General features: G+C 45.3%; 3 protein-coding genes and 1 long non-coding RNA gene across 21 annotated transcripts; 2 read left to right on the forward strand and 2 right to left on the reverse strand.

The window, feature by feature from the left end:
- Positions 1-5,076: 5,076 nt before the first annotated feature.
- Positions 5,077-8,440, forward strand: LOC123071027 (NAD(P)H dehydrogenase (quinone) FQR1). The gene is made up of 4 exons (XM_044494489.1): positions 5,077-5,312; positions 7,280-7,373; positions 7,615-7,877; positions 7,979-8,440. Exons 1-4 carry the CDS (start codon positions 5,290-5,292, stop codon positions 8,208-8,210), a joined length of 612 nt encoding a protein of 203 aa, XP_044350424.1. The 5' UTR covers positions 5,077-5,289; the 3' UTR covers positions 8,211-8,440.
- An 18,940-nt stretch (positions 8,441-27,380) lies between these two features.
- LOC123071028 (uncharacterized) lies at positions 27,381-31,676 on the reverse strand. Of its 17 annotated transcripts, none has more exons than XR_006434111.1 (6): positions 30,492-31,676; positions 30,297-30,367; positions 30,118-30,171; positions 29,855-29,916; positions 29,568-29,699; positions 27,384-29,395 (listed from the first exon to the last, which is right to left on the reverse strand). XR_006434111.1 is itself a non-coding variant. In XM_044494490.1 (5 exons), the coding sequence occupies exons 1-5, from the start codon at positions 30,576-30,578 to the stop codon at positions 29,666-29,668; spliced, it is 318 nt and encodes a 105-aa protein (XP_044350425.1). In that variant the 5' UTR covers positions 30,579-31,676; the 3' UTR covers positions 29,405-29,665. The 17 variants fall into 17 exon arrangements, 1 of the variants encoding a protein (XP_044350425.1); XR_006434096.1 differs by having other exon boundaries at positions 30,118-30,176; XR_006434108.1 differs by having other exon boundaries at positions 30,118-30,176; positions 30,294-30,367.
- A 19,690-nt stretch (positions 31,677-51,366) lies between these two features.
- Positions 51,367-53,605, reverse strand: LOC123065780 (transcription factor UNE12). 2 transcript variants are annotated; one of them, XM_044488997.1, is made up of 7 exons: positions 53,242-53,605; positions 52,683-53,151; positions 52,480-52,599; positions 52,243-52,308; positions 52,033-52,098; positions 51,877-51,933; positions 51,367-51,796 (listed from the first exon to the last, which is right to left on the reverse strand). In XM_044488997.1, exons 1-7 carry the CDS (start codon positions 53,481-53,483, stop codon positions 51,644-51,646), a joined length of 1,173 nt encoding a protein of 390 aa, XP_044344932.1. In that variant the 5' UTR covers positions 53,484-53,605; the 3' UTR covers positions 51,367-51,643. The 2 variants fall into 2 exon arrangements, with proteins under 2 accessions (XP_044344932.1, XP_044344933.1); XM_044488998.1 differs by having other exon boundaries at positions 51,374-51,796; positions 52,480-52,587; positions 53,242-53,602.
- A 6,453-nt stretch (positions 53,606-60,058) lies between these two features.
- Positions 60,059-60,887, forward strand: LOC123065782 (uncharacterized). The gene is made up of 2 exons (XR_006431139.1): positions 60,059-60,331; positions 60,437-60,887. It is a non-coding gene; the product is annotated as an uncharacterized lncRNA (long non-coding RNA).
- Positions 60,888-71,747: the final 10,860 nt, after the last annotated feature.

Raw genomic sequence — 71,747 nt, forward strand, 5'->3', positions numbered from 1 at the left:
CAAAAATGACATTTCTATGACTTGAGAATGCAAACGACCAGATAGTGGGGCATGTTTAAACAAATTTGGCATATGTAAATTTAAACAATGTCTTATGCACACACAAAAAAGGTGCCTGTGATGTTTGTACCTAAAAAGTTAAAAGAAAAAGAAATTTAGCTTGATAACCTAAAAAATTACATGTTCTTACTAACAAAAAATGTCATACTCAGTGAAATGAAAAAAAGTCATGCTGTATAGAAAAAAATTACATGCTCTACAAAAAATTACACGCTTTTTAAAATAAAACAAATGAATAATGCACAAAAAAAGTTGCCTTGCTACAAAAAATAAACTACCCTTGCGGACCAAATAAAATAGCCATGATATGAAAACTAAAAGTACCATGGGCTAGTGAATAAAAATACATGGTGTAACTAAAAGAAATTGGCATGGTACGTACCTAAGATAAACTACCATGTTCTAAAAAAAATAGTAAAAATGCCATGGTCTAATTAATGAAATTACCATGCTGCCTATATAAATTTGCACATGGCACTGCTAGCATGGTCAAAACTATTAGTAAGATCTTATGATGATTATCGACATAATTGCCACGAGAAATCAAATTTTCGCGGGAACAAAGAAAATAGAAAACTTTTCATGTAAAAATTATCGTGTGAGAATATCCATAAATTAATATGCCATGATCTAAGCATAAATATTTCCAGGGTTACGTGAATTGAAAATACAATGGTGTAATTTGAAAAAAAATGTCACCCACTAACTAATAAAAATGCCATGATACCCAAAATAAAATTACCATGTTCTCAATAGTCAAAATACCATGGTATGATTACTAAAAATGCCATGGTGAATATGATAAAACTACCTTGGTTACATGAATTGAAAATGACATCGTATAATTTGAAAAAAATGCCATTCACAAACTAATAAAAATGCCATATTATGTTCTTAATATTAAAAATACCATGGTATGATTACCAAAAATGCCGTGGTGCGTATGATAAAACTACCATGGTCTAATTACTAAAACAATCATACAAAAATGTCATGCGAGTTGTTTCAAAAAGCATTCATACTATGTTGTGTATAGACTTTGCCAACAAAAACGGTTTCATCACAAAAATTATGGAGCTACGCCCCCCCCCCCCCCCCCCCCCCGCGCAAAAAATAAGGTTTTTGCCATCTCAACAAAAAACATGATTTAGACATATGGTACTATATAGTTGAGTTGATAAAGGCCCTATTTTTTCCATCATAGTATATCACTTACAAAAATATGCCATGTGACAACAACCAAGAATTATGTGAAAATATCATCATTCTATAAGAAACATATCACTTATACTATAGAAGTACTAACAATTCTACAAAATTGACATGGGTATACAAAATGCCATGGCAAAAATTTAAACTCATTGATGTCTACTAGACAACTTTATTCTTGTAGACTTTGTTGGGCCTCCAAATGTAGAGTTTTGTAGGACACTAGCAAATTTCCCTCAGGTGGATGACCTGAGATTTATTGATCCGTGAGAGGTGTAGAATGAAGATGGTTCTCTCTCAAACAATCCTGCAATCAAATACAAAGAGTCTCTTGTGTCCCCAACACACTCAATACAATTGTCAGTTGTATAGGTGCACTAGTTCGGTGAAGAGATGATGATAGATGGGTAATATGGATGATAGAAATAGATTTTTGTAATATGAACAATTAGAAACATCAAGGTAGCAAGTAGGAAAAGGCGAGCAAAACGTTGTCTCAATGCTTAGAAATGAGGGCCAAGGTTCATACTTTCGCTAATGCAATATCTCAACATCATTAACATATTCGAATCACATGCAAATCCCTCAAAGGGTGGCAAAGAATCACTCCAAAGTCTCTATTCCTATCGGAGAAAGTATGATGAAATCACGTAGTTAGTAAACCACCTCAAAGTTGTGTTTCCAATCAATCTTATTGTAATGACCCGATCCCGGCAGGGCCCCGAATCTCCATGCTTCATGTGCCAGTCCCTTGATCGATTTCTGGCACGCATAGTTCATGATGAAATACCAGAAAATAACACACGTCAAAGTATTACATCACAGATCCAGACTTGAATACATTACATACCTACTAGCCCAAGGCTAGCTTGATACATTATGCATCGGGACATAAAATAATATCTTGCGGTGCCCATCCACTCATAGGCAACAGTTGAGTATAGCATCGTAACTCTACTTTGCATCTCTCTTTCGACATAGAAAATCCTGCAATATGATACATTGCAACCACAAGGTTCAATACATCGAATGTATTGGCAAGTTACAAACTTTGAAGTAGCAACCCTACGAGTGTTCAACATGTCAAGGGAAGTGTTTTTCTTTTTAGTTTCTAAAAACTTATTCCTTTTGCTTCTACTTACTAGTCAAGATATTTCAACCACAGTTGCCTTACTGAATGAATTAGCTCTTCTCCAATTAGTTTACCATGAGAGCCCCTTAGGAATCACGTTTACCCAAACATTACCATAAGAGCCCCTCAGGATCATGGTTAAACAAACACTGCCACAAGAGCCCCTCAGGGATCGCGGTTAACAAACATTGCCATGAGAGCCCCTCATGATCATGGTTAATCAAACATGTCCAAGAGAGCTGCTCAGGATAGTGGTTAACAAGCACTGCCATGAGAGCCCCTCGGGGTCATGGTTTTTCAATCACAACAGGGTCAAACGTTCTTGTCCATGATTCACACAAAAGCCCAACAACAAAGGTAACGTAAGATTCAACAACAGGTGGCTATCCTGTACTGATTTTGTAACTTTGTAAGGTAAACAGGGTAGAACAAGGTCAAGGGTGCAACTTGCCTGGTAATCATTGATATTCCTGACATAACAAATCTTGGTAATTGATGAAGTTCTTCACACACACACAATCTTGGTAAAGCTACCCTTCGCTCTTCGTACAATCTATCATAAGTAATGAGCAATCATAAACAACAATACAATACAAACAAACATACAACAAGTGTTGTGCATGGTGTTAGTGTCACTATGTTGCGAGATCATGTGTCATGTGTTAACCCATAAGAGTTTGGAAAAACAACATAGTGATTGTTAATTGGAATACATATGACATAAGGGTTCGCATGCGAGTTTCAATTCATACGGGTCCATCACATAAGGATTATGCGATGTCAAGTTGTGGTTGCGAGATTATGCAAAAGGAATCTTGCAACTAGAGTCATGGTCTATGAATCTTGGATAGCCAAGTTCATGTTCAAGTTTGACTAACAATTCAAACTTGTTGACCTTCCATGGACTTGAATACACACAGTCTTGGCTAGGTTTCATTTAAGTTTCACTCGTTGATCTTGACTTAAGTTGGGTTTTATGTTTGGATTAGTTTGAACTCTTGAACTTCATATTTGAATTGCTTTCAAATAATTTGAATTAGGTTTAACTAATTTGAATACGTTCATCTACTTTTATTAAATTGGTTGGCTTATAATGCAATTTGAATTTATTTAGGGTTCACCTTATTTGAATTCAAATTGAATTTAGTTTAAATGATACTTGAATTTGAATTCAATTTAAGTTTAAAATGTTGAATCTAGTTCAAGTTCAAAATATATCTTAAATTGGGATTAAATAAATGACTTCCAAAATTTAATTTAGGGTTTAAACCAAATTCAAATTATTTTATTCTCCCGAAAGTCAAATACAAATCCAATATGACTACTAAAGTTTATTTATTTAAATTAAGGATAAACTAAAGTCAAGTTTAAATCCAAAGCATTTACTAAGTGCAATTAGTTTTCAAATTTTACTTAAGTTTGAACTAAATTCAATTTAAGATTAATTTCCTAAAAATAATTACTAGGTTCAATTTAAATTACTAATTTATAAGGCAAAAGTTTCATTCAAATTAAACCTATGGTTTCAAGGTTATAACCAATTTGAGTTTGAATTAAATTAAAATTAAAATTTCTAAATTCAAATAATAATCTAAGATGGTTACTAAGTTAATTTTAAGTTTGTGACTTAGTTGCAAAATAATTACTCTAATAAACACTTTATTTCAAGATTAAACTAGATTTGGGTTTAAATACTATTTAAATTAGAGATACTGTTTAAACTATATTCTAATTCTAATTTTAAATTATTTAAATTTTGGGCTGCAATATCTAAGTTGAAACTATATTTCACCAGATTAATTTTGCCAAAACAATTAATTTAATTGGACTTCTAAAATGCAAGCTATGTCCATTTTAAGTTCAAATTCATTCTGTTTGAATTCATATTTTAAACTATTTAAATTCCAGAGACGGGACGGTCGGAACCGGATCCACGCCATCATTGTTGCCCCTCTACTGCGGATGCACTGCAACCACTGGGAGAGGAAGAAGCACCGACGACAGGTCGAAGACGGGCACGCGTGCGTCGGTGTTGAACATCGTTGCCTCTACCATGGATGGCCGCAGCGAGCCCCACCGCCGCCCACGGGGATCAACCCCTGAAGCACCGGTCCGAGACCGAAAGTTGATCGGCGCCAAGACGACGATTGGCCGCCGACGCAGCTCCTCCTCTTCCGATCACCCATCTCACGGTAGGAAGGTGCACGGGAGCAGTGCTGCTTGCGCCATCGGCAATCTACTCCACCTCCTCCACTCCTCTCTGCATCATCTTTGTCGCCTCCACGGGCACACACAAAGAAAGATATGATTGAGGGGATAAGGGGAATGAGAGATGGACACATTCGCCACGGGTTGGTTTACGGCAAACGATACCCCCCTCCTCCTCAACTTACGTGGTTGTCTATGGCGCCAAGATTAGTATCATTTAATCGATGGTGGATGCACCGTTCGCTGTGAAACGGCAAAAAGTTGACGTTCCCCAGATAACATTTTCCTAAGTTTTCAATTAAACCTGAAGATATTTGTTGGAAAGAAGGAGAAAGGTTTTTTTTTTCTTTTTTGACGGGAAGAAGGAGAAAGGGTTAGCAGACTCGACACGGAAAAAACTTGCAGAGAACGCCTGAAAAGAAAGGAGCGGCGTCCCTTAAAAGAAAAACAAAGGAGAGGCGAAAAATCAAATGAGCAAGAGGAATTAATTAAACGGGAAAACGAGAGAAAGAAAACTTGACCAAACATCGCTGGTCAAACCAGAGCAACACCGCACTGCCTATAAATCCTCGCCACTACCACAAACTGACACCAAGAAGGCAGGGGCACCAGTTCAGGACACTCGCCCGCTCTCCAGCTGCCAGATCTCCAGCCCCAGGAGCTCCGAAGCAGTCTCTCCAATGGCGGTCAAGGTCTATGTCGTGTAAGCATCCGCACCACAGTCTTCTTCTACCTAGGCCCACATCCTAAATTAACTGATTTTCTTGGTCTTGTTCGGTGTATCCCTGTCCGAAGATTGGCCTTCTTTATCCCCCTAATGGATTACGATATTTCAACAATCTCAAAAGTCTTCCTAATTTACGCATTTGGACTAATTCCCGAGATGAAGTATCACTTTTAGTCAGGTAGATGCCGCACGGCTCTGGTTTTTTACCCCTTTGTTCGTAGGTAAGATCAGTAGATTGGCAGATGTTATTTCGTCAATGCGCGCCGATTATCTGATCGCGATGGGGAGAAAATGAGTCGGAGGAAAAATTGGACTCCTAATAATTCTACAGTGTTGATTTTTCGGTGCCAGGGTCTCGATCATGACGGTAGGTTGTCCCTGATGGAACTGATGCGTCAATAGTGGTGGGCTCCGGCGCTAATTGTGCTGCCCTCTTTCCATGCTTTTTTAATGCGCACCCCGGCGATTCTGCCCCAATTTTTCAGTTCCACTGATTGGCCCCAAAATTAATTAGTGACACACTGACGCTATTAGGTTAGAGCCTCATATCCTGTATCATCAGTGCAGCTCCTTACATATTTTAGTTGGGGTGGCTAGGGGTCAGATGACTGAAAAATAACTGTTTTCCTTCTTTCACATCAGGCTCTCCCTCTTTATCACACGCACATGTCTTTATATTACAATAAACTGAAGTGAAGTTGGTAACTCAAGTGAAATGTTTATGGTGTCTTGCAGAAGATACATGTTTAATCCTTTTCTATCGATCCTACCATAGTTAACATTTTATCCCTTTTAGCTATTGTGGGAGTTTCTCACATGCTTATATAATATGAGGTGATTAAACTATGGATGTCACTCTCATTGTTTTGATGTGCAACATTTCAGTCTTTCCTAATTTTGTATTCTCAGTGAAACATTGGTGATTTTGATTTCTGTGGATAACTTTTTTTGTGTGGAAATCCACCATTTTATCGTGGTACATTCATGTATGCTACCCTGTTTTCATATGAGCTAAAGGCCAACTGATAAACAGTACCAAACTGAAAGAACAGGAATTTATATAGACTACTGAAATAGTCCAAACGAATCATATGTTTGAGTGAATGATTTTTCAGAGAGAAGTGATACCCTCTGCCCCTCTCATGAATAACAGTTTAATTTCAAACAGCGTTTGTACAAGCCAGGCTATTGTTTTTTACTATGTTATGCCCCATGTTCAAGTAGTTACTTAAATTATTTTGGTCGACAACTGACCGGTTTAGCACTATCTGATGGAAGTTTTTCTATGGCCGGCCTAATGCAAGTCTAGATCTTAGAACTATGTACATGTATTATTTCTGACATGGACTTTTAACTACCAACCATGGAACTCAGCAACCCTGCAGTTTGAAACATCTGGATATTTTAATGCACATTTACACCTGACAATAGATTCAAATATTTTAAATTTTATTTGTTTTATCACTTCCTTGTGCTTATTAAGTCTTAGCTATGATGTACTTTTGTGGTTCCACCACATGCTTGTTATTTAATGTTCTCTTGAATGAAAGAAAAGTGAAAGAGATATGCTAGCAAATATGTTTCCTTCCTCGTCATCTTTCTGGAAAATAACAAAATTTTAAGAGGTGCTTTTGGATCCACATATCTTATTCTCCCTTTTAGATTTAATCTTTCCGTTACTTGCAAATTAAGGCAAAGGAGTATAGTATGAGTGATGATTATATAAACGTAGGCACCTTTAAGTATTTGCCATACAGTCCTTGAAATGTTTTTCTATCTGTCTCCTTAAAGATAAGCATAATGATCGCTAACATATGAAGTATGGACTATGAAAGTTTTGAAGGAAGCACAAATAAATAAACATGGCAAATTGAACAACAACGTTAAGCATTCCTACTCTCATAGACCGAAATTTGTAAAATGCACTGTTGATTCTTCCACAGGTACTACTCCATGTATGGACATGTCGCTAAACTAGCTGATGAGATCAAGAAAGGAGTGTCATCAGTTGAAGGTGTCGAAGCTAAAATATGGCAGGTTGGTCCCTGTAATCTCGTGTTTTAGCTCGCCACATTCTAAAATGCATGTAGACCAATCATCTGAAAAATAGAACATATCAGACACCCCAGATACCACTCTGGCTATGTTGCCTTCCAGACTACTGTACTAAGTTGTTCGAATTCTTATATGTAGAAAATTAATACAGAGTGCAGTTTTTACATACATCACTCTTCCTCTATTGTTATGCTAATCTTATATCGCTCTTAACATCTGAAAGGTCCCTGAAACTCTCCCCGAGGAAGTACTTGGAAAGATGGGCGCGCCTCCTAAGCTTGATGCCCCAATCATCACACCACAAGAACTTGCGGAGGCAGATGGGATCCTCTTTGGTTTCCCTACAAGGTTTGGCATGATGGCTGCGCAAATGAAGGCATTCTTTGACGCAACCGGTGGCCTGTGGAGGGAGCAGAGCCTTGCAGGCAAACCTGCAGGCATCTTCTTCAGCACCGGTACTCAGGGTGGCGGGCAGGAGACTACAGCGTGAGTCTCATTCAGCATTGTGGTGTTTAAAAAGAAAAGCCTCGTAATGAAACATCATCATAAGTTGACCTTATCATTTCTCTTTGTGCTCCTCTCCTCAGGTTGACAACAGTAACCCAGTTGACTCACCACGGCATGGTGTTCGTTCCCGTCGGGTACACCTTCGGTGCCAAGCTGTTCGACATGGACAAAGTTCAGGGTGGCAGCCCGTACGGCGCAGGCACATTCGCCGCCGATGGTTCGAGGTGGCCGTCTGAGATGGAGCTGGAGCACGCCTTCCACCAGGGCCAGTACTTTGCGAGCATCGCGAAGAAACTCAAGGGATCTGCTTGACCTCTGCTGTCTGCACATATCGTAAAGAAGGCATTTACATGGGCTCCACCGTATTGTCAATAGCTTGTTCTCTTCTTTTGTGGGTTCAGAAATTTGTGTCTCTGTGGAACTTCTATTGCAGCATGCGTGATATATGTGCTTTGATAGATTGGTTATATAGTTTGGAGTTGGATTGTGTCTACCATCATGTTTATATAATAATTGATTATCAATGGTTGTTTTGGCTGTCACTCGTGGGCATAGCAGTACTGTTCTATCTTAGGCCATCCTAGACGATAGTTGGACCAAGACTCTGTCCGATGCCATAAGATCAACACCCTAGAAATGGGCTCAAATGGGCTGACTCTGCAGGCTACTACAGCCATGACTTTGCTTCTGTGAACCGCCGGATAAAATTAAATAGTTTTTTTTCCTTTGGCTATTCTAGGAGTAGCAGGATTTGAACTCTGTACTCAAGCGTTGACGACAGTCGCTAATAACCACCAGGTCCAGCTCAGATGGTTGACAAGAACTAGGAAATAGTGCTATTTGACCTTCCTTTAGTATAAACTAGAAGTGTGACCCGCGCATTTGCGCGGCTAGATTTATCAACTACATTGCAATTGATATGTCATTCCCAGTAAAAAAAATATTATACTAAATTCAAAATATTTTTCAAAGGTTTATAAGGTTGTGTTGAGCGATGTTTCTGAGTGAAGACAAAAGAAGGAAGACATTGAGGTCTCAATTTCAACATTGAAATCATGTACTATTCTTTCAGTTTTCCATTTTTTCAATGATATATTAGTGTCTATCTTTTTAATAATATTATCCTGTTGAAATTTAAAATTGTAATTACGAATATTTTGTTGCACATATGTAACATTCTGACCCTTTTCCCACTTGTATTTGTTTTGATGCATACAGATTCTTCTCTAAGTGATGTTTTTTCTCGCACTCTTATTTGATTAATGGTTGATGCAAGTTGGTAAGTTGAGACGTCGTTTCTAATGCATCATTCTTTACTAATTGTTCAGAACTGATGTATATATAGTTTTTAAATATATTGTTATCATTTCTTATAGATCTACCTAGTTGTAAGCAACAGTTCTGGTGAATATTTCCTATTGTAATCCGGCCACAACTCATCAACCGATCAACGTTACTTGGGACAAACCTTGCAGCATAGAGGTTTTATGAATTTATAAATCTTGACTTTTTCTTTGTCTTAAATTCTCATTTGTTCTTTTTCTAAATGTAAAATATAAATAAATTTGCTTAGAGCATTGTGGGCGTGTATTGGATGCATCATTCTGTCTTGCCTTTCTTTTGGCCAGATCATCATCATTGTTGGATAGATTGCCATCCTAGCTTTTGTCTGCCAGCCGACGTCCATGCATAATATTTCATTCCCAAGTGTGCATAAGTGAATTGTGTAGTGATTCTTGGGTTTTGAATTAGTCTAGCTCAGGGAGCCCGTACGGGAGTATGGATGAGTCTCTGTGTGTCTCATTTGTTTAGATATAACAATCTTGTCGGCTCGATTAGGTTGCCTTGCCAAATCAATCTGGGCCAGCTTGTACACGGGATAGATATTCTATATTTTAACATTGTCATATAATTCTATAATTTCTTACAATGCAAAGATGTAGTTTTTGAGATGGGTATAAATAAATAGTAAATACTATATAACTTCTGTTCCAACATAATGAAGGGACGTGATTCTATTTATATGAATATACAGATTCTTTCAGATAACAAAATGGGAATACAAAGCATAGAACTCTAGAATATATGAAATGATTCTTGAACTTTTTCCCAAACATAAAAAATATGTAATTGCGTATTTAAGCATTTTGATTTCTTTGAGATTAAAGTTGATATGGATGTTTCCCTGATCAGATGTACGTGTCGTAGCAGGATATGATTGTTTTTTGTCTTTGTTATTTCCCTGTATAGACATATACGCACGTCACCAGATGTTTGTATGGAATTTCGGTAGTTTCTTTTTTGATTTTTTATTTGATGTTCACCTTTGTGGATAAATTTTATATTTGAACTCCATGGTTCAGACACCCCTCTCTACCAAAAAATTCCCCATGGCAGAGAACTGACATGCGTTCATATTTATTATATCTTCAACTTTGATCATAGATAAATTAGCTTTTATTTTCTCCATCAATTAAACTATGTATCCAAAGAGAAAATTTTGTTTTTGTTCTGAGAATTTGAATATAAAGAGCATTAGGCATGCATCGTCCACTGAGGTAGCCCGACACGTGTGGACTCTATCCTGACCTGAGCATGACGGTTATAACGTAACATGGAACCGCTCATACCTGGTTGCATGCTACGACGGCGCATGTATGATGTGAATGAGACGGCTGTATGGTTACCTTCGTCGACGCCGCCACCGGCGTCCACTTTATTTGCCGGCTGGCTGCTTCGGCTGTAGGATTACCTTCGCCTTGTTTCGAGAATTTGTAGATAAAGAGCATTAGGCATGCATCGTCCACTGAGGTAGTCTGACAACGTGTGCACTCTATCCTAACTTGAGCATGACGGTTATAACGTAACATGGAACCGCTCGTACCTGGTTACATGCTACGACAGTGCATGTATGATGTGAATGAGACGATCGTAGGGTTACCTTCATCGACGCCGCCGCCGGCATCCACTTCATTTGCCGGCTGGCTACTTCGGCTGTAGGATTAGGTTCGCCGTTGTCGCTGCCGCCGCTGGCGTCCACCTCCTTTGCCGGTTGACTGCTGCTTCTTTTCTTTTTCGTTTTTTGCCTGCTTGCGGCTTCAGGGCCATGTAACGCATTCGTACCTGTGACACAGGTTGTTTTCTCTCCCGAGGTGAGCCTAGGGTTCTTTGCTCCCGCGCTGGTTTCCAGCGGCGAGGCGTCCTGATTTTTATCAGATCACGTTTGTGAGAATTGAAGGCAAGCCTCTGCTGTAATTGGGAAATCAGCCGGTTCCTGTGCTAGGAGCCCAATTAGGTGCCCGTGTGAGTCCTGAGCACCTGCTGGTTGTTCCCTTACCACCTATCGTAACCTGGCTGAGAGATAGGTGGAGTTTTTTTTTTCTTTTTCTTTTTCTTTTTTTAGATGAGATGAGATGGGTAGAGGTTGAAGAAAGAAGGATATATCTATGACTTGACCTGGTTTCGTAGATGCCTATGCTAGACAAATTTTTGGACGTGTCAAACATGACTCATTGTTAATCAGAATACCTTTTTTTTTTTGAACATATAACTAGTACAAATGCCCGTGCGTTGCACTGGGCGATCTTTTTATAAAACCTGCTCCTCTCGAGTGCCACTGTGTGCCACTTCTTATATCCAAGACAAATGTAGAAAATAAGGTTGTTAACAATCTAGTTAGCTAGAGTGATAATCTCTTCTCTCGGGACTTCGACTGGTGCACCCCCGATCCGGGTATTATCAAGATCACCGCCGAGTTGACAATCAACTTCTCTCTCCCTAGCGCTCCCTAGCGCTCCCTCTCCCTAGCGCTCCCTCCCGCCGCCGTGCACCACTCCGGTGCCGGCGTCCACCCACCTCCCCCGCCGGCGGTCGCTCCGGCCCCGGCGGCCACCCCCTCTGGTCCTTCCCTCGCTCCTCCCCGAGGTCCATGGCGTCCAGCCCGGCGTCGGTCGGTTCCTCCTTCAGGCCCAGCGGCGAGCGCCCCATCGTTTCGGGCCTTGGCCTCTCGGGCAGCTCGGGGTCGTCGGAGGGGCGCGGCCTGGCGGTCGACTCGAGGGCGGCCTCGGCAGATCCGCCGGCGGCGCAGCCGGCGGTTCGTTGGTCGCAGCCTAGGCTCTCCAAGAAGGAGCTTTGGAGGCGGCGCCGGGAGGAGCGTGAGCGTGCACAGGGATCAGCCGCAGGACAGCAGCAGCGACGCGAGGTGTCGCCGGAGATGGCCGGACTCTGTTTCAAGTGCTTTGAGGAGGGGCACCGCAAGATCGACTGCACTAACCAGGTGGTCTACCTTCGATGTGGTTTGCCGGGGCACGAATCCAAGGACTGCAAGCGCCCCCGCAGTCCGTCGCCCGAGGACGAGTTGCGCAGGGCGGCCTTGGCCAAGGTGGCCAGGCGAGGCGTGGCGGGCCAATCCGGCCGCGCAGCGCAGGGGACCAGAGGGCCCCCGACCCCGCCGTCACCGCCGGTGTCCGTGGGTGGTGCCGCACCTTGGCCTGCGTGGCCAGCGCTGCCCCGCCCCAGGATGGAGGCTGCGCAGCGCGAGGAGTTCTTGCCTTCCGAGCTCTGCGTTGTTCGGCGGATGCGTTCCATGGAGGACTTGGAGAGGCGGCTTCAGTTCGCGATGGTGGCGTACGTGGGTGGTGCGAGGCGCGGCACCCCCCGGAGTTCGTGGTTGAGGCGTTGGGTGCAGTGGTTGGCATCTCGCCGGAGTGGTTCTCGGTGCATGAGTACAGACCGGAGGACTTTCTGGTGGTCTTTGCGAGGCAGGAGCACCGCAACAGCGTGGCGTGGCCATCGATTGATCACAAGGGCGTAAAGCTATTCTTCAGGCAATGGAACCGCCAGGCTCAGGCGGTGCATTCGGTGATGAGGTACAAGGTGTCTTTGGTGTTGGAAGGTATCCCTCCGCATGCTTGGGAGAGAGAGGTGGCAGAAGAGCTGCTTGGGTCTTCATGCTTGGTGGATTCGGTTGAGCCGGAGACTAGCGCGAGGCGCGATCTCTCTGCGTTCAAGCTCTCGGCGTGGTCGGCGGAGCCTGAGAGCATCCCACCCTTGCGCTGGCTGGCTGTGCCTGAGCCAGGGCTGGTTGCACCGCTCTCGGATCCGGAGCTGCTGCAGTACAAAATCTTGATTCATATGGATTCGGTGACTGAGTTCGATGGGGCGGATGAGCCATGGTTCCTGCGAGCTTCTTCAGATAGTGGACAGAGTGGTGTCCCTGAGGTTGACGACGACGGCATGGGCGGCACTAGCGAGGGAAGGTGCAGCCACACTCGCAATCTCAGCTGGCGCTTCGGGGTGCGTGACCGGCGCGAGCTCGGCTCCGGAGCGGGTGCGGTGGTGCAGGTCAGGCAAAGGGCGGCACTGTCGCCGGAAGTGACCGCCGGCGCCGGCGCGGACTGGCGCCTCCCGCCAATGCCCTCAAAGCCCGTGCTGACGGAAGGTGGGGTCACTCAGCCTATCCAAAGTAGGCTGACGAAGAGGATTTCCGCTTTTGACCGGATCGTGGTCACGGAACGCCAGGCGGCCACAGCTGGTGCCCAGGTGGCGGGATTTTCGAATGGAAGGAGCGGGAATGGGGTGGCCGGCCCCACGCAATCGGAGGCCCTCCCCCCCGTTGGGCGTGCACCTGACGCGGAGAAGGATATCCCCCCCCCCCCGATCAGTTGGAACCGCCCCGGGATCCGTCCCCTGCTGGTGCGATCGTTGAGGTGACTGCGGCTCAGGTGAGGCCTCGGGATGCGGGCGTGGAGCAGTTGGAGATAATGCCAAGTGAGGCATTGCTGGTGGGGCCACCGCGGCTGGCCACTCGGGTCGTTCCCCGCTATCTGCGTTGGTGGCGTGCGCGCCCGGCCAGACATGCAACGCCGGCTTCCCACGTGGTGCGGAGGCGCTGGTGGGCCGGAATGGCGCACAACCCGACGCGGATACTTTGTCCAAGGAAAAGGCGGTTACTGGGGTGGAGCCGCCTGTCGAGCAGGATGGCCATGCAACGGCTGGCGACGGGTCCCACAACGCTGGGAATAATGCACCAATGCATGTTGACGCGGATTGTGGGTCCCAGGCGGATGTGAACCATGCAACGTCGCCATGCAGCCTTGCACTGGAGGAGATGCCTATCCAGGGCACTGCGAGTACAGTTGTGGTAAGGAATGAGATGCCCGTGCCAAGGGAGGCGGAGAACGTGATTGTGGCCACGGAGCCGAACATTGGCCTGGGGGTGCATGAGGCCGCTGGGCTAAACAATGGCATGATGGTGTCGGTGCCGACGGCTTCTGGTATGACGCCACAAGAAGCGGTGGCGTATGGTAGACTCAAGGCCTTTTGCTCGCATATCATGAAGAAGCTGACGCCACCTATCCTCAAGGAGATACAGGCCTCCTCGCTAAGGCCGGAGGCGGAGCCATTCACGCCCAAGCGCACGACGAGGGCAGCCAAAAGAACTGCGACGCTGGGCTCTTCGACAGCCACCCCGGCAGAAAATGTGCTGCTTAGAACGCTCGGCTTGGTCCCGGAGGATCTTCAGGTGGATGACTCGGCGGTGCAAGAGTTGAAGACCCTATTCGACTCGCCGCTCCGTGAACAGCATGTGCGTGTCATAGCGGCACTATTTGGCAAGGCCTTGCCGGTGCAGACGCTTGGTACGGGTGGGTCAGAGAGGATTGGCGTGCACTAGAGCTGTGCGTCAGGAGGTGGGCGCGACATCGGTTTACATGGATGTCAACCCCGTGATGACCTGCTGGAACGTTCGCGGTTTGAACAATCCGGCAAAGAGGAAAGCGGTGAGGGAGTTCTTGGCTTCGGTGAAGCCTAACCTAGTGTGTTTGCAGGAAACAAAATTGGAGATTGTAGATCACTTTCTATTAATGCAATGTTGTGGCCCGTCGTTGGACGGCTTCGCTTACTTGCCGGCCGATGACACGAGAGGAGGGATCCTATTGGCATGGGATACCACGATGCTGCAGATAGATAGCATCCAGAGGGATGCGAATTTCCTCACGGGTTTGGTTCACCCTAGAGTTGGCGAGGATTGGTGGATTTCGGTGGTGTATGGTCCCCAAGGTAATGATGCGAAATCCCAGTTTCTGGTGGATCTGGAGGCCAGGCGTGCTCTATGCCTTGGCCCTTGGATGGTGCTTGGGGACTTTAACATGATCTTGCGAGCTAACGAGAAAAGCAACACTAACATAAACCGCACGATGATGAACAAGTTCCGGAGCTTTGTCGACAGTTGTGAGCTTAAGGAGCTTTATATGCATGGGCGTAGATTCACCTGGTCAAGTGAAAGAGAAAACCCTACGCTCACTAGAATTGACAGAGTGTGGTGTCGGTTGATTGGGAGCTCACGTGGCCAGACTGTTTGCTGCAGGCTCTTTCTACAAGTGTTTCTGATCATGCGGCCTTGCACATTACCACTAGCGCAGCTTTCTGGCCCAAGAAGCGCTTCCGTTTCGAGGCTTTTTGGCCCAAACTTGAGGGCTTCGAGCAAGCAGTCAAGGACGCTTGGGTTTGTGACCCTGAGATTGTGGACCCGTTCAAAAGACTCGACGCTCTATTCAGGAATGCGGGTGTGTCGCTACAGGCCTGGGGGCAGAAGAAAGTAGGCAACGTCAAACTACTCATGGCGGTGGCGACGCTGGTTATCTTCAAGTTGGATCAAGCGATGGAGTTGCGTGGGATTACCGAGCTTGAAGGTTGGCTGAGGCGCACTCTCAAGCTGTCCCTGCTCGGCCTAGCCTCACTGGAGAGAACAATCGAGCGACAGAGATCGAGGCATAGATGGCTACGCGAGGGAGACGCCAACACCAAATTCTTCCAAATGGTGACCAATGGTAGACGTGCGAAGAATTTCATTCCCCATGTGCGTGTGGGCAGTGAGATTGTCTCGGAGCAGTGCCGTAAAGAGGAAGTTTTTGCGGATGCCTTCCAAAATCTCCTGGGTTCTGACCATGCGAGGAGGCACACCTTGGATTTGAGGTATTTGGGGATGGAAGAGTCAGACTTGTCAGAGTTGGAAGGAATCTTCTCGGAAGAGGAAGTTTGGAGGGTAATCAAAGAGCTGCACCCAGATCGAGCGCCGGGGCCGGACGGTTTTAGCGCGCTATTTTATCAGAAGGCTTGGTCAGTTATTAAAAGCGACGTCATGGCGGCGCTAACCAAGCTCGCCGTTGGAGATAGTAGAGGGTTCGCAAAACTGAACCGTGCGCTAATTGTGTTGATCCCGAAGAAACCAGAGGCGATGGAGGTAGGGGACTTCCGACCGATCAGTCTACCGCACAGTTTCTCCAAGCTTTTTGCCAAGCTGTTGGCTAACAGAGTACGTCCACGCATGGCCGACTTGGTGGGAGTGAATCAGTCCGCGTTTATCAAGGGAAGAAGCCTTCATGATAACTACCTGCTTGTGAGGCAAGTGGCGATGAAGATTCGGGTCAGGAAGAATCATGGTGTCTTCCTCAAGTTGGATATCACGAGAGCTTTCGACTCACTCTCATGGCCATTTCTGTTTGAAGTGTTGCGAGCTAAAGGGTTCGGTCCACACTGTCTTGCGAGGATGGCAGCCCTTTGTTGGGGAACGTAGCAGAAATTCAAAATTTTCCTACGTGTCACCAAGATCTATCTATGGAGAGACTAGCAACGAGGGGAAGGAGAGTGCATCTACATACCCTTGTAGATCGCTAAGCGGAAGCGTTCAAGTGAACGGGGTTGATGGAGTCGTACTCGTCGTGATTCAAATCACCGATGATCAAGTGCCGAACGCACGGCACCTCCGCGTTCAACACACATACAGCCCGGTGACGTCTCCCAAGCCTTGATCCAGCAAGGAGAGAGGGAGAGGTTGAGGAAGACTCCATCCAGCAGCAGCACAACGGCGTGGTGGTGGTGGAGGAGCGTGGCAATCCTGCAGGGCTTCGCCAAGCACCGCGGGAGAGGAGGAGTACTTGTGAGAGGGGGAGGGCTGCACCAGAACTTCGTCTAAAGCTCCCATGCGCCTCCCCACTATATATAGGGTGGAGGGGCTGGTTTCTTGCCCTCCAAGTCCATTGGGGCGTTGGCCAAGGTGGGAGGAAAGAAATCCCATCATTTCCTTCCCCACCGATTGTTATCCCCCCTTTTTAGGGATCTTGATCTTATCCCTTCGGGATATGATCTTATTCCTTCTAAGGGGGGATCTTGTTGCGCCTTGACCAGGGGTGTGGGGCCTTGCCCCCACTACCCACGTTCATGTGGGTCCCCCCATGCAGGTGGGCCCCACTCCGGAACCTTCTAGAACCTTCCCGGTACAATACCGAAAAAACCTGAACATTTTCCGGTGGCCAAAATAGGACTTCCCATATATAAATCTTTACCTCCGGACCATTCCGGAACTCCTCGTGACGTCCGGGATCTCATCCGGGACTCCGAACAACATTCGGTAACCACATACAAACTTCCTTTATAACCCTAGCGTCATCGAACCTTAAGTGTGTAGACCCTACGGGTTCGGGAGACATGTAGACATGACCGAGACGTTCTCCGGTCAATAACCAACAGCGGGATCTGGATACCCATGTTGGCTCCCACATGTTCCACGATGATCTCATCGGATGAACCACGATGTCAAGGACTCAGTCGATCCCGTATACAATTCCCTTTGTCTAGCGGTATGTTACTTGCCCGAGATTCGATCGTCGGTATCCAATACCTTGTTCAATCTCGTTACCGGCAAGTCACTTTACTCGTTCCGTAACACATCATCCCGTGATCAACTCCTTGGTCACATTGCGCATATGATGATGTCCTACCGAGTGGGCCCAGAGATACCTCTCCGTTTACACGGAGTGACAAATCCCAGTCTCGATCCGCATAAAACAATAGATACTTTCGGAGATACCTGTAGTGCACCTTTATAGTCACCCAGTTACGTTGTGACGTTTGATACACCCAAAGCACTCCTACGGTATCCAGGAGTTACACGCTCTCATGGTCAAAGGAAGAGATACTTGACATTGGCAAAGCTCTAGCAAACGAACTACACGATCTTTGTGCTAGGCTTAGGATTGGGTCTTGTCCATCACATCATTCTCCTAATGATGTGATCCCGTTATCAACGACATCCAATGTCCATAGCCAGGAAACCATGACTATCTGTTGATCACAACGAGCTAGTCAACTAGAGGCTCACTAGGGACATATTGTGGTCTATGTATTCACACGTGTATTACGATTTCCGGATAATACAGTTATAGCATGAATAAAAGACAATTATCATGAACAAGGAAATATAATAATACTTTTATTATTGCCTCTAGGGCATATTTCCAACAGTCTCCCACTTGCACTAGAGTCAATAATCTAGTTCACATCGATATGTGATTAACACTCAAGGTCACATCCCCATGTGACTTACACCCAAAGAGTTTACTAGAGTCAATAATCTAGTTCACATTTACCATGTGATTAACACTCGATGAGTTCTGGGTTTGATCATGTTATGCTTGTGAGAGAGGTTATAGTCAACGGGTCTGAACCTTTTAGATCCGTGTGTGCTTTACAAATCTCTATGTCATCTCCTAGATGTAGCTACCACGCTCTATTTGGAGCTATTCCAAATAACTGTTCTACTTGGAGCTATACTAAAAGTTGCTCCATTATACGTATCCGGTATTTCTACTCAGAGCTATCCGGATAGGTGTTAAGCTTGCATCGACATAACTCTTTACGTCGAACTCTTTATCACCTCCATAATCGAGAAAATTCCTTAGTCCACTAGTTACTAAGGATAACTTTGACCGCTGTCCTGTGATCCATTCTTGGATCACTCTTGTACCCCTTGACTGACTCATGGCAAGGCACACTACAGGTGCGGTACACAGCATAGCATACTGTAGAGAGCCTATGATAAAAGCATAGGGGACGACCTTCGTCCTTTCTCTCTATTCTGCCGTGGTCGAGATTTTAAGTCTTAACTTCATACCTTACATCTCAGGCAAGAATTCCTTCTTTGACTGATCCATCTTGAACACCTTCAAGATCATGTCAAGGTACGTGCTCATTTGAAAGTACTATTAAGCATTTTGATCTATCTTATAGATCTTGATGCTTATTGTTCAAGTAGCCTAATCCAGGTTTTCCATTGAAAAACAGTTTTCAAATAACCCTATATGCTTTCTAGAAATTCTACATCATTTCTGATCATCAATATGTCAACAACATATACTCATCAGAAATTCTATAGTGCTCCCACTCACTTCTTTGGAAATACAAGTTTCTCATAAACTTTGTATAAACCCAAAATCTTTGATCATCTTATCAAAGCGCACATTCCAACTCCGAGATGCTTACTCCAGTCCATGGAAGGATCGCTGGAGCTAGCATACCTTTTAGCATCCTTAGGATCGACAAAAACTTTCTGATTTGTATCACATACAACCTTTCCATACGAAGACTGGTAAGGAAACTCGTTTTGTCATCCATCTGCCAGATTTCATAAATGCAGCTAATGCTAACATGAATCCGACGGACTTAAGCATCGCTACGGATGAGAAAATCTCATCGCAGTCAACTCCTTGAACTTGTGAAAAACTCTTCACCACAAGTCGAGCTTCATAGATGGTGACATTACCATCCACGTCCATCTTCTTCTTAAAGATCCATTTATCTCAATGGCTTGCCGATCTTTGGGCAAGTCCACCAAAGTCCATGCTTTGTTCTGATACATGGATCCTATCTCGGATTTCATGGCTTCTAACCATTTGTCGGAATTTGGGCCCACCATCACTTCTCCATAGCTCATAGGTTCATTGTTGTCTAGCAACATGACCTTCAAGACAGGATTACTGTACCACTCTGAAGTAGTACGTATCCTTGTCACCCTACGAGGTACGGCAGTGACTTGATCCGAAACTTCATGATCACTATCATAAGCTTCTACTTCAATTGGTGTAGGTGCCACGGGAACAACTTCCTGTGCCCTGATACACACTGGTTGAAGTGATGGTTCAATAACCATATCAAGTCTCCACCATCCTCCCACTCAACTTTTTGAGACAAACCTTTTCTCGAGAAAGGACCTGATTCAAGAAACAATCCATATTGCTTTCGGATCTGAATTAGGAGGTATACCCAACTGTTTTGGGTGTCCTATGAAGATGCATTTTATCCGCTTTGGGTTCGAGCTTATCAATCCTGAAATTTTTTTCACATAAGCATCGCAGCCCCAAACCTTTAAGAAACGACAACTTAGGTTTCTCTAAACCATAATTCATACGGTGTCATCTCAACGGAATTACGTGGTGCCCTATTTAAAGTGAATGTGGTTGTCTCTAATGCCTAACCCATGAACGATAGTGGTAACTCGATAAGAGACATCATGGTATGCATCATATCCAATAGGGTGCAGTTATGATGTTCGGACACACCATCACACTATGGTGTTCCAGGCGGTATTAATTGCGAAACAATTTCCACAATGTCTTAATTGTGTGCCAAAACTTGTAACTCAGATATTCATCTCTATGATTATATCATAGACATTTTATCCTCCTGTCACAATGATCTTCTACTTCACTCTGAAATTACTTGAACCATTCAATAATTCAGACTTGTGTTTCATCAAGTAAATATTCTCAACATCTACTCGAATCATCTGTGAAGTAAGAACATAACGATATTCACTGCATGCCTCAGCACTCATTGGACTGCACACATCAAAATGTGTTACTTCCAACAAGTTGCTATCTTGTTCCATCTTACTGAAAACGAGGCTTTTCAGTCATCTTGCCCATGTGGTATGATTTGCATATCTCAAGTGATTCAAAATCAAGTGAGTCCAAACGATCCATCTGCATGGAGTTTCTTCATGCGTATACACCAATAGACATGGTTCGCATGTCTCAAACTTTTCAAAAACGAGTGAGTCCAAAGATCCATCAACATGGAGCTTCTTCATGCGTTTTAAACCAATATGACTTACATGGCAGTGCCACCAGTAAGTGGTACTATCATTACTATCTTTTGGCATGAAAATGTGTATCACCACGATCGAGATTCAATAAAGCATTTTTAGGTGCAAGACCACTGAAGGTATTATTCACATAAATAGAGTAACTATTATTCTCCTTAAATGAATAACCGTATTGCAATACTCATAATCCAATCATGTCTATGCTCTACGCAAACACCAAATAAAAATTATTCAGGTTTTAACACCAATCTCGATGGTAGAGGGAGCGTGCGATGCTTGATCATATCAACATTGGAAACATTTCCAACACATATCGTCAGCTCACCTTTAGCTAGTCTCCGTTTATTCCGTAGCTTTTATTTCGAGTTACTAACACTTAGCAACCGAACCGGTATCTAATACCCTGGTGCTACTAGGAGTACTAGTAAAGTACACATCAACATAATGTATATCCAATATACTTCTATCGACCTTGCCAGCCTTCTCATCTACCAAGTATCTAGGGTAATTCTGCTCCAGTGGCTGTTCCCTTTATTACAGAAGCACTTAGTCTCGGGTTTGGGTTCAACCTTGGGTTTCTTCACTAGAGCAGCAGCTGAATTGCCGTTTCATGAAGTATCCCTTCTTGCCCTTGCCCTTCTTGAAACTAGTGGTTTCACCAACCATCAACAATTGATGCTCCTTCTTAATTTCTACTTTCGCGGTGTCAAACATCACGAATATTTCAAGGATCATCATATCTATCCCTGATATGTTATAGTTCATCACGAAGCTCTAGCAGCTTGGTGGCAATGACTTTGGGGAAACATCACTATCTTATCTGGAAGATCAACTCCCACTCGATTCAAGTGATTGTTGCACTCAGACAATCTGAGCACAAGCTCAACGATTGAGCTTTTCTCCCTTAGTTTGCAGGCTAAGAAAATCGTCGGAGGTCTCATACCTCTTGACGTGGGCACGAGCCTGAAATCCCAATTTCAGCCCTCGAAACATCTCATATGTTCCGTGACGTTTCGAAAACGTCTTTAGTGCCTCAACTCTAAACCGTTTAACTGAACTATCACGTAGTTATCAAAACGTGTATGTCCGATGTTCGCAACATCCACAAACGACGTTTGGGGTTCAGCACACTGAGCAGTGCATTAAGGACATAAGCTTTCTACTGTCCGCATAATTGCTACTATCAACTTTCAACTATATTTTCTCTAGGAACATGTCTAAAATAGTAGAACTAAAGCGCGAGCTACGACATAATTTGCAAAAGGTCTTTTGACTATGTTCAAGATAATTAAGTTCATCTTATGAACTCCCACTCAGATAGACATCCCTCTGGTCATCTAAGTGATTACATGATCCGAGTCAACTAGGCCGTGTCCGATCATCACGTGAGACGGACTAGTCATCATCGGTGAACATCTTCATGTTGATCGTATCTACTATACGACTCATGCTCGACCTTTCGGTCTCCGTGTTCCGAGGCCATGTCTGTACATGCTAGGCTCGTCAAGTTAACCCTAAGTGTTTTCGCTGTGTAAAACTGTCTTACACCCGTTGTATGTGAACGTAAGAATCCATCACACCCGATCATCACGTGGTGCTTAGAAGCGACGAACTGTAGCAACGGTGCACAGTTAGGGGAGAACACTTCTTGAAATTTTGTAAGGGATCATCTTATTTACTACCGTCGTCCTAAGTAAACAAGATGCATAAACATGATAAACATCACATGCAATCAAATAGTGACATGATATGGCCAATATCATTTTGCTCCTTTTGATCTTCATCTTCGGGGCTCCATGATCATCATCGTCACCGGCACGACACCATGATCTCCATCATCATGATCTCCATCATCGTGTCTTCATGAAGTTGTCACGCCAACGACTACTTCTACTTCTATGACTAACGCGTTTAGCAATAAAGTAAAGTAGTTTACATGGCGTTCTTCAATGACACGCAGGTCATACAATAAATAAAGACAACTCCTATGGCTCCTGCCGGTTGTCATACTCATCGACATGCAAGTCGTGAATCCTATTACAAGAACATGATCAATCTCATACATCACATATCATTCATCACATTCTTCTTGGCCATATCACATCACATAGCATACCCTGCAAAAACAAGTTAGACGTCCTCTAATTGTTGTTGCATGTTTTACGTGGCTGCTATGGGTTTCTAGCAAGAACGTTTCTTACCTACGCAAGACCACAACGTGATATGCCAATTGCTATTTACCCTTCATAAGGACCCTTTTCATCGAATCCGTTCCGACTAAAGTGGGAGAGACTGGCACCCGCTAGCCACCTTATGCACCAAGTGCATGTCAATCGGTGGAACCTGTCTCACGTAAGAGTACGTGTAAGGTCGGTCCGGGCTGCTTCATCCCACAATACCGTCGAAACAAGATTGGACTAGTAACGGTAAGCATATTGAACAACATCAACGCCCACAACTACTTTGTGTTCTACTCGTGCAAAGAATCTACGCAATAGACCTAGCTCATGATGCCACTGTTGGGGAACGTAGCAGAAATTCAAAATTTTCCTACGTGTCACCAAGATCTATCTATGGAGAGACTAGCAACGAGGGGAAGGAGAGTGCATCTACATACCCTTGTAGATCGCTAAGCGGAAGCGTTCAAGTGAACGGGGTTGATGGAGTCGTACTCGTCGTGATTCAAATCACCGATGATCAAGTGCCGAACGCACGGCACCCCGCGTTCAACACACATACAACCCGGTGACGTCTCCCAAGCCTTGATCCAGCAAGGAGAGAGGGAGAGGTTGAGGAAGACTCCATCCAGCAACAGCACAACGGCGTGGTGGTGGTGGAGGAGCGTGGCAATCCTGCAGGGCTTCGCCAAGCACCGCGGGAGAGGAGGAGTACTTGTGAGAGGGGGAGGGCTGCACCAGAACTTCGTCTAAAGCTCCCATGCGCCTCCCCACTATATATAGGGGTGGAGGGGCTGGTTTCTTGCCCTCCAAGTCCATTGGGGCGTTGGCCAAGGTGGGAGGAAAGAAATCCCATCATTTCCTTCCCCACCGATTGTTATCCCCCCTTTTTAGGGATCTTGATCTTATCCCTTCGGGATATGATCTTATTCCTTCTAAGGGGGGATCTTGTTGCACCTTGACCAGGGGTGTGGGGCCTTGCCCCCACTACCCACGTTCATGTGGGTCCCCCCATGCAGGTGGGCCCCACTCCGGAACCTTCTAGAACCTTCCCGGTACAATACCGAAAAAACCTGAACATTTTCCGGTGGCCAAAATAGGACTTCCCATATATAAATCTTTACCTCCGGACCATTCCGGAACTCCTCGTGACGTCCGGAATCTCATCCGGGACTCCGAACAACATTCGGTAACCACATACAAACTTCCTTTATAACCCTAGCGTCATCGAACCTTAAGAGACCCTACGGGTACGGGAGACATGTAGACATGACCGAGACGTTCTCCGGTCAATAACCAACAGCGGGATCTGGATACCCATGTTGGCTCCCACATGTTCCACGATGATCTCATCAGATGAACCACGATGTCAAGGACTCAGTCGATCCCGTATACAATTCCCTTTGTCTAGCGGTATGTTACTTGCCCGAGATTCGATCGTCGGTATCCAATACCTTGTTCAATCTCGTTACCGGCAAGTCACTTTACTCGTTTCGTAACACATCATCCCGTGATCAACTCCTTGGTCACATTGCGCATATGATGATGTCCTACCGAGTGGGCCCAGAGATACCTCTCCGTTTACACGGAGTGACAAATCCCAGTCTCGATCCGCATAAAACAATAGATACTTTCGGAGATACCTGTAGTGCACCTTTATAGTCACCCAGTTACGTTGTGACGTTTGATACACCCAAAGCACTCCTACGGTATCCAGGAGTTACACGCCCTCATGGTCAAAGGAAGAGATACTTGACATTGGCAAAGCTCTAGCAAACGAACTACACAATCTTTGTGCTAGGCTTAGGATTGGGTCTTGTCCATCACATCATTCTCCTAATGATGTGATCCCGTTATCAACGACATCCAATGTCCATAGCCAGGAAACCATGACTATCTGTTGATCACAACGAGCTAGTCAACTAGAGGCTCACTAGGGACATATTGTGGTCTATGTATTCACACGTGTATTACGATTTCCGGATAATACAGTTATAGCATGAATAAAAGACAATTATCATGAACAAGGAAATATAATAATACTTCTATTATTGCCTCTAGGGCATATTTCCAACACCCTTCTCATGACTGCAAGCACGCGAGTGCTGGTTAATGGTGTTCCTGGGAGGAGAATTTGGCATGCTAAAGGACTAAGGCAAGGGGATCCGGTCTCTCCGCTTCTGTTCGTGATTGCTATGGAGGCGCTAACGGCGATCGTGGTAAAAGCCACACAAGAGGGCGTGTTGAGCAGCTACACGGGCATCTCGGCTATGCAAAGACTGTCCATCTATGCGGATGATGTCGCCCTCTTTGTGCGACCATCCACACAGGAGCAGGAGTTTGTTAGGAGAGCGCTGGACATCTTTGGAGAAGCCTCGGGGCTCAAGATCAATTACAGGGAATCCTCGGCTATCCTCATTACAGATGACTCAGATGACAGAAGTAGAGTGGAGAGTTTGTTGCAATGCACCATGGGTCAATTCCCTTGTAAATACCTCGGTTTACAGTTGGCGGTGAAGAAGCTTACAAAGGTGCAGTGGCAGCCGTTGCTTGATCAGGTGAGGCACTTCATCCCCGCATGGCAGAGAGGCCTCATGCAACGCTCGGGGAGGCTGGTTCTGGTGAAGTCGGTGGTGGCGGCAAGGCCGGTCCACCATCTTCTGGTTATGAAGGCGCCTGCTTGGGTCCTTGAGGACATGGACAGTTGGATGAGAGCCTTTTTCTGGGCTAGGAAAGACAAGGTCCATGGGGGTCAATGCTTAGTTGCATGGAACACTATATGCAAGCCCCTGGTCTATGGTGGTCTCGGGGTGAAAAATCTTCAACTTCAAGCACTCGCGCTAAGAGTGAGATGGGAATGGCTAAGGCGGACCGACCAACTCCGGCCTTGGCAAGGGTTGCATATGATGGTGGATGAGGATGCGAGGAGGGTTTTTGATAGTTTGGTGAGCATCACGGTCGGTAAAGGGGACAAGGTCCTGTTCTGGCGAGACAGGTGGATACATGGATTCACCGTCAAAGACATCGCGCCCACGCTGTTCCAAGGAGTGAGCGTCAAAGTAAGGAACACCAAGACGGTTGCTCAGGCCATTCAGGGGGAGAGTTGGACACTGGATGTGCAGCTCCAGTTCTCGTTTGGTGCGCTTTTGCAAGCCATGCATCTGAGGCATGCAGTTGCATCGGTGCCAAGAGACGAGCAGGAGGAGGATCGATTTGCCTGGCCACACGATCGGTCGGGTGCATACACGGCGAAATCCACTTACACCCAGCTGTGTCAGGGTGGGTTGCGTTCCCCCATGGCAAATGGGACCTGGCGCAGCTGGGCGCCGCTCAAGTGCAAAATTTTCGCTTGGTTGGCTGTGCAGCACAAATTGTGGACGTCGGATAGAAGGGCACGGCACGGCCTGCAGGACACACCCTCGCCTTGCTACACGTGCCTGCAGGACGAGGATAACGCGGAGCATATTCTGGTGCAATGCGTCTACGCGCGTGAGGTTTGGCATATGTGCCTGGATTCAATGCACATGAGTGTGGAGGCTCCTCTAGCGAGTGACACTTTCGCTGAATGGTGGTTGAGAGCTAAAGCCACTTTTCATGGCAAGGAGAGGAGGGGCTTCGATACATTCGTCATCGAGACAGCGTGGTCCCTTTGGAAACAGAGGAACGCACGGATCTTCCGTCGACCAGAGCAAGTTAAGGGACCTAGAGATCTAGCTAGTTGGATTCTCGATGAGTTACAAGAGCTGATTCGAGCAGGTGTAGGAGTCGGAGGTCTAGATAGGTTTGTGAGGAGTTGACCTCAGCCCAGTGTTCGGTGTGGTGTTGCCAGTGACGGATGTTCGCATCTGTTGCAGGTGTCTTGTAATTATATATTCTCTCTTCTATAAAAATATGGTACGCCATTGGCGTACTCTCGAAAAAAAAGAAAATAAGGTTGCCCTCATTCGCTATAAGGTGAATATGCCTTCGTGCTGCCGTAGTTGAATTATCAAGAAGCAATGCTTTAGGTTGAGGTATGAGTCTGATCTTCAGCCACCTCCACAAGAAAACCTAGATCGCCTCTCCTCCTCGTGCCGCCGCCATGGTACACTGTCGGTCACATCCCACACAGAGCCATCGGCAATGAGGACGTCCTTCGGAGATGTTGTGCCCTGGTGGGCCGCGCGATATTGAGGGGAGGGCCGGCTACTGCGTGTGCATTGGTGGGTGGTCTGGGCTGTGTCTCAGCTCCAGCGTGTTGGCTACCTTCAGTGGCAGCCTGACCTAGCCTGGTCATTGGAGAAGGGGGCTACATGACGGGATCCTAGGCGGCGACAGGTTCTCAGTTGTCTTAGGATTTTGGACAGGGAACCGAGAGAGCGTGTCATCCCTCCGTAGGAATATGGTTTTCCGTGTCCTATCCCTGTTTCATCACTGTGCTTATTCACGGTCGAGGGTGTGTGGGGCTGTGTCTCTGACAGGATTTTGTATGTTTATGTTTCTGGGTGATCTGTTTGGATTCGATCAATTTTCATGGTCTTGCCGTTTCTACATGCCCTTCTCACATTTTCCTATTCGGGGCAGCGATTTGCTTCACACATTGCGACCAACGACATCTCCTAGTCTACATCAGCGACTTCTCGGCCACTGCTTCCGTAAGCTCCTAGACTGAAAGAAGTTTGATCCGTCTAGGTAGAGGATCATTGGGATGCAGGAAGAACAAGAGCTCGGCTCCCCAGAGATTTGAATGTTTCCGTACGGGTGAGTTTGTAAGGACATGTGTCCCTTAATATTTGGCCTTGGGCCTTATCGCAAAGAAAAAAGGATTTGTCACTTTTTGGACACTGAAGTGTGGACGTGAAGAACATACCCTAACGTCCTTCATCAGCGCCCACTTCAAATTTGCACTGCCATCGGATGGAATAGTACTCCAACTAATCATACTTACAAAGCATGGCAACCCATCTTCTAGCTTACACGTCCTCTAATTCTCAAAAACATGCACCTGCTCTGAACTTTTGAACATTTACTCTGCTGCTCTAAATTTGCAACTGCTTTTCACATTCAGATTTTAGTTAAATGAAAAAGGAGTGGAGGGGAGCAGATTTTTGACAGAAATATGACTTCTAGAACAAAATAATCTCTCCCTCTAGCAAGTAAATCGAACTGCAAAACTGAATGAACCACACCTGCAGCCATACTTTTGTTGCTACCAAGCCAGCCGGAGGCGGACACGGTGGCACTGGTGGCGGCTGACACCGCCGATTTTGGAGCTATAGCCTGCGGTGGACGAGCTTACATACCTTCTCTGGCTTCACGGATCTCGCGTCCGCCATTCCCTGTTCCCTCTTGGCTCCTACCATGTGTCCATGTCTACCTCTACTTCGTCGTTGCTCCCTTCTCGACACGGCGAAGGAGGGGGAGAAGGAGGTGGCGCGTGGAAGCCTTCAACTGGAAATTAACAAAATGTCTAGTTAGAAGTAACGGACCTTTTTATTATCTTATTCATAATCAGACCGTACTCTGAACATAAAGGGCATGCGATCCTAGGACATGAAGCACAACCATCTAGCTAATAGAAACACTCAGCAAAAGCTGAAGTAATTCTGTAATAGTACTTACATATTGCTCCAGCCGTATATCTGCAACATTAAAACTACATATATCCATCTCCTCAAGCACCATAGTTGACCATTATCGGCGCTTCACTGCTCCTGGCAACTTGATGCTAATTCGTAGAAATAGTGTTTGGCCTTATTTTGTAATTGACAGTTATATCATCAGAATATGCAGCTCTGAGCCTCCAACACCTTTCTAGAACAATGAAGGTTTTTTTTCTTGCATTATTCTTAGTTTGAATGTAACAAAATAATCAAAGAATGGAACATCCAACAATGATTTAAACATCGATTTTGTATGAGGTTTCCATGTGAAAATAATTTTGTTATCCAGACAAAGAATATGGCATGTCTAAAAATGGTCCACCTGTACTGTAATAGCCTACTTGTCAGCCTAATATCTATATCAAGTTATAGATAAAGGAAGATATACCGACCGATGCAATAGATGTACCCGGAACTTCTTCCCAGGCGGTTGATGTAGGCATTAGTACGTAAGTTAGGCCAGTACTGTGGTAGTGATTCCTATTTGATCCGTGAAAAATCTGCAGCCCTTACTTTCAACTCTGAGGTTGGTACTTTGATGCAGTTGCTGAGAAATTAAAAGATGGAAACACCGTAAAAAGCTGCTCAAAGAAGCTTATGGCGTAGTTCATACGGACAACCATATCGATCTGATGAAAAAAAATAGGATTCGATAAATCTAGAATCTTGCTTCATCGATAATCAAATTAAAGTTCAAATGGCACAAGAGATTGTTGAGGCCCCATTTGCCAATGCAACCTGAAAGGCAGAAAAGATGAATTAGGAGGAAACATAAATCAAATTTAATTGTCTAAAGTTTAAGAAGGTGTGATGTGATTACCAAACAAACTATAAATCAGTACCAAAAATAAACTAAGCCCTAGTTGATTGACGTTTTCACGAAATAACATAAAAATTGCGGTGATCATACCATTGAGTAATAAGCAAACATATCAAACATGTTGACACAAGGTTTCCATTCATAAACCACAAATTGATTCTCTCCCCCGCACCTTTCTTCCTCGGCAATCATCGGATGTCACATCCACCATTGAAAACCACACTGCGAACCATGAAACTACTGTACATAAATTATGACAGATGGAGTAAATTAATACTTTGAAAGACAGCTTTCAGGCAAAGCAATTAGCAGCCAAACGAAGTTGTTAGTTACTACATCAATGGACCAAACGCCTTCAAGCTATGAGCCTCCTTTACCTCAACATTTTTTTCTTCCCACAAAAGTAAATTGCACAGACAAGGACATTACATCCATCTCCCTGTTGCAATGTCACAAATGTACAGCCAGTTTAATACAAACAGAAAGCTAATTACGGACATCAGTGGACTATTCTATAAATGAATTGTCAACCTACTATCAATGTAACTGCTACAGGAACCAAGGAAAGAAATGAGCCATACACTAATTTCAACATCACAAGCGGCTGCATGAGAAATCAATCTCCAGAAGCTTGTCTTACCAATCCTGCAGAATAACCATCATTTGGAGCCTGTCGGAAGAGAATGCATCACTACTATTCTACACAAAATAAACCAGTATTAATCTCCATTCAAATTTATTTTTTCTAAACTCTCTCCATTTTTTGAGTTCCACAAAAGACATTTCATCAATGCAGAAATACCAGGTGTCTACCACCACCTGTCATTATAGATTGGGTAATCTCCTCTGATTTGCCTAGTGACGTAGAACCACCATATTTTCCTGAGTTTCTGCAGCATACAAAACTTAGTTTTGATGCATATAAAATATTGTATGGACTATGAAGTCATTGATGCAAGCTATACAAGTTAACTGTTTCTTTTAGGAGAAAATTGAGCACAACTAAGCAATTACCTTTCTTACGGAATGACTTTTTTCAGGACCGTTTGCAGACATGTATTGCCTGTTGGATTGGGAGATCGATGCATACAACATGTCCATTGGTTGGCCCTGATCGGGCAGGATTCGGCCATGCCACACACCTACCTGAATCGACACTATTGCAGGCTTGGACTGTCAAGTGATCAGCAAGGAGTCGCGCAGGCCTGCTACAGCTTGCTTGACACAGTCGATGCTCCCTGTCTTCGGTTGCCGCTCCTCGTAGAGACTCCCTCTACCTCCAGATCTAATGGCAACGCCTACTGCCACCGTTGTTGGGGCCTTTGAGGCGCTCCATGAGCTCATTCCACTTGGGCTAGGGGTGCAGTAGCTCCAACTCGCTTAACTCAATTTTATCATCATTTCAACAAAACGAAATAACCCAAATTATTAGTACTCATGCACACAGAGCAAATTTTGATGCACAATATAGTGTAGGAAATTAAAGACGAACACTTGTTACAGTGTGACAGATGCCGACTCAGAATGATCCCGCAAAGTTAGAAATTAATCGTATAGACCGCTGAAGTAAATTGGTTATGTGGTCTTGCAAAGTGGAGGAAAATAATTTCCTACTGATAGGTTATCTGATTGACAAAACGATGAGAGATATAGGCACATCCAGCCAGCGACCGGGAGATGAACTGCACGTATACAATAAATCAAAACAGTGGAAGGTCCCCTGAAAATAGTGGAGTGGCAAGAGAGGGATTAGAACCACGACCGTGAACATGGAGTTGGCGACGGAGCAAAACCAGGAGATCCTCCTTTGCCTTGTTGCACCGGCAGGCGGCGGTGGTGGCCTCGATGACGGCCGAGGTGCGCCAGGACTTCGCGCCGCCCGCCCGTCCACCAGCGTCCGGCTCCGGCAAGCTCCTGCCTAGGTCGCTGTGCCGCCCCTCCTTACTCCCTCCTTCTCTCCCCCACTTCCCTTCCTTCCTGCCCAGGAGCCGCAGACTCCATGGATCCGCCAGGGAATCCGTGCTCCGGCCATCCTGGTCGTCCCTGGTGACCCCACCTCGCCGCCGGCCTCCGGATCCACCTCCCCAGCTCCTGCTGCGCACGGATCCGCCCCCTGCAAGCTCCAACTGCCGCCGCCGATCTACATCGAGCCGCCGCGCCGCCCCCAGCCGCTTGAGCCGCCGCATTGACCCCGTCCCGATTTAAAAAGGATCACGGGTTGAATACTCCAAACCACGGGGTGTTTTGTGAAAAAACGAAGCGTTTTTCCAGATCCACTAAAAAGGGGACCACGGGTTGATTTCTAAAAGAAACAGAGGGTCTTTTCTGCAAAACGTCCTGCGACGTACGACCAAAAGCCATCGCTGGTTTATTATTGGTATATATATATAATATATATATATATATATATAATCCTTTATATATATATATATATATATAATCCTTGCTCCATGTTCTTTTAGAAATATATATATATATATATATATATATATATATATATATATACATACTAGCAAAAATGCCCGTGCGTTGCGACGGAAAAAAATTACATGCCCATCCACCACTCACCTTGCGGCGCAACTGCCAGTTGGATCATTGGAGGAAGTGTTCTACTAACCATCGCAGAGCCTTGCTGGTTAAATCCTTATTGTCCAGGGCAGCACGGATGATTGTCTGTGTGGCTAGTGGCATGCCATCTGGAGTGATAGCCACTCCATGACCGAACCTGCCCTCTACGGTAGACTCAGCACCACCGCTTGCCCGCGGATGTTGGTGGCATCTTCCTATCATGGCCGTGCTCGATAAAAACTTTTTATAGTAGGAATATTGAATTTCATCACGTGATAGCTGGCGGTGTGTTTATACATCATACACATCATAGTGAGTCTGAACTTCTGTTGATGGATCCCCTTTGTTCTTCTCGGAATTGTAGATGAATTGCTCGCTCTAATTTGATTCGATCCTAGACGAATTTACTAAATATTGGACGAAACCGGGCGAGCAAGGACCTCTTATTTTTCTTATTACTCTATCCCTCTGTGTGTGAGTAATACATATTCCGTTTTTATTTACTCCGCATATTAACTTTGATCAAAGTCAAGCTTTGTAAACTTTGATAAAGTTTAGAGAAAAAATATTAACATATACAATAACAAATCAATATCATTACATTTATTATTGAATGTACTTTCACATCATATAGATTTCTTATGCTAAATGTTTATATTATTTTCTATAAACTTGGTCAAACTTTGCAAAGTTTGATTTCAGTCAAATTTAATATGCAGATTAAATAAAAACGGAGGGAGTAACTAAATAGGTCAAAAGACCTACGCATTTACTAATTTCTAGAGTTTTCTGTATTTAAGTAGCACCTTTCAACAGTAGCATTATATATTAGATGAGGTATACTACTTTTTTTCATCTTAAAGACAAAAAAGTATCATTATACTGCCATTACTGCCAAGCTCGTGGATCGATCAGAAAACCAGCCCGGTGCCCACCAACACAGCCAACGCCCTTGCCATCACTAATTTTCTACTTTATCCTCCCAACACAGCCAACGCCCCCAGCCTACCACGCTGCTCCTCGGTGCTTCTAGATGGAGGAGCATCACAGGTTGCTCCACCTTTCTCGCCTCTCAAGTCCCAACCCACCTCCGTCGCCTCACCTAATCCCCACCAAAGCTCCACCCTCGGCGAGCCAAATCAAGGATGACCAGGGCAAGTTCCTGCCTCCACCGCATCAGAGGCTTCACCACGGGTCCGTGGCCACCTTGGCCAAGCCCGGTGCTGCACGCCGCTGTTGCCTTTCTGCTGACGGGCCGCTGTTGCCTCTCCCTGTTTCCCCTGCAAAGCTTCCCCTATGTGTCCTCACCCTCTGCCTCATCTCAGTCTCCTGGGGCACGCTCTTCCTGTCCTTCTTCCCTCGTTCTTCCACCTGAGAAGGCGCCTCACCAGCGCCCGGCCTCGCCGTCGCGCCTCCCCACGCCTGCGCACGCTCCGCCCCGCTGGTGCGCCGCTCGCCGGAGCCGAGCACCGCCGCCGCCCTACCCCGCTTCCCCCTGCTCCCCTTTCCTCTTGTCTCTCTCTAACCTCTCTCTCTCCCATGGACGCCTGGAGCTCCCTCGCCGGCCGATGCGCCGCCTTGCCCCGCGGCCTACAGATGCGGCCGGCCACCCCGCCGGAGCCGAGCGCCGCCGCCGCCCCAGGTGAGCAGCGCCGCTGCCCTACCCCGTTTCCCCTCGCTCCCCCTTCCTCTTGTCTCTCTCTAACCTCTCTTTCCCTACCCCAGGTGAGCAGCGTCGCCGCCCTGCCCCGTTTCCACCCCACGGCCTACAGATCCGGCCGGCCTCCATTGCCCTTGTCGTTCTCGTGCCCGGATCTGGCCGGAGTTCACCGCCATCGTGCCCGCCCGTGTCGGCAACGTGGCGGCCTCCTCAGCCTCGAGGGCGAGCTCCCAGTTGACCGCGTCCGCCGCCGCGACGCCTCGGTCCACCGCGGCCTTCAACGCCCGCCGCAACGCCTCTGTACGCCGCGCTCTACAACGCGGGTCCGTGGCCACCTTGGCCCATTCCTGGGCTCTGGCGGCGCTCACGTCCGCCGCGACGCATCCCCTGCCTTGCTTGTGCGGTGTCGACGCCGGCGACAAGCGGTTCAGTAGAGGCAGGGTGTTTTTTGCAAAAAAAACAAACGTTATCTACAATTTAAGTAGGACTGCGCGTTAATTTCGGGAAAATAGGGGGACGTAAACTTTTATTGTATATATATACCTACTTAAATTGTATATATATACCTACTTAATTTCGGGAAAATAGGTATATATATATATATATATATATATATATATATATATATATATATATATATATATATATATATATATACCTATATATATATAAAGATAAAGATAAAGATAAAGATAAAGATAAAGATTCCTTTTTTATATGTGCTTTTTCTCTTAACTAAATCTGCCTTATGTTACGTGTCCTAGTAGGACATGTATTACTTGATTTTTTTTATTCTGGTACGTGATGGCTTTGGACGTAAACTTTTTTTTGCCATCGTCCATACATGTGTGAACATGTCAACGCAAACTCATCTTTTCTTTACAAAAAAAAGTCATGCACCTTATACGTGTCAGTTCAAACATAACTTTTGCCACGTAACGTAATATCTTTTAATCTAGGCCGTAAATATTATCGATCGACGGTCTAAATTATTTTAGCTTATGTGGAAGATTGTGGTGTCTTATTTGTCTCTTATCTTAATTATATAATAGATTGGAAAAAGAATTCTAAAAAGTATTGAAAATATCCAAGAATTTGAAAAAGTTCATGGAAATGAAAAGGTTCATCGATTTTTTTTTTAAAAATCATCATTGTTGAGAAAAAGTTCATCAATTTTAAAAAGAAGTTCATCCATTTTGAAAAAATCTCATAAATTGGAAAAAGTTCATTGATTTTTTGAAAGGTTGACGATCTTTAAAAAAATCATCATTTAAAAAAGTTTATTGATTTTTTAAAAAGTTCAAGAACTTTAAAAACAGCTGAAGAAACTTTTAAAGAGTTCATCGATTTCAAAAAAAAAATCATCAATATGAAAAAAGTTCATCAATTATGAAAATAAATTCATTGATTTTGAAAAAACAAAACCATGAATTTGACAAAAAGTTCACAGATTTTGAAACAAAAAGTTCATGAAGTTGAAAAACGTTAATTGATTTTGGAAAAAAAAATATGAATTTGAAAGAAATTCACGTATTAAGTGAAGCAAAAAATAGAAAACAGATTAAAGGAAAAGAAGAAAAAAGAAAACCCAAATAAACCATCCGGAAACCTATTAGGGAACTTAAAAAAACTGGCTCGGGTGGGTAATAAAAGGAAACAAAGAACTAGTTAGTCATAAGCGACAAATGGCGTAGTGGTTACTCCGCTTCGCTTGCACCGAAGAGGTCGCGAGTTTGAACCATGTCGTCGCACTTAGAGAGATGCCCGGAGCTTGGGCCAAACCATAGGAGGGGTGAATGGGCTCGAGGGCGGCATAAAGCAAGCCTTGGCTATATTTTACTGTTCAGTGACCATTTACTGAGGATTAGTATGAGAAAATCTCATGGGCTGGGGGTGGGAGGGAGTGCAGTGGCCCATACGCTAGTCTATTCATGGTTTAGGATTGCATTTCTAACTCATATATTAAATGGAGTCAAGATAAATTGAGCTTGAAGAACATATGATTTGGTGTAAAAATAATGTTTCTTCAACACCATATAATATAATTTTCCATATTGTCATGATCATTTATCTTGCATACCGACAATTATATTCATATGTCATTGCTTATGGGAAAGATGCTACTAGTGAACCTATAAACCCATGTCCAATTTTCCACAAAGAGTGTTAAAAAATCCACAAATAAAAACCAGCACTTTACTTTTACATGTACTTTTATTTTCCCCAATTAGTTACTCTGAAAATACAAAAGCACTTAGAACCATATGATACACTCATAACTTGTTGCAACTAGGAAAGTTGGTGAGATTGACAACCTTAATATATTTGTTGGGGACGCAAGAAAGTTTCTAGTTGTGTGCAGGGGTGAGCATTGGGCTTGGAAACATTTGATTCCACACAGTGACACATTAGTTCTCATGGAGGAATATTTACCACTTGTCGGGCCAACAAGTACTGCCAAGCAATAGTATACTAGATCAGCAATCTTTTTGCACCATTGCGAGGGAATCAACATTCAATCTCATAGGTTTTGCAGTACAATTATTTATCTTCATTGTTATTTAATTTTCTTAGGTACTTATATTTATCATAGTTTACTTATTTCACTTCTTACATATCAAAAACATCAAAAACAATATACAACACGTAGTAGTTTCCTTTTATTTAGATATAATGAGTGTTTCTGGTGAAAATACTAAGTTGTGTCACTTGGCAACCACAAATAATGATGACTTCATGAGTACATGCATTACTCCGCCTGAAATTAAGGTTAGTTCCTTTGAAATTAGTTGTGCTTCATGGAACTTAATAATGAAATAACAATTTGTTGGAACTTTTAACAAAGATGGTGCCTATCATTTGCATTTTTTTATTGAATTTTATGATGTGCAAAACTATGAAGAAGTTGAGGTTGATCATGTCAAGCTGAAAAATTTCATTTTTTTCTTTAAGAGCAGCATAAATGTAGTATTAATTCATGGACCAAACACTACTAGGACTTTTATGTGGATTCTCACCGGTGGCAAGCAGGCGGTGGTAACTGCCAATGGTAATTTGGACGTATATCAGTGACAGGTGAGAAAACGTGCCTGCCACTGCTATCAGCTTACAAGTGGAGGTTTGCAAGGGGCATCCACCACAGGTAATATGGTCATAGGTTAGCCATGGGCCAAGCATTACTAGTGGCGAGTACAGAGAAAGACCCGTAAGTATCTATGATAGCAATAACGGACCCTTTTCCACGACTGCCACATGTAATATGGGCCCTAATCTGGCCCAATTAGACATGGGACAAGAGTTACCAACAACGGTCCCCTAGAATTGCCAGCCACCGATATAACATTTCGCCTTTTTTTGTTTTAGTTATTTTGTGTATATTTTTGTTATAGTGTCCTACGGAATTGTATGAAAAAGGAATTAAATTTTGTAGTTTCAATATGTGCTATATTTCAGACATTCTATGGTTAAATTTGTATTTAAATGATTATAATTCAAATTTAAACGAAAGTACATTAAAAAGTTCAAAATTGGAAGAAATATCATAAAAATAAGGTAGTTAGCATATATTTAGCTCATATGAAACAATCGTTTGGTAAATTGAAACATGTTTATGTGAAATTCAAACACAAACTTATCTTTCTGTAAATGTTTGTTAATTTATAGAAAATTTGAATGTTGTCTAAAAACCATGAAACATTGCATGTTGTCACTATATGACATGTAGAGTATGTGGTTAAAATTTTAAAAAGATTTGAAAAAGGTTATGATGTAGGCTACTTAAAAAGTGAGTACGGCCTCGAGGCATATGTGGTATGTGCTACATATTCAATTAATGAACTTGTAGTTTTTTCTAGCATATATGACCTAAATGCAAACTCAAGAACTTAAATGGGATTTTTGCATAAATTTTTGAGAATTTTGTATTGTACATGTAGTTCAAATTTGATTTATGTCCATTAAATAGCTAGAAATGCATCAAATGCCCTAAATATACCATATAAACCTAGAAAAGTCCCAAATTTGAACTTGGGACATGCAACAGTGTATCTGCAACTTTAAAAAAGTTTCAAGGGGAAATGATGAAAAAAAGTTTGTGTCCCCTTCAAACCTGATTACTCTGAAACTCTGAAACTTCCTTAGAGACTCTTTAGTTCTAAGCAAGCTGCATCACAATTTTTCTGTAACTCACTCAAAATAGTTTGAGTTCCTCTTCAAACCTGACATTTTTTTCTGTAACTCTCCAAATTTTGTCATACCCTCTAGGTGTCATACCATGACACCATGACAAGTTTCGTCTTTTTCATCCTTCATTTATACCTTGTTTAAATCAAAAACCATTAACCTCAATTAAATACTTAGGAATTAATTTAATACCCTAAAAATATAAAATCAACTAAAAAGTGCCAAAAAATTACATGAAGCTTATAATGGCATAACTTCAACCCTAAGAAACAATGGATCCTATCTCTAAACCTAAAAACAAATACTACAATCCTAACATTACAAAAATTTGCCGAAAAACAATATGAGTGGGGGGGGGGGTAGCGCTCAAATTCACCCTCTAACGATAAAGTCTAGCAGTATCTGCCTGCCACATGTAACAACATTACTAGTGCTGGCAAGCTCTCTCACCCGTGAAAGTGCAATCATGCCCTTAATCATATTTTGATGGTGATGACAACATGTATGTTAGGGACTAATCATGTTTATCAAGTATATCTCAGGATTATGTCCCAAAGACCATGTGTGTGGATCATGACTGGGACGATATGCATATAACTCAAGAATGGAGATACAAGACATTGACTTTGTTTATGGTTTGTTCTTGAGTATAGGAATCCTGCACTATTAAGAGGGGATCGTTGGATCTAGTTAAAGACTTGCTCAAAACCCACAACTCCTATTCTTTCTCTCCGGACGTCCGGTACTCTCCGGACGTCCGATCTCTCTCAACTGTCCGGACGTCCGGCTCCCTCCGGTCGTCCGGTGTTCCTTTACAGAATGATATTTACGGATTTCCGGAACTCTCCGGACGTCCGACCTCCGGATGTTCGGCAGGTCTCGGACGTCCGACACTTTCACCACAGAACCGTATTTACGGATTTCCGGGCTTCTCCGGTCTTCCGGGCTCCGGACGTCCGGCACGTCTCGGACGTCCGTATCCTGTGCATTGATCCGTGGCTTATATATTTCCAGTGGACGTCCGGTATGGTCTGGACGTCCGACCTGTCCTGTGCATTAAAGTGTCCCCAAACGGTCACTTTTGCATACCCACTATATATATACCTCTCCCCTCCACGGGATATGGTTGACCATTCACTTTGAGCTTTCCAAGAACACTCTTCACTCTCTCTCTCAATCACCTACATCAAATCCTAGATCCCCAAGTGATTTAGGAGTCTTTGGGAGAAGTTCTTCGATCAAGTGATAGATCCACTCCTCCCCTTTCTTTGCACCAAAGGAATTTGTGATCTGAGCAAGTCTTGAGCTTTTCCGCAATGTTCTTATTACTCTTGGAGGTTGGAGACTCCTAGGCGGTAGGAGTCTTTTGGAGAGGAATCAACCTTTGTGATTGCCCCCGGAAAGTTTGTAAGGGTTTGGAGATCACCCCAAGGTCTACCATTAGTGGTTGAGAAACGCCTCCGTGGTGTTGTCTCAAAGGGATAATAGGGTGAGCCTTCGTGGAGTTGGTGTGCCTTCGTGGTAACATCCACCTCTCTAACGGTGACTAGCTTCCCTCCAAGGAAGTGAACATCGACATACATCCTCGTCTCCCGGAGTTGCGGTTATTCCTAACCCTAACTCTCTACTTGTGGTTACTTGTCTCTTTGCACCTACTTACATCATATTAAGGTTGCTTACTTATGTGCTTGTGTTACTTGCTTAGTACTTAGTACTCACTTGCAATTGTTAGGCTTACCTTCAGATTCCGCATTATTGCCTAAAATTGCTAAGGAATAATTAAAATTTGTAATTGTACCTATTCACCCCCTCTAGGTCCATCTTGATCCTTTCAATTGGTATCAGAGCCTCGTGCTCTATTCTTGTGGCTTAACCGCCCTAGAGCGAGATGAACCCGGATGGGACTCCCCTGGTTGCAGATCTGATGGATAAAGGCGAGGCTTCTTTTGAAGTCAAGTCCTTTACATCTAAGGATCTGGAACGGGACCTTGCTAAGCAAAAAGAGGAGCATGAGGCTTTTCTTGAGGCCTTGGTCCAACTAAGATTAGCCACGTTGTCCACGGTGCTTGCACCCCTCTCGGGTGGTGCGACTTCGAGGCCAACTGTGCCTACTCCGTCACTTGGTCAACAACCTCCTAGCAATGAACACAACAGTGTTCCTTGGCTTTATGCAAGACCTCAGGTTGAGAAACCAAGATATAATCCTCAAGGCAAACCTCCTTTACTTAGTGCCACTTCCGATTTTGCTTTGTGGAGAGTTGCTATGCAGGATCATCTTCAACATGGAAACGATGAGATGCTGGAGATCTTGGAGTATGGCTATCATGTGGTTGATCCAAAGAACCCTACACCAAGAGAAATTTATGACAATAATCTCAATGACACTGCAATCATGTGTATAAGGAGAGGTATGGATGAAAAGCAAAGCAGACCGTTCATACACATCACAAGTGCCAAGGAACTATGGGAAAGTGTTATAAGATCCAAGACTGGCACCTCTGCCCTCAGGAGTGCTCAATATGAAATTGCCAAGGGGCAATTGCAAAAATTTTGTATGGAGAAAGGTGAAACCCCCAATCAACTCCATGAGCGTCTCATGACACTCACTGCTGACATTGAGTCATGTGAGTGTGACAAGACACAAGATGGATTCAACATGACTAAGCGATTCCTTGTGGATAAGTTGCTTCATGCTCTTGCCCCATATCACCATCAAATGGTGTGGGACATAAGACAACACCATACCTTCAAGGAAATGACTACAGATGACATCATATCCACCTTCCAACTATTTGAAGAGTCAAAGGCTAATGCGAAAAAACATCTTGCCATGCATGGTACCCCATCATCAAAGATCAATCTTGCATTGAAGGCCAAGCTTGTATGTGAAGATGAGCAAAGTGAAGAAGAAGAAGGAGAAGATGGTGATGAGATTGAATCTGATGAGGGTCCTTCATATGAAGACATGGCTCTCTTTGTCAAGAAGTTTAGCGCGGGAAAATTCAAGGGAAGATTTCAAAAGAAGAAAGTAAGAAAATGCTACAACTGTGAGGAAACCAACTACTTCTCAAATGAGTGCCCTTATGAGAAGAAAGAAGACAAACCAAGGTTTCCCAAGACCCTTCCTAAGAAGAAGTTGCCAAATCCTTTGAACTCCAAGCTCAAGAAGAGAGATGGGAAAGCAATGGTTGCTCAAGAAGAATCCGATCCGGATGATGTTAGTGGTGTTGCTGGAGTTGCTCAAGACTCTTAAAACACTTTGAGGTTAGTAAACAGGAGTGGTGATGTGGTCACCTACAACTACATGAAGGATTACAAGGGCAACACTCACAACTGTCTAATGGCAAAGGCAGTGGTAGAAGATGGAGAGGACCAAAGCTCTCTTGACAAGGTCAAGGTAACTCCACGATCAAATCCTCCTCTTTTCACTCCTTCTACTCCTAGTGATGAGTATCTTGATGCGGAGGATAGCTATGAGGATGATGATCTAGATGATCCTATGCTTGCTAAACTTAATAAGTTCATGTGTTCCCTCAAAGGAAAGAAGCTCACTATGTTTCGCATGCTTATGGAGATGGTGAGTAAGCACACCATCACCATTAAGGAAATCTAAACCCTCGTCACCGAGGAAAAGGAAAAATGTGAAATCCTTGAGCGGAAAGTCCAATATGAGGAAGCACGAAATGATGAACTATGCTTAAAAATTGGTGCAAATATTGATGTTCATACTAATGATCTTGCCTCCTTGAAAAAGGCTATTGACTCTTGCGAAGAGTTGATGAATGATAAAAGTAAGCTTGTTAAGTCTCATGCTTCTCTCTCTAAGGATTGTGAGCTTCTATCCGTGTCTCTCAGGACTAAGGAAGGAGAGCTCACCGTTCTTACAAAGAGTTTTGAAACGCTCAAACTTACTTATCTTGAAACTCTAGCCAAGGCTTACTCTTCTCCTATTATCAATGTTGATGCTTGTACTACTAACTCTAGTAGTGATCTAGCATCTATTCTTGAGGAAAATCGCTTTCTCAAGGCTCAAATCGAGAAAGGTCTCATGACATGTGCTCAAGGGCAAAAGAATCTTGATGAGATATTGAGTCAACACAATGAGGTGTTTGCCAAAGAGGGACTTGGGTTTGACCCAAGCACAAGCAAGAAGAAGACGTCCTCTCAAAAGTGCACAACCCCTCTAAAGGAAACATTTGTACGAGAAGGGCACAAGGAGAAAGGTAAGGTTGTGAGTGGGAAGGCCACAAGGGGCATGCCCACTCTCAACAAGCCTAAAGAGTTCATGCCTCCATCCTATGTACTTCGTAAGACCAAGGATGGAGAAGTTTATGCAAAATTTGTTGGTCCTCGAAATGCATTCGTTCTATGCTATTTGGGTCCCTAAGACCCTTGTGACTAACTTGAGAGGTCCCATTGCAAAATGGGTGCCTCTAACCAAGTCTTAATTGTGTGTAGGTTGACTTCTCCGGTGGAGTGAAATGGGTGATTGATAGTGGATGTACAAATCACATGACCGGAGATAGCAAATTGCTCTATGATTTCATGGAAGCTATTCAACCTTTCATGAGCATTATGTTTGGTGGAGGTTCAAAAGGACAGGTACTCGGGTTGGGCAAGGTGGCTATCACAAATGACATGTCTCTTGCAAATGTCATGCTTGTCCAATCCCTTAAATACCATTTACTTTCTGTTCGCCAATTGACTTCTGTTGGTTATGATACACTCTTTGGACTAATGGATGTGAAAGTCTTTAAGAGAGATACTCTTGAAGTGGCCTTTGTTGGAGAGTAGGATGGCAACCTTTACACGATTGATTCTCGAAAGAGAGCACATTCCATGCAACTTGTCTAATGGCCAAGGCCAACAAGGGGTGGCTATGGCATCGCCGGCTAGCCCATGTCGGCATGAGAAATCTTCAAGATCTCTTAAAAGGAAATCACATCCTTGGACTAACCAATGTCTCTTTTGAGAAAGATCATGTGTGTAGTGCATACATAGCCGGGAAGCAACATCAATCAAAGCACCCACCCAAGAACATTGTGTCTACTTCAAGGCCCCTGGAGCTCCTTCATGTGGATCTCTTTGGGCCTCCTTCATGGGATAGTCTTGGTGGGAAAAAGTATAGACTTGTCATTGTTGATGATTACTCAAGATATACATGGGTGTTCTTCCTCAAGTCCAAGGACGAGATAAAGATCACCTTCATTGATTTTGCCAAGCAAGCACAACGGAAATTTGACAAAGAAATCTTAGCAATAAGAAGTGACAATGGCTCTGAATTGAAGAACTATACCTTGGAAGAATTCCTAAGTGATGAAGGGATTGAGCATCAATACTCAGCTCCATACACTCCTCAGCAAAATGGTGTAGCCGAAAGGAAAAACCGTACACTTGTAGAGATGGCAAGATCCACGTTGGATGAATACAAGTCACCACATAGTTTTTGGGCCGAAGCTGTCAACACCGCATGCCATGCATCAAACCGGCTCTTCCTCCGCACTATATTGGAAAGGACTCCATACGAGCTTCTAACTGGGAACAAGCCAAATGTCAAGTACTTTCGTGTATTTGGGTGCAAATGTTTCATCCTCAACAAAAGAGAACGGTTAGGAAAATTTCAATCCAAAACGATTGAAGGCATATTTGTTGGCTATGGATCAAACTCTCACGGCTATAGAGTCTACAACAAATCCAGTGGATGTGTTGTAGAAACTTGTGACATGGTGTTTGATGAATTTAATGGCTCCCATGGGGAGCAAGTTGATCTAAGTGATGCAGGTGAAGAAGATTCCTCTCAAGATATTTTGACCATGGGTGTTGGTGCACTTCTTCCTATGGAACAAGAATCTCATGATGATGCAGAAGAAGATGGAAGTCTCACACATCATCAAACTACTTCAACCCCCATACCTTCACAAGTTCCTATTGCTCAACCAATGCCCTTAGCCCAAGTAGAAGAAGATGATCAAGTTTCTCTTCATGATAATCTTCAAGAACAAGATCATCATCAAGGGCAAGAACAAGAAAGTCCAATCATTGATGATGAACCTCAACAAATGCAATATGAGCAAGAAGATCTTCCTCCACACATTAATGATCCATATGTTGAGGACATGGATGATGGACATGAAGTTGAACCTCGTGAAACCCTTACCTCCATCATGCCTCGAGTGGCCGGTTGTGTTGATGTTGACAAAATTCTCACCGGCAAATCGGAAGGTAGAGTCACTCGTAAACATTTGACAAACTTTTGTGCTCACTTCTCGTTTGTGTCCAGTGTTGAGACCCTCAAGGTACAAGATGCATTGATGGACAACGACTGGCTCGTTGCTATGCAAGAAGAGTTGAACAGTTTTGAACGCAACAAAGTGTGGTCATTAGTCAAGAGGCCACCTACCGAGCACAACGTCATTGGAACAAAATGGATTTTCAAGAACAAACAAGATGAGAATGGTGTAATCATCCGCAACAAGGCAAGGTTAGTGGCACAAGGGTACTCACAAGTTGAAGGTTTGGACTTTGGTGAGACCTTTGCCCCCGTTGCCCGTCTTGAATCCATTCACATCTTACTTGCTTATGCCGCTTTCAATGGCTTTACAATACATCAAATGGATGTGAAGAGTGCTTTCCTTAACGGTCCTCTACAAGAAGAAGTATATGTGTCACAACCACCTGGGTTCGTTGATCCCGATCACAAAGACTATGTGTACAAACTTCATAAGGCTTTGTATGGCCTCAAACAAGCACCTCGTGCTTGGTATGATCATTTAAAGAAGTTTCTACTCGATGATGGTTTTGTGAGAGGGGTGATCGATCCCACTCTTTTTACTAAGAGGGATAAGGGTGATTTGATCTTATGCCAAATCTATGTAGATGATATCATTTTTGGTTCTCCTAACATTCATTTGTGCAAGAAGTTTGCGGCTTCAATGACCAAGAATTTTGAAATGTCACTCAATGCGGATTTGAAGTTCTTCCTCGGATTTCAAATTCAACAATTTCAAGAAGGAATTTTCTTGTCTCAAGCAAAATACCTCAAGGGATATCCTAGAGAAGTTTGGTATGTCTGATGCTAGTCCATGCAAGACACCCATGCCAACCAAAATAACACTCAACTCACTGAAGACACAAACGGTATCCCCTTCGACCCATCTAAATACCGCTCTATGATTGGTTCATTGCTTTATCTTTGTGCATCTAGACCAGACATCATGTTTAGTGTATGCATGTGTGCTAGATTTCAAGCTTCCCCTAGGGAAAGTCATCCTAAGGCGGTTAAGCATATTCTTAGATACCTTGTTCACACCCCAAAGTTGGGTCTATGGTACCCCAATGATGCTAAGTTTGATCTCATTGGGTACACGGATGCGAATTGGGCTGGAGACAAAGCTGATCGTAAGTCCACATCCGGTGCATGTCAGTTTCTTGGACGCTCCTTGGTAAGTTGGTCATCGAAGAAACAAAATTGTATTGCCCTCTCTACCGCAGAAGCTGAATACATTGCTGCTGTCAGTTGTGCAACTCAGTTATTATGGATGAGGCAAACTTTGAAGGATTACGGTATCACCTATAGACATGTGCCTCTTCTATGTGATAATGATAGTGCCATCAACATTGCTGAGAACCCCAAGGATCATCTCTGCACCAAGCACATTGATATTAGGTATCACTTCTTGAGAGATCATGTTGAGAAGGGTGATATTCACATTGATCACATTGGTACAGATTTGCAACTGGCAGATATTTTCACCAAACCATTGGATGAAGCAAGGTTTTGTCGACTTAGGCGTGAACTTGATATCTTGGAGCTTGACAATATTATGTGAAATCTAGTACCCATTCATGCATAAAATTAATGTCCTGTCTTGATGTAGGCATATATGTAGGGGGAGACACTCAACTCATGATTATCCTCATCCTATGAAATGCATAAACCGAACAAACACTCTCAAAGCTACCATAACATCTAACTATGGTGCTTTCCATGATGGAGTAGTGATTATGCACTCAAAGTTCAAATCTTTCCGTGTCATGTCACGTATACTCATACATGGTGGCAGTAGCCACCACTCGTATCATTAGAACAATATTAGAGTGATATATGATTATTATTGATTGGGATAGGGTACTAGTTACTTAATAAGAAATTCTTACTATGAACGGTATACATCATCTCCTCATCATGATCAGTAGCTCATATAACTGCACCTCGTCCTCTCTCCAATTCTGGCGCCAGACGTTCGTGGATTACCGGACGTCTGAGCGTTTCTCAAACCCCGGACATCCGTAGACCTCCGGACGTCCATTAAATCTTCTCTGTTGAACTCTGCCCGGTCGTTCGGCCTATCCGGACATCCGTAAAATCTTCTCTGTTGAACTCTGCCCAGTCGTCCGGCCTATCCGGACGTCCGTAAAATCCTCTCTGATCTCCTTCCCTGGCCCAGGCGCCGGACGTCCGAGGTCTCACGATCGTCCGTAAAATCCTCTCTATTATACTTCTTTTTCCTGGCCCAGGTGTCGGTCGTCCGGACCTTTATTCGACATCGGTCGTCCGTACGCTCCAGTCGTCCGGTCATTTTCACAGGCTCCTATATATAGCACGGGGTAGGTTTTTGGGTCAATTACCCTAATCCACTTGCCCACCACCGCCGCCGCTCCTGTCCTCTGCTCCCCACCGCCGCCGCTCCTGTTCCATGGCTCCTCGCTGCGGCCACATGCCACCGTGCCCCTCACCGGGGCCGCTCTCTGCTCGGGTTCCACGACGTGGCCACGCCCCTCGCCGCGGTTTCCTCTGTCCGTCTCTGTCTCCGCTCAAGCTTCAGTGGCCGTACCTGATTCGCTCTGGTCGCCAACTTCCTCCGTGTTCCTCACTCCAAGGTAGGCCCTATCTTCTCTCCCTCATGCATCGATTCCTCGATCTATGGTGGGGTGTTGATTTGTGTCTTCCTTCTCCCCTAGGTCGTGATGCCTAAGACCAAGAACTCCGCACGCAAGCAAGTCACCGGTGGGCCGGCTCATTCGTATCGTCGTGGTGGCTCCGATGACTCACAGGAGCGGGCTCGTCCTCGGAAGCATGCCGCCCGTCCTCACAACTCGTCTAGCAACTCCTACTCGGAGGGATCGGACTTTGAGGATGAACTTGAGGAGGTGGAACCGGCCCCGTTTGTTGGTGTTTGCGTTTCTGCACCCAAGCCGGGAACTCGTCGTCCCACTTTCCAGCCTCCTCCTCCTCCGGTGCAACCCCACGGTGATGCTCGTCATATCTCGCTTGAGCCCCCTTTACCACTAAGCCGCCATGTTAAGCAGTTCAACGAGGTTCCCGCCGGAACTTATCTTAAGTTGCATCGCGATGTTGATCACTTTACTGTTGTTAGGGATTCTCAGGATAGTCATTTTTGCGCTAATGTTCAAGCCGACATCTTTACCACTATTGTCATTCCTAAAGGCTTGTCTCTCCATGTCTGCATTGACCTAGAGCATATTCGCACTCATCCGGAAAAATATCCGGGGGCTATTGAGCTCATTGAGTCATCTAATCTTGCTGCTCCATTTGCATTTCAACATGACTTTAACCAAGCTGCCATTCATAAATTCTATGCCACATGCTTTTTCATCCTAATAACACTGTCACTTGGATGACTTCCGACGCTGTGCTCACAACATCTTATGCTCAATTTGTTAATGCCCTTGGGTTTCCTGACACCAGGTTCAAAATCCACAAGGATGACCCCAACCATAGGCCCAAGGGCATTGAGGTCTGTGCGAATCTTATCAAACCGATACCCACTTTGAATAACATAGAGAAACAAAAAGGTCTGAACCAAGTTTCCATTTGGCGCTCCCCCTTTTACATCATCTATTAGTGTGTCATCCGCACCATCTATCCCAAGATGGGTGACAAAGGCTCTTTCAGTAGCTATTGCATTGATCTCATGCGTCGCCTCTTTGCATCCCCAAAAGGGAAGATAAATGTTCCACACTTTCTATGGCATGAGATCCGCCTCGCTAGCCTTCAGCACAAGCGGGCCTTTCCTCATGCCCCCTTCCTTCAGGCTTTTATCGAGAGTGTCACTTCTTTTCCCATTGTCCGCACTCACGTGCATGAGCGATGGGTCATTCCAGCTCACATGGCGGATGATTATGTTCCTCCTAATGCTCCTGCTCGTCGCACCGCAGCTAGTGTTCCATCTCATACTGCCCGTTCTCCTTCCAGTTCTGCACCCTTTGGGCGCATGGCTCGCTTTCTTGGGAAGGCTCACTCTGCAATGATGAAGATGTTCACCTTTCATTGATCCCAACATCACGATGTTGTCACTCGCATGGTCACTTCCAAGAACGCTCTGAAGGCTCGTTTGAGAGACTCCAGAGTGTATGATGTGAGTGACGATGAACGCCTTCCTGCCGAGCCTCCTTCTGATTTTGGTTTCCCCTCGGGTCCTGAGTGGGCTGATTTCTTCGACGAGGCGGGTGGCAGTGGTGCTCATGATGATGATGATGAGGATGATCTCTGATGCTGTTATGTTCCCCCCTTGTTTTCTTAATTTTTGGATATTTGATGCCAAGGGGGAGTAGGCTCCTATGCATGTAATCGAACTCATTGCTATGATTGTGGATTAGCTTGTATCGAACTTATGTATGAGATTGTCGAAACTTATGTTCTATGATATGAGTTATGAGTTTACTTCTTGAGTATCTTGTGTATGAGATTTAGTTGCATTGGTATCATTTTGAGGGGCAGCCCTCTTCATGTTTAGTCTCTATGGTATCATATTGAGGGGGAGCTCGTTTCTTGCTTATTCTTCCTTGCTTATTCTTGATTATTGAGCTCCACAACAAATCCTTTCGATTATTATTTTTTTGTGTGTGCATATATGTTGTCATCAACTACCAAAAAGGGGGAGATTGAAAGTGCAATCATGCCCTTAATCATATTTTGATGGTGATGACAACATGTATGTTAGGGACTAATCATGTTTATCAAGTATATCTCAGGATTATGTCCCAAAGACCATGTGTGTGGATCATGACTGGGACGATATGCATATAACTCAAGAATGGAGATACAAGACATTGACTTTGTTTACGGTTTGTTCTTGAGTATAGGGATCCCGCACTATTAAGAGGGGATCGTTGGATCTAGTTAAAGACTTGGTCAAAACCCACAACTCCTATTCTTTCTCTCCGAACGTCCGATCTCTCTCAGCTGTCCGGACGTCCGGCTCCCTCCGGTCGTCCGGTGTTCCTTTACAGAATGATATTTACGGATTTCCGGAACTCTCCGGACGTCCGACCTTCGGATGTCCGGCAGGTCTCGGACGTCCGACACTTTCACCACAGAACCGTATTTATGGATTTCCGGGCTTCTCCGGTCTTCCGGGCTCCGGACGTCCGACACGTCTCGGACGTCCGTATCCTGTGCACTGATCTGTGGCTTATATATTTCCAGTGGCCGGACGATCGATAAGTATCGGACGTCCGGACTCATTTGTGCCACCGGACGTCCGGTATGGTCCGGACGTCTGACCTGTCCTGTGCATTAAAGTGTCCCCAAACGGTCACTTTTGCATACCCACTATATATATACCTCTCCCCTCCACGGGATATGGTTGACCATTCACTTTGAGCTTGCCAATAACACTCTTCACTCTCTCTCTCAATCACCTACATCAAATCCTAGACCCCCAAGTGATTTAGGAGTCTTTGAGAGAAGTTCTCCGATCAAGTGATGATCCACTCCTTCCCTTTCTTTGCACCAAAGGAATTTGTGATTTGACCAAGTCTTGAGCTTTTCCCCAACGTTCTTATTACTCTTGGAGGTTGGAGACTCCTAGGCGGTAGGAGTCTTTCGGAGAGGAATCAACCTTTGTGATTACCCCCGGAAAGTTTATAAGGGTTTGGGGATCACCCCAAGGTCTACCATTAGTGGTTGAGAAACGCCTCCGTGATGTTGTCTCAAAGGGAGAACAGGGTGAGCCTGCGTGGCGTTGGTGTGCCTTCGTGGTAACATCCACCTCTCTAACGGTGACTAGCTTCCCTCCAAGGAAGTGAACATCGGCATACATCCTCGTCTCCCGGAGTTGTGGTTATTCCTAACCCTAACTCTCTACTTGTGGTTACTTGTCTCTTTGCACTTACTTACATCATATTGAGGTTGCTTACTTATGTGCTTGTGTTACTTGCTTAGTACTTAGTACTCACTTGCAATTGTTAAGCTCACCTTCATATTCCACATTATTGCCTAAAATTGCTAAGGAATAATAAAAATTTGTAATTGTACCTATTCACCCCCACTCTAGGTCCATCCCGATCCTTTCAGCCCGCCACTAATAGGTTCCCCTTAAGATTTTGGCTGCTAGGGGGACTTCCCAAAATCCCCCAACCCCCGGTTCTCTCCAACTCCCTAGCAGCGTGCCTAGATATCTCTCTTGCCGCCTGTCCTCACCGACTTTGACTCCTTGCCCCGCTCCCTTCGCGCTTGTTGACCATCGCCGCCCTCCCCCACTGTCGTGGTAAGCCTCAAACCACTCTATCTCTACTCCCCCTTCTCCTCACCTCAACCAAGCGCTGCCGGTTGCAGGGCGCCGCTGAAAGGATCAAGATGGGCCTACGGGAGTGAATAGGTACAATTAAAATTTTAATATAAAGATGAGCCTAAACAATTGCTAAGGTGGTATACTCAGTGTGATAAGGTGACCACAGTGATATATATGGTGATTAAGCAACACAATATGATACATCAAGTGCTAGGTCAAATGACCAAAGTAAACCAAAACTAGAGAGCGAGGGTTAGGGATAACCGAAACTTCTAAGAAGATGATGCATCCCAGTGTTCACATCCTGGGAGGGAGGCTAGTCACTATTGGAGGATGGGTGTTAGCACGAAGACACATGAACACCACAAAGGCTCACCCTATTCTCCTTGAGATATCACAATGAATGCAATTCTCAACCACTAGAGTCTGGGCGGGGAGAGGTACGTAGGGTGGCCATCCCCAATGTTGGCAAGGTAAGAGGAGGTATCAGTGGCTCTCGAGGGGGAACCCTAGTTTTCCATGGGTCACATGCAAGTGCCCAGGCCCCAGGGAGCGAATTGTTTTTTCTCCAATAGCCAATAAGCAATAAAATCAAGACTTAATAGTAATCCAAGGCGCATATTGATTTATTTGTTCTTAAGTTTATATAGGAAGTTCTACGATATATGATTATATTACTTATAGTTCCTTAGAATATCTTTCTATCCATAGAGGGCCCTTTGTCATCCTTAAGTAACATAACCCCTCCTTTCGAATTCCATGCTTCGACTGTCATACACAACACACAAATATATGTAGATAAAAAACTAACGGTAGCATTATTCCTTTCCATTTAGTTGTGTATATACATGAGTATAATTGCTCGATAGTTGTCAGTCTCAAATCATTTGGCACTGACCGAACATTTTTATATTTACGTTAGCCTGTCTTTTAAGGCTCAGCCTCATAATTATATCATAGCTCCCCTTGTGGCCTTTCCAAATGTCTTTTGGTTGCTTCATATTGCTTATATGATTATCTCTTTGCTTTTTCTTCACAGGCTAGCTACTAATATTATGTTTGATGATCACCGTTTACATACATATTATCTTAGTACTAGCAACATGTGGCTTTGCTTTGCTTTGCTTTAGCCTCAGCACTGTGTTTGTTTGTAATCTGGACATGTACAGATTGCTTAGCACGTGTACATGCTGAAAGCTAATTAAAACTACCTTATATGTCTACCTAAACGTGCCTCCAAATGTTGGGTACCAGAATTCCGGCACCGTCTCGCTCGCAACCGTGTACGTCGTTGCTACCGGCACAAGGCACAGGCCGCGGCTTCGGAGGTCCTTCTTCGGCTCGCCACCGTCGTCCTTCGCATTCTCGGAACCCTACCAAGCAAAATTGCATCAAGAGCCAAGCATTCACGAAAACATAAGATGGAAAATTTGATATAAACTCAGTTTCTTACCTTCTGCTGGAACTGCTGCAACGGGTTCACATTCTTCAAGTACGGGTAGGTCAGAGACTGCAGTGAGTTCAGTGTTAAACAAATTATAAGCGATGTTCCGGAATGGACAAGAAATGTCGACGCAGCAAGGGAAGGCATGTGATTTCGGACACTCACCGCAACTTGGTCATGGAGGAACTTGATGTATTCGTTGGCCTCGTGAAGAACCGATGCGGTATCGGTCTAAAGTGCGAGGACACCAGCGATAAGTTAGGTCATTATCGATCTCAGACGGGTTAAGTAGAAGAGCACTTGTTCTCTCCGATAATTGGAACGGTGGTGAGGAAAGATAGGGAGTTGATTCAGAGCAGAAAGAAGAACTCATACCTTTCCAAAAGGCGAGACTAGTTGCTGGAGCGCAGTGATTCTGTCCCCTAGCTTCTCTTTCCTCACCTGCAGCTCCAAAGCACAGCACAAAAGAAATTTTTATGCAATCCAAAAGTCATCGTCCATCGATGCTCGCAAAAGGAAAACACCAGCCATCGATCGAAGCAACAAAAAGTTGCCCTGAAATGCAGAAAGATCACAAGATCTAGAAATTTAATCGGATCGATCACGCCGCACCTTAAACGTGGGCAACGGCGATGGTGCCTCGATCCGTGGCCTTTTCGCCGCGGCAGGTGAGTCAGGCTCGCTTCTCCTCGCCGGTGGTGAGCACGCGTGCTCGGCAGACTGCAGGAGAAACTGAGGTTATGCATATCTAAACGAAACCCTAGCTGTATGGCCTCTGGTAGTAAAACACTAATATTTTCCATGTGGTTAATTACCTTCGCCATGAGGGAATTGGAGCTAGAGCTGTAGCTGGTCTTGGGTTGTAGGGCTTGCAAGAGAAGCTGCGACGAGAGAGGGGCGCCGCCGAAAGGCATGTAGCTGCCGGACCCGGACAAGTACTGCAGTTGGGCGCCACCGCCTAGCATCTGCGTAGCCGCTTGATTTAACTGCATCCCCGCCGTGCCGTCGTAGCTGGTGGATGACTGGCATTCCCCCAACACCGAAACGTTGTGCGACGCCCCGGTGGTGTCGAACATGCCTTGCAGTGGCGCCGTGCCGTACGGAGACGAGGCTGCAGGCACCTGGTCGAGCAAGCTGAAGCTGTGGCTCATGTCCCTGAACGGATTGCTCATCACGGCCTCGTCGACGGCCGGCTGATGAGGTCGAAATAATGGCCTCGTCGTCATTGACGCAGGCATGTCGTCTTGAAGCACGGCTTGGAAGCTAGCGTCGCTTCTCCCGCTCCTAATTAATAATCGATCACAGAAGGGCGTTAGTCCTCCGCACAGGCAGCTAGAAGAAAGAATGAAAGATTGAAGATGGAAGGCAACTTACAAGAAGGCGTGCGTCCAGTCCATGTGTACATCACCAAGCGAGGAAGCGGCATCGGATGAAGGCGGATGAGTGATAGTACTGCTGCTCCTGTGGGGGTCCTGGAAGGTTATTGAGCTCGTCGACTCCGCGGCCGGGGACGTCCAGCCGCATGTGGCTGCGTGACCCGTGTCCATGAGTGGCGCGGCCGAGCACGCCGACGTCCCGTGGCTCCTCTGTGAACCACTCCACCACTCGTCGGCCATGGAGATGAAGGGATCTTGATGCGGTTTGAGGTGTAGAAGTAGGTTGGAATGGATGGAACGGGGGAGAAAGAGAGAGGGGAATCTGAGTATATATGAAGGGTACAGTGTGGTATGGGCTGTAGCATCAAAGCTAGTGGACTTGTGTGAGGGAGGCTGACCATTGGAAGGGGACAAAGAGGGTCGCTTAATAGTCATCAGGGTCTAACCTTTCCTTAGTAGGAGTATTATTTTAGTTCCATGTGTGTTGAGAAGAATTTATTGAATTGTTCAATTATGCTAGGCAACTCTGGAAGCTATTTTATAGGAGAGTGATTTTTCTACGCCCCAGCACGGTGCACCCAAGCAAGAAATATAGTGAAACATTTTAAAAAAATCTGAAACTTTGTGAGAATGATCATCAACAAATGTTATGGGTGCTTGCAAAGTTTGGTGGTCAAATAACATTCGAGGAGCTCCGTACAAAAAAGACAAAATCACTGAAAATTAGTCAAAATATAAATGCACTGTTTGAGCAGATTTTGTAATTTTGTCTTTTTCGTACGGAGCTCCTCGTATGTTATTTGAGCACCAAACTTTACAAGCACTTATAACATTTGCTGTTTATCATTCCCACAAAGTTTCAATTTTTTTTTGAAATATTTTGCTATATTTTCTTGCAGAGAGATATGACTTTGATGGCTTGAAACCGATGTCAGTAGATCTACGTAATTCTTCATTTCACATAGCACCCAAATATATGTGGCATAAGGCGGTGGACTTGCCTCCACATACCTCTAGGTCTTCCAAGATTATGACATCTCACTTGTTCGGTAAGGTTACGACTCCTTAGGAAACCAGGACACACCTATGATAGTTTGCCGACCAAGTATCCCTTAGAGCAACTCTAGCCGATCCCCTGTAATTGGTTAGAGGAGCAAATAGGCGCCTAACCATACTTAGCCGAACTCCCAAACGGTTAGTGGAGTAAATATTATCCTCCTCCGGCCCAAAAGTTGCGCCAAACCTCCTAAATATACACAACCTCAACCGCACCTAGTGAAAATTTCATCCCTCCCTCTCTCGCCCGAGCGGCCACCCCTTCCCGTCATTGCCGCCCTTAGTCATTGGATTCACCGCCAATGCCCCCGATTTCGGCTGGAATGGATAGCCAAAACCCGTCAGCCACCCCACGGGCCACCACCGCCGGCGCTTCTTCGCTGAAAACAACCCCCGCGCCGTCTCTCGCACCCAAAAAACAGGCTATGCACCAAAAATCCCATTTGATCCACCTCACCGAAAACCACCACTGGCAACTTGGCCGGTGGCAAGTCCACTACGTCTCTGCGACGGCAGGTCGCCCTCTCGCTGCTTGTACCGTTGGCAAGCGGGGAAGGAAATTGACGGCCGCCACGCCGGCACTCGCCGAGGAGGCGGCGAAGAAGAAGGCTAAGAGTGCCACTCCTCTGGTGCCTCATCCTTGTCCGGCTCCTCCACCCCTACGACCACTGCTCCGGAGCGTCCGGCCACCGCTGCTGGCTACAAGCGCCGTGGCCGCCAAGTGGTCGATGAAATGCCTTCATGGTAAAGGAAATTGCATTTTTCATTTCGGCCGGTGCATTGCGTGGTGATTGCTTGTGGCTGTAGGTTGATGGAGTTTGTTGTTGTTTGTCATAGTGCGGTGATGAGCGTGGCTGAATTCTTGTCATCTTTGGAGACGTCATATATGCTTGGGCTTGAAGATCTCAATTACGACTCGGTGTTCGATCATCAATTTGGCAAAGAGGTGGCCAAGACTGAGGAGGAAGAATTACCGAGACCTAAGAGGAGGCTGAGATCGAGGATGATATAATGTGCAATTGTTTGAAGTTCATGCGGCTAGGCTAAAAGAACTGCTAAGAAAAATTAGGTCCGGCCACCGTTTACTCCTCTAACGGATAGGGGATCGGTTAGAGTTACTCTTAGCCCATGCATATGTAGGCATATATGACCCAAAATATGGTATACATAGCACATGGATACGATAGCACAAGTTTCTTTCAACAGTCTCCAAGGGCACCATACCACGTAGCACAATCGCAAAATCCTGCCTACTGTCGTATATCCATGAGGCTTGTCTCATCTAGGTTGCAAAGCTGCGGAGAGAGCTGTGAAGGAGATGGAGATGGGGCGGAGGGGGCTATGTTTCGCCCGAGCCAACCCGAAGAGTGACGGGGACCTCGATTTCCTAAGAATATAAGATTAACAAGGGATGATGATTTTTTTTGCATGATACAAGGGATGAGGATTTGTGGCACACAGGTCTCAGGGCACCGAGTCCCTTGCACGTGCTTTTATTTTTGGCTTCCGATTTTCAAACATTTATATCTTTTGAACGAAAAGTCCAAATTAAGTTTTGTTTTCATATTCGTGTTTCTCATGATGAGGACTTTCAAATAAGATCTATTTTAAATACATTTTGATGAATTTTGAAAATAGATGCTGAGTTTCAACTTTTGAAACTTAGTACGATCAACTGATAAAATCACAATTTTTTTGCCTATGACCGACAAAAAAATGTCTTAAAATTCTATCTATGAAACTTGGTAAGAGCGAGCGAGAAAATCATAAGTTTCCATTGAAAAGTCATAAGTTTCAATGATTTAAACTTAAAACATACTACGCCCTCGTGCGGGATTCAACTACTATGCGAATTGCGAGGCAAATCGAGCGGCCGGACAGATGCGTGCCCCTGCAAATTTTCAGAATAACAAGTCTTGTAAACCCAAACGGATGGAGTGCCTTAACACAGCGTCCACTGGTCAACAGACTTGTGTACTGTTAGCACCTATACAAATTAGAGAATTTTAACAGATTATGTATCCATTCCGGAGTCACTATGATAGGTCCCTCGAACAAAATGCGAGCCTGAGAGGTGCAGCTTCGGAGCTTCCAAATTCAAGAAAATAGTACATCCCAAAACGAATGTATCTCATCTGTGATCTGAGTTACAGCTGGAAATCATTTTGCCGGAGACGGAGAGAATGATGTCTTGGACTCATTGACCCTAGGTAGCGCGCGAGGTCGATCGATACGGTATTTGCTTGGGTACAAAGGGACATGATATCGCTGCTTTAGTTACTCCTTTGTGAAAAGTACGACGCAGATGGTTAACTCACTCATGGCCTCATTTCGTGCCTACCATAGCCCATCGGCAGCTCTTCCACTTCTCTCCCAGCCCTGCACATATCGCACGTTTTTGCATGAGATGCGTCGTCATGCGGTAGAAATATACTATAGCACAGAAAGCAGCAGGCTCGGACCTAGCAGTTTAACCTAACTACTACGATGCATGGTCCAGGTGCGTGCATGCATGCATGACAGATATTTCACAAGACATTGTAGCCTAGTCCTCCTTATATTTTGGGTCAAACTTTGCAATAATTCAAGGCAGAGCCCGGGCTCAGATGAGCCTGGTGAACAGTACCCCGATTTGAAATACAAAAAATGTTCAAAAAATTCCAATTTTTTTTGTGGTGCAAGATACTTCTGTGTGTGAACTGCGTGCAAAATTTTATGAAGTTTGGACATTCGAGAACCCCATGGCAAAAAAGACAAAATCAGGCATGAACAGTGCGATTTTCAAAAGTTTCTCAGACATCCGAAATTTGTCTTTTTTGCCACGAGCTTCTCAAATGTCCAAACTTCACAAAATTTTGCACGGGGTTCATGCATAGGAGCATCTTGCACCACAAAAAAATTTGGAATTTTTTGAACCTTTTTTGTATTTTAAATCAGGGTACTATTCACGCCCGGGCTCATCTGAGCCCGGGCACCAAATCGCCGCACTCCAAACTTTGGCCTTTGATTTTACTAATAAAAAATAAGTCATATACCACAAAAATAGTAAAACAGTACTATTGAAAAATCTCTTTTGAACATGAATTCAACAATATAAGTTTCATGACATGCAACTTATATTTTGTTGGTTAAATCTACGGTCAAAATTTGGCACAAAATATGAAGGGGAAAAATAAACCGGACGGAGGTAGTAGTTCGGTAGAGGAAAGATGGACAGTCCTGTGTCATGTCAAAATGTTACAGGCAGGTAGTCGACGAAGTCATCCTACATGCAGAGGGTGTTTGTTTCCAGGGACTTATTGGTTTAGGAACTTAAAAAAGTCCCTATAAGTCCCACCTAAATCAAACACAAGGGACTTATTGGGACTTATTGTGGTGATTTGGGACTTATCAAATAAGACTATAGGGAGGAGCTTATTGGGACTTATCCCGAGCCGGACCTACCCCGCGTCGCTCCAGGCTCGTTCCCCGCACGCCGCCTGCCTCTCGTTCCAATCGCCGCCGCCGTCCCGCCTCTCGCCCCGCTGCTGCCCCGTCGCCGCCTCGCCTCTCGCCTCGTCGCCGCCCCGCCTCTCGCCCCGTCGCCGCCCCGCCTCGGTTCGTTCTGCCTCGGTTCGCCGCCCCGTCACCGCCCCGCCTCGATTCGTTCTGCCTCGGTTCGTTGCAGCGGTGCCTCCAATCGCCGGACAGGCCCTCTCTTGAGCCTCGTTGCAGCGGTGCAACATGGACTTATAAGTTCCTGTAAACAAACAGGTAGGGACTCGGGACTTATAAATCCCTGTAAACAAACAGGTAGGAACTTATGACTTATAAGTTGGGACTTAAAAAAGTCCTAGGACTTATGAAACAAACATGGCCGTAGTATCGCAAAGGCAGAAATATCAGAATGTGATGTGTGTAGTGGAAGAAGGGGCTGATTGGATCGACATGTAGAGGACAGAAGGAATATTTGTTGTTGTGGAGATATTTTCATGAGAGTTCATTTGACTTACCATAAGATTCTTCCCCGTGAAATGAGGACACTTGATTTTGTTGTTGAGGAGCTACAAAATATTTTCGGGAATTGCTTCATCGAGAGGCCACCTCCACTGGACCACAACAACTAAGCTACTGCACGTAGCTAGGTAAAAGAGAGGACCTTGAGCACATCATGGCATGTTGCCTCCAAAATGGAGATCTAGATCGATTTGCTTGCTTCGTACTATAACAAGCATTCGGGTTCACTCCTTCAGATTTAGATCCTACCTCAGTCATCACGAGGAAATTAATTTGCTCCCTCAACTATCACCAAAATGTAATTTAGTTTCATTTCACAGCTCCAATACTAAACATTTTGTCCCATGGACACCAGTTTTAACAAAATGGTTACATGATGATAGTGTTATATACATGCACCCCAGCTAGCACATATATAAAGGTTGGGTGTTTATATATCAAAACGATGTAGAGGCCGAATGTTATCCTCATTCGAAAAGAAAAAATCACATAAATATGAAAAAGCAGAGAGAAGTTTTTTTTGGAAACATGGGTAATTTTGAAGAAAACAAAGAGAAATAGATTAAAACACTTAAGAATTAAAATAAACATACCAGAAATTTAGCCTTTTCTAGTAGAATTTTGCAATAAATAAATAAAGTGAACAAAACATAAAATTTAAGAACATTGATAAGCTAGTTTCATGAATTTTTTCGACAAAGGGTAATACATACTAAGTATTGTGTAATTGTGGTGGAGGCTTTCTTTGCCTTTCTTCTTTAATATATGATATGCACGCTCGTGCATATTCGAGAAGAAAAAAAAATATTGAGTCAAAAATGAAGCATCAAAGGGACACAAAATCCATGAGCACACACCCGATCTCTACAGAGCTAGGATGGAAACATTCAACAACCAACAAATAGGAAAGTTATATGGGACCAAAGTTACGCCTATGCGAGCAAAATGAAAAAAAATGTACGGATCAAAACAGCGATCGAGAGGACAATGAAAACAATGACCATATCCATACCAACCATCTCTTACATCACAATGACAACGAAAAAGGTTCTTCAATGGCAACACATTCAGAAAGGGAAGGATGATCAAGCGCCACCCTCACCGGATCCAACCATTAAAGGTCAAATTCTAGGTTTTCGCCCCGAAGAACAAGTCTGAGTATATCCAAGCAATGCACTCAACAAGGTGACGGACACAAAAACATCATTTATTGCCACATAAAACCAACTCGGTTCACACCTAGGGCTTTGATCTCAGAGATTTAGACTGGGTACTTGAGAAGCGTCGCGAAACCACAGTCGGTGTCAAAAATAAATTTCATGAATAATCTAGAATAGTTATTGAAAATATGGAAGTTTCAAAAATAGAAGTAAATGTTAGGGAGAAAATTTATTGAATTTCATGATTTATTTGATGTACTCTATCCATTGGTTTTGCATTAACATTTCTATTTTTCTTATTTAACACTTGTCCTCCTCTGAAAATACTTTTTCCCATATTGGGGTGAATAGCTCCTGTACGACACAATTGACGTGAATTAGAAAGCATGCGATGTCGTTCATGAAAATAGCTCAATGCTTTAGATGGCAACAATAGCTCCTATGCGACCAGGCCCTCTTTAACCCTAAACCGCAAGAGACAAGGGGTTAGCTCGGGTGTGTTAGGCCCACCACTTTTTCACCTCAGCGTGGGAGCTACAACTAATCCACATCAGCGTAAGCCTTTACAAGGGCACCCGATCTAGCCCCCAGTCCGTGCCCGTTCCATTGCATTGCCTGAACCCCTCCCCTTTCCCTCCCCCGCCCTGTTCTTCTTCTTCTCCGACGACAAGGTGCGGCAACACCAGCCGGCAAGAGATCTCTAGCTCCAGTTCGGCCTCCCACCCATCATGGCTGCAGTATGGTCCAGTCCCGCTGACAAGATGCCCTGACTGCCTGCGCAAGGAGCCTCTGAAGTGGCTGATCTGTGTGAAGGAAGACCATGGTAACCGTGGGCACGAGTTCGTCAAGTGCGAGAGCAGGCCACAGCTGGGGCAGGTTAGATCTGAGTACTCTGTCGGCTATACACTCTAATTTCTCCCAATTTCTTTCTTTTATTTCCATTGAATTTGGGATCTAGGGTTCATGTGCCCATGTTTTCAGGTCCTAAAGAAATGCGGGCATTTTGAGTGGCTCGATGCGTACATTGAGAGGCTAAAATTTGGTGGATTAATTGGCGGAAACTAGGAACTCAATCCGGGGCCGCTTGTTGTGGAGCCAGTGGAGAATTTGGCGGACAGAGGCGTTCTGATGATGGGCAATGCTGAACTGAAGGGGGAATTGAAGAAAATAAGTAAGCAACTGAAGCAAATGATCGATTTGAAGCAGCAAGCAAATATGATGGCTGTAGGATTTTATCGATGTATCATTGCTATGGGTTTATTTTACTTGTTGTACATCAATCGTTAGAAATTGTTTGAGTTTCAGTTAATGTGTTGTTTGAGTTTTAGTTAATGTGTTTAGTTAGTAGTGAACTTTTTCAGTTACAGTTTGGGCATCATGCCTGGATCATTTGCATCCCCTGATGAATAAAATGCAGCAAATCATCCAAGTATGTCTCCTCTGTCGCAAACTTGCAATTCTTCAGTTAACAGAGAGTGCCCAACTTGCAGTTCTTCAGTTAGCAGAGAGTGCAGGGCAAAGTTCAGGGGGAAAAAGCCGATATTAGCCCAAGTAAGGTCCAAAGAGAAAACAAGCCCACCCATCATTAGCTAGCACAAGCCCACCCATCATTAGCTATCACAAGCTTGAGGTAGGTTGCTTCACCCCACCCGTGTTGCTTCGGAAAAAAATGATGCACCCGTGGAGAAAAGAAAAATGTTGTATCCATGAGAAGTAAATGGTGCACCCGTGGAGAAAAAAAATTGGTGCACCCGTGGACCATAAGTATCTGTTTTTAGATAAATTAATGGAGAACATAAACTCTACTGTGCACCATTGTACATACAAACATGTTTGTTTCCAGATAAAATAATTGAATCATTCTTTCAATGGAGGATGGGCAGATAGATCCACTTTTGCATGCCTTCAGGAACTATGTATTTACATGACGAAATTCCCTAAAAAATGTATTTATTTATTGTAACTTGGAAATAAAGGTTCCTCATAAAAAGGTATTTTCAGTGGTAAGAAGAAGTTGAAAGAAAAATTCCACTATGTTGATTCTTTGTGGCTTCTGGAAATATAGTGTATTGTTTGCTTCAAATATAGAGTATTGTTTGCAAAAAAATCCACTGAAAAGAATTTTTTTGTGGCTTGTGTAAAAAAGAGAAATTTCAATGCTACAAAATGACTTTTCATGAGTCATTTATTGTCTTTTTTACACAGTCCACAAACGTTTTGAAATGCATTATTTTTAATAATGGGTGTATCTACAAGACAAAACACCGTGTCCAAGTAGTAGCACAATATTGCACGAACAAAGCGGGTAGCTCTATCAAAAAGCAATCGACAACTCAAAAAAAGGTTCAAATATAGTAGCAAGAACTTAATAATAGAAAGACATAATAAAATATAGATAGTTCGGGCCAACAAAGCCCACATCACGAGACATATAGTACGCTTACAACTTAAATAACATAAGAAAAATATAGATAGATAGATTTAGCGAAAAAACAAAAGATAGATAGATAGATAGATAGATGAGTAGATCTAAACCCTCGCCGCCGCCTTCTCCACTCGGATCATCCTGGCTCCTCGTCACTCCTCCTCCACCTTGCTCCTCCTCCGGGTGCCCTTCACTGCTCCTCCAAGGTGTTGTCGATGTGGCACGCCAGAGTGTGCATGCGGTCCACAGTGGGGAAGATGTTGGTGTATTCCGTGAAGATGTTGTGGGTGGTGAAACCAATGAAATCGCATCCACACAAGAACACGCGGCCTAGGAGGTAGAATGCGTCGAAGGGTTGATGAAGTGGGCAAGGATAGCAACCACAACCCCATTATGGATGACCTCCTCAACTCGGTACATCCTTGGAGATCCCCGGGGGGAGGTGGCGGTAGCCGGCCAAGGAAGAAATCCGTGAACTCCCTTGCGCCCCTCCATCTTGACATCGCCCACACACGGAGGGTGTTCTTGACGTACACCCTGGCAGGGTAGAGCATCTCCAGCACGGTGGGAGGAAAGCGGTAGGTTGGCCCGGTGTACTGCATGGCTGCGGCGGGCTGATTCTTGGGGTTGATTGTGGCGAAGAAGAAGAAGGGCATATGCAGATGGGAGATGGAGGAAGGGTGTGAGAGGAAGAGGAAGATGATAGGTGGCTTTAATAGCTGTAGTGCGACATGTTATCTCAGTGTGGCAGTAATGAGGTCAAATGTTAACAAGTTTTCCCACCTACTGCGGCATCGGGAGTGTACAAGCATGGGAAACCATAGTCTGAATCAATAGCTATAATGCGAGATTTAAGTGTTGCCCTCTGTTACGTTGGTCGGGTCACGCAGGGACGTGTGTGTGCGGCACGTGCTCGTTTGGCTGAAGTGGGCGGGCTCATGCATGTAATGTAGGCGGGTAGGCTGAAGCAGGCGCATGCATGCAACGTAGGCTGGCTCGGGGAGGGAACAACGGTAGACATGGCTCGGTCCAACAGTCCAATGGGTGGGCTTCTTTACCACAGACCAACGACGTGCATGCATGGCAGCAGCCCACCCTCGAGCGCATAACAAACCCAATGTAAAAAAAAGAAACCAACCATTTTGAAATCCAGGCAATCACAGCATAGAACTAGCGTCACGCGGATCGCTAACATGGCACTGCATGCTGATCTAGACCGTACGACGTGCAGCGATCCAATAGTTAGGAATGGTTGGCGGGAGTGATCCAGCGTTCTCGAATACGGCCAATTAGAGCGCCTCACGTGGATCGCTGACGTTGCCCTAGCGCTTGATCCACACCGTCCACTCGCAGATATCCAACGGCCCAGAAGGGTGCGGGGTTTTGGCTAGGGTTTGAGGGGGTTTGAAGGGGTTATGAGGGCTAGGGTTGACCATAACAAATTAAAAAAAACAGAAAATATGAAACTTGCATCCATCATCGTTTTGTGTTACTAGCTTGCTGGAAAAAACAAGGAACGCCTACGGGTATTTTCATGAAAAACCCTTCACAAAACCTCGCTACCACGAACGAGGTCGCACGGGATTCGGGTTAGGGTTTAGGGTTATGCTTGTCATAGTTTATCCAAACGATCCGATATTGGGCATGGAGCCTATATTTGCACACTCGAAGTCAAGTTTTCATTTTTGGCTCATTTAGAGAAGGTTGGAAAAAAACTTGCTTACAATGGGGTGTTTATCCTAGCTTTGGAGCTCATTCAGAGCACATTTTTCATGACCAGAGTTTCACTGAAGAAAAACTCATCGGATTGATCATCTAACATGCACAATATTTTAGAAAGCATTGTAACATCACTACCCATACTAAACAGCTTCAAATTTGAATTTTGGCTCAAATTTGAAATTCAGACAGAATTTGATACACAAATACCCATCAAAAGTAAAAATAGCATTACACAAATTTAGGAAAGTTTTTTACAAAAATCCAGGCATGTTTTTTTATTCATACAAGAACAATATTTCACTTCTACTTCTTCTTACCACTCGATTTCTTCTTCTCATTGGCACTTGTTGATCCTACGATGGGTACGACACCCAGTTCACTCAAGCTCTTTGTTTTCTTCACTAGACCATCTAGGACAGCTTTAGTGGGCACAAAAACATCTAAATGAGGCTTAGTTTGCACAACATCAACTACAACAGCTTCAATTTGTAACACAACTTCCAATATAGGCTCAGTTTGCACATTAGCCGCATCAGCTTCAGTTCTAGTTTGCAACACATTGTGTTCATTTTGCGTACCACATCCAAATCTTGCTCATTGTGCACGTCATCCGAATGTTGCTCATTTTGCACCCCCAACATCATCCAGGCTTGTCTCATTTTGCACCACAACATCATCCAAGTCTGGCTCATCTTGCACCACAACATCATCCAACTCAGGTTCATCTTGCACCACAACATCCATATCTGGTTCAGTATGCACTCTTTCACCAAGACTTCCCTTTTTTCTACAGTCATTGATTCTTGCCTTTTTGACTGACCAGCAAGCCTCAACAACAAGGGGCTGACCTCCACACTTCCTCCAGGGAAACAAAGCATGTAATTTGGTTAGTAATTAAAATAGCATCCAAATAAAAAAACCACAAGCATACTTTGGCCTTTCAGGAGTGTAACGACATTTTGGAGATCATTTTCGGTGCCCAAGTTCCTGGCACAACTTGCATCTATTTGTGTTACTTTTTGGCTTTGCACCCTCTTTCTTTCCCTTCTTACTACTCCCACCTTTCTCAAACCATGCCTTGTATCTACTCTCTTTAGGCCTGCCAGCCTTTGTTTTTGTCATGGGAGGACAAATGGAAAATTCAATTTGCACTTTAGGCCACTCAGACTAATTTGTAAGTGCTGGAACTGGTGTTGCATATGCAACCCTGAATCTTGCCACTGAGTAATATTCATGCAAATATGGGTGCATGCTTATCTTTGGTTGGGAGGCCAAGTGTCGGTGTCAAAACCGGCGGATCTCGGGTAGGGGGTCCCGAACTGTGCGTCTAGGCGGATGGTAACAGGAGACAAGGGACACGATGTTTTACCCAGGTTCGGGCCCTCTTGATGGAGGTAAAACCCTACGTCCTGCTTGATTGATATTAATGATGTGGGTATTACAAGAGTAGATCTACCACGAGATCAAGGAGGTTAAACCCTAGAAGCTAGCCTATGGTATGATTGTTGTTCGTCTTATGGACTAAAACCATCCGGTTTATATAGACACCGGAGAGGGCTAGGGTTACATAGAGTCGGTTACAATGGTAGGAGATCTACATATCCGTATCGCCAAGCTTGCCTTCCACGCCAAGGAAAGTCCCATCCGGACACGGGACGAAGTCTTCAATCTTGTATCTTCATAGTCTTGGAGTCTGGTCGATGATGATAGTTCGGCTATCTGGACACCCCCTAGTCCAGGACTCCCTCAGTAGCCCCTGAACCAGGCTTCAATGACGACGAGTCCAACGCGCATATTGTCTTCGGCATTGCAAGGCGGGTTCCTCCTCCGAATAATTTATAGAAGATTGTGAACACCAGGATAGTGTCCGGCTCTGCAAAATAAATTCCACATACCACCGTAGAGAGAATAATATTTACACAAATTCAATCTGCTGACGTATTTGTGGCGTGATGTCACACCACCACCAAGCCTTTACTCGAATCGTTTTTATTGTACCACCTCAGAGCGTTTAGCGAAGCGGTTTCCTTGGCACGTCTTGTCGAAGCAGAGATCGTGTTCCCCTTATTCCGGGATTCCCATCAATACGGACGTGGGTAACCCAACCGCGCCATTGATTGCGATGCTTGGGAGATAAGCGAGTTTTATCAGGCCGGTGGGGACGCATGGTTTCGTCCATCCATATAAGGGGATAAAGATCCACCCTTCTACCTACGCCTTCTTCCTCCTTTGCTTATCCATCTCCGCGAACTCGAGCCCCAGCGCCCAAGTCCGCACATCTCACCTCAACCTTCTCCAACTATGTCCGGAGCGGGAGGCAAGTGGATGGCCTCCTCCATTACGGAGGGGCACATCAAGAAGTTGTGCAGCGCCGGATATCTGTCCAGCGACATCGCGCACCGGCTCCCCGACGAGGGGCAACTCATCCCCACCCCCGGGCCCCATGAGAGGGTAGTATTCCTTTCCCATTTCCTCCGTGGACTGGGCTTCCCACTCCATCCCTTTGTCCGGGGGCTCATGTTCTACTACGGCCTGGATTTCCATGATCTGGCCCCGAATTTCATCCTCAACATCTCGGCGTTTATCGTCGTGTGTGAGGCCTTCCTCTGCATCCAGCCCCACTTCGGCTTGTGGCTCAAGACCTTCAGTGTCAAGCTGAAGGTTGTGAAGGGCAGCCAAGTGGAGTGCGGAGGCGCCATGGTGGGCAAGATGCCCAACGTTACTTGGCTCGAGGGCACCTTCGTGGAAACCATTAAGGGGTGGCAATCGGGGTGGTTGTACATCACCGAGCCGCGTGACCCTGAATGGGCAGCAGCCCCCGAATTCAGATCTGGCATCCCCATACGGCTCACCTCCTGGAAAGAGAGTGGCCTGACATGGGGTGATTCGGAGGAGCTGACCGGACTCCAAGCCTGCGTCCAAAAGCTAGTGAACAAGAAGCTCAAGCTTGTCAACATAGTCCAGGTCATGCTGATCCGCCGTTTTCTCCCGTGCCAATAACGGGACTTCAATATGTGGGAGTTCGATTCGGTGCAGCACCAGACTTTGAGTAGGCTCTTTGACACTATGTACGAAGAGGCCTGGAGGGTGCTGTTTAAGGGCGCCGAGGCTCCCGCATCCGCTACCGAAGATCGCGGATTCAGCTCCCAGCGTCCGACTAGGGAGGTAAGCGATTTTACCCTTTACGGGACACTTGTTTTCCATAGTTTGACTCTATGCGGGATCTAAACTCCCTCTCCTTTGACAGGACTGGCTGAAGAAGGCCGAGCGGACTAACTGTCCGGCCCCTTTGCCAGAAGACCCAGCGGACGCCCGCTTAACGGGGCTGCTGGTTCCAGCACCCCACGTGGTGCCGGAGAAGAAGGCCAAGAAGAAGGCCACGGGCACTCGAAAGAGTTCCCGTTTTCAGGTCTCATCGGACTCATCGTCCAATGACTCCGAGGCGTACTCCTCCCATGAAGGCGAGGAGGAGAAGAAAGAGGCCTCTCCCCCAGCGGGGGGAGGGAAGAAAAGGAAGGCCTCTGAGTGAGTCCTGGACTAGGGGGTGTCCGAATAGCCGAACTATCATCATCGACCGGACTCCAAGACTATGAAGATACAAGATTGAAGACTTCGTCCCGTGTCCGGATGGGACTTTCCTTGGTGTGGAAGGCAATCTTGGTGATACGGATATGTAGATCTCCTACCATTGTAACCGACTCTGTGTAACCCTAGCCCTCTCCGATGTCTATATAAACCGGATGGTTTTAGTCCATAGGAAGAACAACAATCATACCATAGGCTAGCTTCTAGGGTTTAACCTCCTTGATCTCGTGGTAGATCTACTCTTGTAATACCCATATCATCAATATCAATCAAGCAGGATGTAGGGTTTTACCTCCATCAAGAGGGCCCGAACTTGGGTAAAACATCGTGTCCCTTGTCTTCTGTTACCATCCGCCTAGACGCACAGTTCGGGACCCCCTACCCGAGATCCACCGGTTTTGACACCGACATTGGTGCTTTCATTGAGAGTTCCTCTGTGTTGTCACCGATAGGCTCGATGGCTTCTTTGATCATCAACAATGACGCAGTCCAGGGTGAGACTTTTCTCCCCGGACAGATCTTCGTATTCGGCGGCTTTGCACTGTGGGCCAATTCGCTTGGCCATCTGGAGTAGATCGAAAGCTACGCCCCTGGCCGTCAAGTCAGATTTGGAAGTTTGAACTTCACGGCTTACATCCGCGGAGACTTGATCTTCGATGGATTCTAGCCACAGCCGAGTGCGCCGCGCTGTCACGATGGGCATGATTTAGCTCTGCAGCCGGACAGTGCCCTGGAGGATGCACACGAGTCCGCTCCGACCCTCGATTCGGAGCCGGCTGCGCAGATCGAGGACGGGTGGCTAGACACCGCCTCGGGGGATGCAACATCTACGGCGATGGAGCCGAATACTGGCCTTGTCCCTTGTGAAGCTCGTGACTCCGAGGTGCCGGACTCCTCGCCGGACTCCGTACCTCCCGCGACACCTCCAATCGAATCCGATGGGGCGCCGATCATGGAGTTCACCGTTGCGAACATCTTTCAACACTCACCTTTTTAACGACATCCTGAGTTCGCTAAAGTATCTCTCGTTATCAGGAGAGACCTGGCCGGACTGTGGTCAGGACGATTGGGACGCGGACGACGAAGAAATTCAAGGCCCACCCACCACCCACTTAGTAGCCACTGTCGACGATCTAACCGACATGCTAGACTTCGACTCTGAAGACATCGACGGTATGGACGACGATGCCGAAGACGACCAAGAACCAGCGCCTACTGGGCACTGGAAAGCCACCTCATCATATGACATATACATGGTGGATATCCCAAAGGATGGGAATGGCAAAGGAACAACGGAGGATGACCCCTCCAAGAAACAGCCCAAGCGCCGGCGTCAGCGGCGCCGCTCTAAATCCCGCCACAGCAAGAACGGAGATTCCGGCACCGGAGATAATAATACCCCAGACAGTGCCGAAGACAACCCCCTCTAGCAAGATTCAGCACAGGAGGATGGAGAAGCCAACCCTCATGAGAGAACGGCAGACGAAGAGGTAGAGGATGATAATTACATGCCTCCCTCCGGAGACGACGCAAGCCTCGACGACAACGAATTTGTCGTGCCTGAGGATCCCATTGAACAAGAGCGTTTCGGCAAACAGCCTCAAGAAAAAGCAGCAATAGCTTAGAGCTGATCAAGATCTGCTAGCCGACAAATGGACTAAAGTCCTTGCGGCCGAAGAGCATGAGCTCGAACGCCCCTCCAAAAGCTACCCCAAACGCAAGCTGCCCCCCGATTAGAGGAGGAGGCATATAAACCTGCATCACCAGCGCACAATACGGCTGACCGACCACCCCGTGGCCGCGACAGAGAGGCCTCTAGGCCCTCCACTAGAACCGTACCCTGGCATCGCTCGAAAAGCACAAGGCCACAGGGGAACGCTCTGGACTTGCGAGATATATTGGAGGATAAGGCAAGACAATCAAGATCGATCTACGGATCGCGTGGGCGCCCCATGATACGTGACGACAACCGTCGCGCCGGACACAGCAAGTCCGGCCGGGCCGAACACAGTAGACAAAGCTCTTTTGAGCTTCGTCGTGATATAGCCCAATACAGAGGCGCCGCACACCCACTATGCTTCACAGATGAAGTAATGGATCATCAAATTCCCGAAGGGTTTAAACCCGTGAATATTGAATCTTATGATGGCACAACAGACCTCGCGGTTTGGATCGAAGACTATCTCCTTCATATCCACATGGCCCGCGGTGATGATCTTCACGCCATCAAAGACTTCCCACTCAAGCTTAAAGGACCAGCTCGGCATTGGCTTAACAGCTTGCCAGCAGAATCAATTGGGTGTTGGGAGGACCTGGAAGCCGCATTCCTTGATAACTTCCAGGGCACGTATGTGCGACCACCAGACGCTGACGACCTAAGCCATATAATTCAGCAGCCAGACGAATCGGCCAGACAATTCTGGACACAGTTCTTAACTAAGAAAAATCAAATCGTCGATTGTCCGGATGCGGAGGCCCTCGCGGCCTTCAAACATAACATCCGCGACGAGTGGCTTGCCCGGCACCTGGGACAGGAAAAGCCAAAATCCATGGCAGCCCTCACATCACTCATGACCCGCTTCTGCGCGGGAGAGGACAGCTGGCTAGCCCGCAGCAACAACCTCAGCAAAAATTCTGGCAGTCCGGATATCAAGGACCGCAATGGCAGGTCGCGTCGCAACAAGAACAAACGCCGCATTAACGGCGACAATAATGAGGATACGGCAGTCAATGCCGGATTCAGAGGCTCTAAACCCGGTCAGCGGAAAAAGCCATTCAAAAGAACTACTCCGGGTCCGTCCAATTTGGACCGAATACTCGATCGCTCGTGCCAGATGCACGACACCCCCAAAAAGCCAGCTAACCACACCAACAGGGACTGTTGGGTATTCAAGCAGGCAGGCAAGCTAATTGCCGAAAACAACGACAAGGGGCTGCATAGCGATGACGAGGAAGAGACCCGACCGCCGAACAATAGAGGACAGAAGGGTTTCCCCCCACAAGTGCGGACGGTGAACATGATATACGCAACCCACATACCCAAAAGGGAGCGGAAGCGTGCACTCAGGGATGTATACGCGATGGAGCCAGTCGCCCCGAAGTTCAACCCATGGTCCTCCTGCCCGATCACTTTTGATCGAAGGGACCACCCCACCAGCATCCGCCACGGCGGATTCGCCGCATTGGTTTTAGACCCAATCGTCGATGGATTTCACCTCACCAGAGTCCTGATGGACGGCGGCAGCAGCCTGAACCTGCTTTATCAGGATACAGTGCGCAAAATGGGCATAGACCCCTCAAGGATTAAACCCACAAAGACGACCTTTAAAGGCGTCATACCAGGTGTAGAGGCCAATTGTACAGGCTCAGTTACACTGGAAGTGGTCTTCGGATCCCCGGATAACTTCCGAAGCGAGGAGTTAATCTTCGACATAGTTCCGTTCCGCAGCGGCTATCATGCTCTGCTCGGACGTACCGCGTTTGCAAAGTTCAACGCGGTGCCGCACTATGCATACCTCAAGCTCAAGATGCCAGGCCCTCGAGGAGTCATCACGGTCAACGGAAACACTGAACGCTCTCTCCGAACGGAGGAACATACAGCGGCTCTCGCGGCAGAAGTACAGTGCAGCCTCTTAAGGCAATTCTTGAGTCCGGCCGTTAAGCGACCGGACACGGCTAAATGCGTCCGGAGTAACCTACAACAAGACCACCTGGCACATTCCGAGCACGCGTAGCAATGCGGCCCCAACCCCAGCCCCTGCAAAATTGCAAGACTGGTCCTTCGCGTACATCATTACGCTCTGGAGATACCATGGGCATAGGGGGAGGGGCACGACCACGATAGGCCCAGAATGCGGCTTAACCACACCAGGGGCTCTCAAGTGTGTCATTCTTTTTTTCTCTTTTTCTTTTTTCCCCATAGGACTCCGTTCATCAGAGGCCCTGTCCGGCAGTAGACCTGCCGAACTCACGATGCAATAGCCAGGGAAGGAGAAAGGCTACGACGAATATCCAGGTGGTCTCCATTACGAGCATTAAATCTGTTTTATACACCATTCCACAGCCTACCCCTGGAGGGGGACATGTTTAATAGTCCCATCCCTTGCTTACCGCACTATTTGTATCGTTCTGCATTCACTGCAGTATTTCTTGAATAAACAATGCAACACCTTTTTGCTTATAATTGCATTTCTTTCTTATACATATGTTCATTTATGTCATGTTGCATCCGTACACTTTGGTACGGCTAAATACACCAGGGGCTTATGTTTCCCGCATCATGGTGTGATAAGTCCGAACACTTTCACAAGTGCGGCACCCCGAACTTATAGCATTATATGCATCGGCTCCGAATCATGTCTTGGGTCAATAGTTGGGTTTGCCCGGCTCCCATGTTTTGGTACCTTACGTTCCATTGTATCGGCTAAGGTAGCACTGGGAGAACCACTGCGATTGCGCCCCAGTTGAGCTGGGCGAGCGCCTCAGTGGAGAAAGCTAAAACTGACCGTCATGATGAGGCGAGAGCCGGTCGCTGTTCGAGAGGTTTTTTCGAGTCCCTAA

The sequence above is a fragment of the Triticum aestivum genome, chromosome 3B, assembly GCF_018294505.1.
Source record: "Triticum aestivum cultivar Chinese Spring chromosome 3B, IWGSC CS RefSeq v2.1, whole genome shotgun sequence".
Classification (NCBI taxonomy): Eukaryota; Viridiplantae; Streptophyta; class Magnoliopsida; order Poales; family Poaceae; genus Triticum; species Triticum aestivum.

Coding starts and splice junctions, on each gene's coding strand:
- LOC123071027 (XM_044494489.1), top strand. CDS start 5,290: ATGGCGGTCAAGGTCTATGTCGT. Junction 5,313..7,279: donor GCGGTCAAGGTCTATGTCGT/GTAAGCATCCGC, acceptor ATTCTTCCACAG/GTACTACTCCATGTATGGAC. Junction 7,878..7,978: donor GGCGGGCAGGAGACTACAGC/GTGAGTCTCATT, acceptor TCCTCTCCTCAG/GTTGACAACAGTAACCCAGT.
- LOC123071028 (XM_044494490.1), bottom strand. CDS start 30,578: ATGGACATGTTGTATGCATCGATCTCCCAATCCAACAGGCAATACATG. Junction 30,368..30,491: donor AAAGTCATTCCGTAAGAAAG/GTAATTGCTTAG, acceptor TGTATGCTGCAG/AAACTCAGGAAAATATGGTG. Junction 29,700..29,854: donor GGGAAGAAAAAAATGTTGAG/GTAAAGGAGGCT, acceptor CATGGTTCGCAG/TGTGGTTTTCAATGGTGGAT.
- LOC123065780 (XM_044488997.1), bottom strand. CDS start 53,483: ATGGCCGACGAGTGGTGGAGTGGTTCACAGAGGAGCCACGGGACGTCG. Junction 53,152..53,241: donor GACTGGACGCACGCCTTCTT/GTAAGTTGCCTT, acceptor ATTATTAATTAG/GAGCGGGAGAAGCGACGCTA. Junction 52,600..52,682: donor CCAATTCCCTCATGGCGAAG/GTAATTAACCAC, acceptor GCATAACCTCAG/TTTCTCCTGCAGTCTGCCGA.